This window comes from Nicotiana sylvestris, chromosome 11 (assembly GCF_000393655.2).
Source record: "Nicotiana sylvestris chromosome 11, ASM39365v2, whole genome shotgun sequence".
Lineage (NCBI taxonomy): Eukaryota > Viridiplantae > Streptophyta > Magnoliopsida > Solanales > Solanaceae > Nicotiana > Nicotiana sylvestris.
In genome coordinates, this window is record NC_091067.1 from 100,056,237 (window position 1) to 100,128,325 (window position 72,089).

The 72,089-nt window shown below is 38.1% G+C and overlaps 3 protein-coding genes across 3 annotated transcripts; 1 reads left to right on the forward strand and 2 right to left on the reverse strand.

Annotated features, from left to right (window-relative positions):
• Positions 1-21,657: 21,657 nt before the first annotated feature.
• LOC104248381 (uncharacterized protein At4g02000-like) lies at positions 21,658-22,281 on the reverse strand. Its single transcript, XM_009804633.1, has one exon. It carries the CDS (start codon positions 22,279-22,281, stop codon positions 21,658-21,660), a length of 624 nt encoding a protein of 207 aa, XP_009802935.1.
• Positions 22,282-38,282: 16,001 nt separating this feature from the next.
• LOC138881395 (uncharacterized) lies at positions 38,283-38,725 on the forward strand. The gene is made up of 2 exons (XM_070161617.1): positions 38,283-38,430; positions 38,505-38,725. Exons 1-2 carry the CDS (start codon positions 38,283-38,285, stop codon positions 38,723-38,725), a joined length of 369 nt encoding a protein of 122 aa, XP_070017718.1.
• A 6,218-nt stretch (positions 38,726-44,943) lies between these two features.
• Positions 44,944-51,432, reverse strand: LOC104248378 (beta-glucosidase 40-like). The gene is made up of 13 exons (XM_009804631.2): positions 51,040-51,432; positions 48,793-48,859; positions 48,378-48,436; positions 48,188-48,263; positions 47,077-47,148; positions 46,868-46,955; positions 46,522-46,777; positions 46,316-46,431; positions 45,968-46,191; positions 45,836-45,867; positions 45,626-45,728; positions 45,400-45,508; positions 44,944-45,285 (listed from the first exon to the last, which is right to left on the reverse strand). Exons 1-13 carry the CDS (start codon positions 51,178-51,180, stop codon positions 45,111-45,113), a joined length of 1,518 nt encoding a protein of 505 aa, XP_009802933.1. The 5' UTR covers positions 51,181-51,432; the 3' UTR covers positions 44,944-45,110.
• Positions 51,433-72,089: the final 20,657 nt, after the last annotated feature.

A 72,089-nucleotide genomic window follows, 5' to 3' on the forward strand; every position in this document is an offset into this window, starting at 1 on the left:
AAGTCAGTTTCAGGAAAATAAAGAAATCATAAATAAGCAGTTAAGTCCAAATAAAGAGGAAAGGGTACACGGGATAAAGCATGCTTAGACTAATTCACAAAAATAAGTTAAGAGCCTAAAATATCCCCAGCAGAGTAGCCATGCTATCGCGCCCCCTTTTTCCTCGCGGAGTCTGGGTTTCAACATTCATGGGGGATTGACTCGTTTCCTTTTGGGAATTGGGTATTTGAAGAGTCGCCACCTAACGGATTAAGGTGTGTAAGGGCACCTATAGCAATTAACTCATATAACTAGTTTGCATCACCAGAGATCGGGGAAAGGGCTCGAAATGACCTTGAGGGGAAGGTGTTAGGCACCCCTCGCGGTCCACAATGGTGGGTCCCGACCGAACATAAACTATTCAAATTAGTCAATTAACAAGTAAGCACGTATTTGCAAATAAAATAGTTTTCCCAATCTAAATGCATATATGATAAAGGAAGTTCAGATAATGAAAGTAAAAGAGGTTTGGATAGCTTACACATGTATATGTAAAGAAAAAGGGAAGTTTAGATAATTTAAGCACTTACAGGAATTGGGAAAGGGAAGTCCTAAGTTGATTAGCCTACAGGATCAATCTGTGCAATGCCCGATAATCCTCCTCAACTAGAAGGGCTACACGTGATATTAACGCGCAGGTCATCATATCCTTTTACTACCCATTATCCCCCCCACCACTTATTAGTTACATAAGAGAGTTTGATTAACGACCTCTAAGCGTGCTGCTACCCGTCCCTTCCTTATGGCCCCGGAGGAATTTAAGGCCTCTAGACTTGGGCAGTTCTAGACAATCCTAAGGTGTTTAAAAGGGAAAAGTCTAGGCGACAACGAATAACATATAGGACTGTCAATTAAGGAAGAAGATAAAAGGCTCATGTTTACCTCCATATATACATAGGCAAATAAACAACACGTCTCACACAGCTGATTTTGAAGAAGTTCAGATAACCTAGGAACATGACATCTAGATGAATGTTACAGATACAGGGTATGCAGGGTTTGTTTTAAGGGAGGTGGCAAAATCTTAACTAGTTTTGCCTACTGGTTTTATAGCCTGTGAAAATAAGCAGTTTAAATACGATCCGAACACAGTTTCTCTTTTTTTTACAAGGAGGTTAGTTACCTAAGGCTTGCCTAGGCATGGGATTCTATATAATCACAGTTGTAGAAACTGTTTAAACAGTTTGAGATTATTCAACCTATAGGCATGCTGGACCTAGGTGATACAGACTATAACAGGCGATTTATCAATTGTGTTTAGAGACATGATACTTATACATGAGTCTGTTTTAAACCTGTTCACAGACAACTATTATTTAATTGAAATAGACGTGGTTCAAACAGATGCAAATAGAGTTCCTAAGAACATGGTATCTAATGTATACAAGAATGACAGTTTTATTAAGATTATTTGATAGCAAGATGTTTATGTGACAGTACTTGCGAAAAACCAAGAATTGAGCATGCAACATACTGAAGTAGTAAACGTGAAGGTCCTAAAAACAGGTTATCTAATGCACAAGTTCAACATTGTTTAAATTTAAATGAACACATCAATCCTAGAACATGGCTTCTAATGCAGATTTGCAGGATATAAAACCTATAGCATGTTTTCTACCCAGTTTTACCCATAGTATTATACAACTACCCTCCCGTTTCACTAGTTACCCCAATATCTGTTTACAAATAGTTATTATAGACCATAATTGAATAAATTACATAAATGCAATATAAATTAAGCTATAGGGAGCCTGATGCAGACCAAAGCAAATCTAGGGTACCAGGCCTTCAATAGTCTCAAATGCAAAGGATTTCATTGCCAAATTTGTGTCCAGGTGTGTCAGAGTTCCCTAAGGACCTCAAGGATCCTGGGCAGTGCTCATACCCAGGCTTTTCTCAAATAAAAACTGATTATGTGCATTGTGAAAAAGCCAACCCTGATATGCCAGAGTTCAGAGAGACCTCAAGGATCCCTAAGCATTACACATACCAGAAAGGCAGAACTTAATAACCTAAGAGTAAGTGAGAGTGCTTGACATAGTTCGAAAGACTTAGTGAAAAATAGTTTAGGAGTGAAAAAGGTTTTTTTTAAAATAGACCAATTTTGAGAAAATACTAGGAATGAAAGCCAGTTTTTTAAAAGAATACTAACAACACTTGAAAACAGTTCAGAAGAGAGCAAATTTAGTAGACAGCCAATAAATCATAGAAGGTTCAGATTCACAAGTACTATAGCAGGCAGGTTTGCGCACATGGGTGAAAGGGATCAGGAACATAGGAACCTCATTGGGGTACATGGATAGGTTGCAAGGAGACATGTGGACAATAATGTGCATAGATCACTAAAGAGCTTCACAGCCTTAACAGATTAAGCAGGATAGTAGGCAATTAAGACACGGGGAAAAGATATAGAGGATAGAATCAGACACACAAGTAGGATCAACCATATTAAGCAACCAACATGATCACATAGTTAAAGGATTTATCATAAATCAACAAACAGATTGTTCAAACATCAACTAGACATGTGAAGTGTAGACATGTTAGTAATACATTGAACATGACAGAATTTAGGCATGCTAAACAAAGAAGTAACTAAAAGGATAGGTCAAATTCATAATCAATGAGCTAATGCAAGAATAAAACACATAGAGTTTGGGTTTTAGATTTAACTAGAGACATACCGGTTGAAGGAAAAAATAAAAGAGTGCAAAATATAGAGCAAGTATAGTCCAACTATCTAGCCTTGGCTTTCAGCCGGCTAGACCCACAATAGCACAAGTTGCACAAGCAACAAAGAAAAAGAGTAGTTTGAATGTGTGTGTGTATTATGAGCTAATGTCTATCCAGAAGTGAGAATAGAGGAGAGTATATATAGTAGTTAGGAGCAAAACAGAGTAAGGTAAAGGAAATCAATCAGTCAGCAATTAAGGAAGCTTACGGAATCAATTATGCACAAAATTAGAATAGTCTCCCTTAATTAAGTGCAGGTTAACATTTAAGGAAAGAAAATCGAGTAAGACTTAAGTACAGAGTGGACAATTAGGGGTAAATAAGCAGGGGTTCAATCAAGGAAACAATCTTGAGGAATCAGTAAGTATCACAGTTAATCAAATAAGGTAAGAAACTGAATAAGGTCGAAAATAAAGGAATAATCAAGAATAAGCCCCTAGGTATTTTTACGGAGCAAATCAGTGAATCAGAATCCAAAATAGTATTGATTTAAAGGAGAATAATATATGTTTCCACAAATACACAAATAGGCTAAGTATAAACACACAGAATCAGTCGAGAAATCAAGTCAGAAACCTTAATAGAGTCATACTAGGGTAAAAATCACAAGACGTTTAAATTAGACTAAGGAGAAATCATGAGAATCAAAGCATAGAACGAAATAGTGCACAGGTAACACGATCAAGCTCAGAATCAAAGAAAAAATGTCAAAATTGAGGTTTTAGCATTAATCAATTAGGGCTAAGGCAAACTTAACATAAATCGACCAAAAGCACTCAAGAACAGAAGGTTAAACATTCAAAGTCAGAAAACGTTTGGAGAAAAGGATTTCCAGGAAACCCTAGCTTTAGAAAAAATGGAAAATCACTCGAAAAATCAGAAGATTTTTTATGAAAAAACATGTGAAATAGGTCCGATTCTTCTCAAATATGTACATATCTGAGAAGATCAAAGACAAAATTTAGGTTTTTCAGAAGTAAATCAGAGATAAGAACATATATCTAGAAAATCATGGATTCATATCAAAATAAGAGAGGCTTCTTACTCATGGTCGAGCAAATGGCCTGAAACAGGCAAAGAAATCAAAGGTGCAAACCAGACTGCCTAGGCCCATTGAGATCTTTTCAAGGATCCAAGAAACTGATGAACCATAGCAAGTAGGAGGCCAATATAGGCCTGGGATGACAGAGAAACATCGTAGAACGGAGGGCTAAGCCGGTGACGGTGCCTAAAGATTAGGGTTTAGATAGAGAGCATTTGATATAGAAGGGAACGGGTGACGACGGGGTGTGGTGGAAAATGATTTAGGTTAGGAGGGGCCGTTTGGAGTTAAAATTGGTAAGAATCAATGTGGGTCGTTGATCTCATAGATCAACGACCAAGATTAGAGAGGTTTGGGTCGGGTCTAATTGCCTTTGGGCCTAGGTGAATTGGGTTAGGGATTTGGGCTGGTTTTTGGATCCGAAAATTAAGGAGATTAAGAGGCTATTTGTTAAATACCCAAATATTTGAATGAAATTATTTTTATAAAATAATTAACAATGAGAAAAAAAATATGCATAGAAGTGCCTCAAAAAAATTATTCAATATTTTAAAAATATAAGGGACCAATTTCTGGCAAAATTATGCAGTGATGTGTACCTGGGCTATAATTGCAAAATCGGTGCAATTGTAACCAAAAGGTGTAAATCTGACCATTTGTGAAATAATTAGAACTTAATAAGGCCATAAATGATAATATTAAATCAAGAAATGTTTTAAAATCATCTGTAATACAATTTTGTAATTATTTATACGAATGAAATATTGAGATAAATTAATTAAAAAATACAAAAATTATGGAAAAATACCTATGGATGCGAATGCATAGTTTTAAGGGTATATATGCACTTCAAAAATATTATAGAGAAAAATTGGGTATCAACAAAAGTGTCGAAGTTTGGCTCTTTGATTGTAATATCTTTCGATCCGTTGCTTTTGGCGGCCAACCGGACAAGGGCATCCTCGCGCCTTTCGTCTAACAGTCCCAAGCTCGTATTCATGGCCTCGTCGTTTGACTCTTTGGTCGCATACCGGAATGTGAGACTTGGTTCTCCTACATCAACTGGTAATAGGGCCTCGGCACCGTAAACCAACGAGAACGTGGTGACCCCAGTACTCGACTTTGAAGTCATCTCATACGCCCATAGGACTTCGGGCAAGATTTCCTTCCATTTTCCTTTGGCGTCGGTCAACCTCTTTTTGAGGTGAGGAGTATGGTTTTTTCGTGGACTCTGATTTCCCGTTGCCACTAGGGTGATTGGGCGTCGATAGGATCCTTTTGATCTTATGGTCTTCGAAAAACTTACTCACTTTGCTGCCGACGAACTGCTTCCCATTGTCGTACACGATCTCGGCTAGCATCCCGAACCGGCATATTATATGGTCCCAGATAAAATCAATGACCTCCTTCTCCCTGACTTTCTCAAACGCCTGGTCTTCAACCCATTTGGAAAAATAGTCAGTCATAAACAATATAAATTAAGCCTTACCATGTGCCCAAGGAAGGAGCAAGACGATGTCCATTCCCCATTTCATGAATGGCCAGGGTGACAAGACCGAATGTAGCAGCTCCCTGGTCTGATGAATCATTGGACCATGCCTTTGACATTCGTCGTATTTTTTTATGAAATCCTTCATGTCCTTTTCCATGTCGATCAAGTAGTAGCTGCCTCTAATTACTTTCTGAACTAATGATTATGCGACCGAATGGTTTTCGCAAGTGCCTTCATGGACTTCTCTCAGAAACATACTCAGTATCTCCCGGTCCTAGGCATGTTGCGAGGGGGCCATCGAACATTCTCCGGAACATGGTATCGTCTTCGGACAAGCTGAACTAGGTCGTCTTCGTGTCACGACCCAAATCGATGGGCCACAAAGGGCAACCGGTACTTTACTCAACCGAGTACCAATGTAATGTATCTTTCTTATTACATCATCATATATACGTGACATACGGGCCTAATAGGCCAACATGATCTTTTATAAACACGAAACATAGGCCGACAAGGCCGCACAATCTTTCACGTACAGGACATATGTCTACAAGCTTCTAAGAGTACATAAATGTCATAAAGGTCGGTACAGAGTCCTATCATACCAAACAATACACGTCTAAATCATACTAACAAAACTCACAGCTCCGAAGCAAATAGAGCGCACCAACATCTTCCACTGAGCTGATAGCCTACTTGGAGGGCTCTCAACCTGTCTATCTGGACCTGTGGGCATGAAATGCAGTGTCCCCAGGCAAAAGGGATGTCAGTACGAATAATGTACCGAGTATGTAAGGCACATAAATAAATACATAAGAGACATGAAAGAAATATAAAGTACATGACTCAACCTCTAAGTCTGAATAACTTTGTAAATCATAAATTACTTTTAGCGTCATGCATATGTGTACGAATGTCATGTCGTGTATAGGTATATGTTTCATAACATCATCAGCCTCTGAAGGTATCCCATCATATCATATTGGCCACTGTGGGCAAAATCATCAACGTATACCAGCTGATCAGGTGGTGGTGCATATATAACGCCATAACCTTTTTCCATATCCCATATACATATACATATATATATATATATATATATATATATATATATATATATATATATATATATATATACGCGTATATAACGCCGTTTAAATTGTATATACATATATATGTATATATATATACGCGTATATAACGCCGTTTAAATTGTATTTTAGCCATTGTGGGCAACATCATCATCATATACCAGCTGATTAGGTGATGGTGCGTATATAACGGTGTAACCTTTTCTCATATCCCATATACATATATTTACATATATACGCGTATATAATGCCATCTGGTCATGGGTCAACACACATATATGAAATGCATGAAAAATACGTAATAATCTCAATATTCCTTCCGGATAATTTTTTTTCCAACTGCGTATTATTCTGAGATCCACGAGCAGAATTTTTCATGGGGAATCAAGAATATAGACACCCCTACTATTTCTATGAATAGAGTAATTTATGGAAACTATGAGTTTGCTCGTTTCTTCTATATCATATGGACCATACTAAAAGAAATAAGGGAGGGTCTTAACATACCTGGAGTAGGGAAAAAATCCGTATGATATTCTTGGAAAGGTTGCACCGTACTTTCTTAGGATCACAAAATCTCGCGTTGCTAATGTGCTAAGAAATTTCGTCGGAATTTCTTTGTTGCGAGACTTTTGTTAAAAGCTTGTTGGATGGAATTGTAACATCTGGTTTGGACATGTCTTGAAATTGTATTAGGAAGAAATCAGATTTGCAATGTCTATGAAAAAAAACTTGTAAGAATTGCTCATGTTAGTACTTTAGTATATTAAATGTAAGATTGAAGTGTTTCTTTATAAAGAAACGTATTGAAAGTTGATGACAATGGCTAACGCCCCCATGCCCTCTTCTGATTGTAGTCTTTTATATGGAAAAGATTTGAATTGAAATAAATGTGTAACTATCACATAATTGCCACCTAATCAAATTTGTTCAAGAGTCACTCTTTTAATATGTGGAATGCTGTCATGTTTTGGGTTAATCTTATCCAATATATCCCCAATTAATTAGGTTATCAGGTAATTAACTAATTACCCGTAAAATTAAGAATTATTCCTATTTACTTAAAATATTATTCACTTTTCACATACCCTATACACCTTACTATTATGGTTATGTGGTACCTTATATGGTACTAGTCCATAAATACCGGGTATTTTAGATCGGGCCGTATTTTACCCCAAAATGTCAAACTTGGACAAAATTTATTTTCTTTGAATTGCTCCCCCTTTCACCTTCATGAATTTACTAATTACTTGTGAAATAGCATAATCCTTATAATATCCAAATACCTCTTACTTGGACTGATGTCAATTACATTACAACAAATTCAACGTACAATACTTCAGGGTGCAGCATCGTCATAACTTAATACTGCGAAGCGTGACATCACCGTAATGTAATACTACAAGGCATAACATCCTCATAATATAATACTGCAGGGCGTAACATCATCGTAATATATTACTGCAGAGCATAACATCATCGTAATATAATATTGCGGAACATGATATCGACGTAATATTGCGGGGCGTAACATCATTCCCCCCTTTGGAACATTCGTCCTCGAATGTTGACCAATGGTCTTATCATTTTCATACTTATATCTTCCGAATACTTTAGAACTTCCCTTGCCATCTAGGTGACTGTTTTGTGAATAAGTCCAATGTCCAGGGCATCCTCCCCTTAGGCATCCTTCTCACCCCATAACTTGTAGTCGGAATCCTTCCAATCTCGTAACTGTTGCTACCTTTCATCATGCAGCCTGTACGATTTTAACCTTGTAAGTGTGCCCAATCTCTAAGCTTCATATGTAGAGCTTGATAAGATGTCCCTTTGGAAATCTATGAGTATACTGGAGTTGTTTGCTCGGTACTTTGTTGAATTCATGAATATTTATCTCATCGTATTGGTCCGTTTAGCCATCCGTATGAATTTACTGCCATAACTCTTACTTTAATTTATCGTTGCTCAGGTCTGCTACCAAATCCCAGCTTACTCTTATTTCTTACCCCATATGTATAAATTTAAGTCCTTTAATGCTTCCTCATTACTACTCATATTTAGAATGACGGCCTAATCTCATCTCATACTTTGTGACTTTTTTCCATCCATTGTTGATTCACCTCAATATTGATCTACAATATACCACTGATAACTGGAAACTTCTTACGCATTACCTTGCCACTAGGGCTTATGTTATATCAAGGAATATTCGAAGTAATTTTCCTAATCCACTTAGCGGCGATACTGTACTCCAATAACCATATTCTATAGCATCCCAAGGTGATTCTCTTACATGGGTATTTTAATCCCGTACAATTCATGAATCCCTTTTCTTTTACCTCTTTTTTCCAAATTATTACTCAATCGAAGGCCCAAACATCATCCTTTATCTATCACAATGACACCCTTATTCTACTATTAGGGCAACATTCCATCTCTTCTAAATGCTACTTATGAAGAGTAACTCCTTTGAGTCCATTCAGGATATACTGAGCTTACTATAACATAGAGAAGCCATTATTTCCCTTGTTTTCATGGGCCTAATCTTGAGGACTAATCCATTCTCGCCACCTCCTTACTGCCCTTTCTTATCCGTATTCCTGTCTTCCTAAAACCTTGTCTCTTTACCATACTTTAGCTTGCGACCTATACATATCCATTTATAAACTTTCCTTCAACTTGTTGCGCCATATTTTCTTATGTTATTCTAGAATGTCAAGCGAGATATCACATCATCTCCAACTTTTCTCTATTCTCTTAACTAGATCTCTCAGTACTTAGAAACCATAGGCTGGAAGACAAGCTGCCGACGATGCCACTATCATTCCCGGTTATTGGATCCTCATGCTTATGGCCTTCTATCCTAAGTATGGGCTATCCTCAACCTTCTACTTTTGAGTATCTCGTACATTGCTCACCTTTACCATACTTTCCTTAAAGCCTCACATCACATCTTCTATCTCTTTCGTACGTCTGATTTTAAGGGAGATCCTACAATGTTCTCGATCACGATGTTTCTATTTTTCTGGGTCTAATAATCAAACTCCTGATTTACTTGGGTGATGTAACTCTTTAGTTTCCTCCTTCTTCTGATCGGCCTTTACGTCAACTTAAGCTTTCTTCCGATCTGTGGTTCATGGTATTATTTATTCTGTTTAGCCTTTCATGGGAGCTGAGGAATACGCATGATACAATCCTTAATAATTTAATCCTTTGTTTATGACCTGGGCTCCATTCTTTCTTTTAACATATACCAGAATCTTCTACAGTTGTATATGATGCATATATAAAACTCTAAACCCTTAAGTGAGTTCTTAACGCAACCAACTCTGGCTCATTGATCGAGTAATTCCTTTTTTCATCTTAGCTTTCTTTAAATGTAAGCTATTACGTTTCCAATCTTTCTGCCCCTTGTTACATCCATACTTAGCTTGTCTTAGTGACCACACTTGCCAGAGTTTTCATACAACTCATATGATCTCGAATATTACTTTTAATTCTTACTTCCCGTTCATTAGCCACGGTATGTGCCACTTTCCTTTGGAATGCTTACAATGTTGTTGTGAGATTGTTGTTACACGACCATTTCCTCTTTAGGTCGTTGTGCTTAGGTTGAAACCTTCTTTCTTATCTCCTCAGCTAGTCTTTTGTTGTAGTACTTAGGGAGAACTCTTGACTCTCGTAAAGCTGTGAGCTTATTACAGACCTTTTTGATGTCCTTACTTTCCTATAATCATCCGTAGTTGCTTACTTCCATGCCCTTGTGCTTGTATGGTTGCTTTTGAGCTGATATTTTGACTGCCTTCCTAGTGGCACTTTATTTATCCCCGTAACACTCATACGATACCTTTAACTACCCCAACTCTTGTTTGAATATATCTCAAGTATTATAATGATATTCTCCGAGGCTAAATTCTCCATGTTGGGTTCTACTATGTTTATCTTACACGATCTGATGACTTGTTTGTAGCTTCCTGTTTAGCCATAGCTAGGATCTTCCTGACCAATTACTAACTACTCGTTGGCCCATTCTCATATCAATATTCCTCGTAATCTTTCATGGGTTATTTACTTTGTTTTAACTTACGTCTCGCACTGGCTCCTTATTAATTAATAACAGCTTGGGCAGGAGCCTTTACTTCATTTCCATGACGTCGTGCTTACACAATATTCTTGAATCATAACGTATCTGTAAGATTTGGATAAGTGCCATCTCATTCCTCTTTCATTTATCGCATTCTTCCTTTACCATTCCATAGTCACTAGAACCACTTAACTCTGACTTAATGCCATATCGCTACATATTCCCCCCTTTGGGGGTGTACTAAGAGCTGAAGCCACAAGGATCTACCTATAGATGTTTACCTCTTCATCTTTGGCGTCGTTTCTCAACATCAATGATCCTTACTTGCCTTGCGACAATCCTTCTGTACCAAGGATGACAAATTCCCTTACTCGCGATGGTGACACTTATCACAACTAGCACATGCAGCCCCTTAAGCTTAACTTTGCTCACATTGCTTGCTTTAGGGAAGCATCTTCCTAAATGACCTTTCTCTGAATTTCTTATTAATCTTCTTCTGTTGTCCATTCTATTATGGCTGGAACGCAATCTGAAATTCTCATGATACTGACTATTGTCAAATCACTCGGTCCCTAATTCATATTTAGTTTATCTTATTCACCAGCCCATATTTATTTCTATTACTCTAGGGTCTAACTCTTCCTATTGGTAATCGCGCTAGAGTTGCAAACTTATTTCTCGAAATGAGGACATGACTGTATGGCCTATACTCTTTTGTTGTCCTAAGGCTTGTCACCCCTCGTTTCTTCCTTCAATTGACTATAGATTTTATAATATTGCCATCTTTTGATCTGCCGTTATCATCCATGTACCACATCTTACTCATAATGCTTCATTAACTCTTTTCTTATTTCCTGATAACATTAATACCGATCACTTTATTCTGAAAATTTGAACAAGACATTATTTTTTGCTTTTTGCTTCCCTTTGCTCCATCCAGTGGCTCTTCAAGTTGCTTAACGTTCTCGCTTTACTAGGGACGCGAGCCACACTAAGGTAATATGTATCCCTTCAAGGCTTATAGTGCATGTCTTTGTAGTACTCATATCTGGCTGCACTATTTTAAAGTGTACCATTTGGGTGTCTCATAGGGAGATCCATTACCACGTTTGCACTATCCTTAGGAAACTTCAACTAACTCTACCAATCCATCCACTATTTTGGGTTATTATACCCCCAGCCGGATCCTGATAACTCGTCCTTTTCTTAATCGATGTCTGTTATCCCCCATAGGGCATAACTGAGATGGGTACGGCCAATTATACATACCTCTGTTACCATTGAATATAACTCAAAAAGCTTATATTTCTCTGCCTGAATTATAAACACTGTTAACCTTTATTAACTGGGCGCCTCGTACTTTTCTTCATCTTACTTCTTTTACTTGTTAACACTTGTATTTACCTTCTAAATCTCTCATTGTCTTTCACCATTAAGGTGGATATGTATTCTTGCCTCAAGATCCTTACCAAGAGGCTTACATCTTTTAGTACGCACATGATCTACTGGAGACCTCACATTTACTTATCATAAACATGATGCAAAGTTTAGTTCCTCTTACTCAACTCTCCCATAACTATATCTCTTACCATCTATCTTTCTGGATGTAGGCATCGTCGTATTATGAATAAGGTAGAGTTTAGGAAATTGAGTTCTTACAACTGAGCTCTACCACACGATCTAGAGTAAGAAGAAAGAGTGATAGTCCTAAATGCCATGTAGCCTCCTGCTTATAAGTGTGGTGCATGACACACCCATAAACAAGACTCTACTAGACACGGCTTGTAGACTCCTTAGGACAGAACTGCTCTGATACCACTTTTCTCACGACCCAAACCGACGGACCGCGATGGGCACCCGGTACCATACTCAACCGAGTACCAACGTAATGTATCTTTCTTATTACATTATCATATACACGTGACATACAGGCTTAATAGGCCAACATGATCTTTTATAAACACGAAACATAGGCCGACAAGGCTGCACAATCTTTCTCGTACAGGACATATGTCTACAAGCCTCTAAGAGTACATAAATGTCTCAAAGGTCGGGACAGAGTCCCGCCATACCAAACAATACACGTATAAATCATACTAACCAAACTCGCAACTCCGACGCAAATGGAGTGCACCAACATCTTCCGCTGAGCTGATAGCCTACTTGGAGGGCTCTCGACCTGTCTATCTGGACCTGCGGGCATGAAACGCATGCTATCATAATAGATAGGAAATTGCGTACCTTATTCTTCCCCGACTAGGACTCCACTTACCACCACCTTGGATACTGCCAAGTATAGGTACAGTTGTTCGTCTTCCTTCGGAGAGTAAAGAAAATGGGGGCTCGAGAGGTACCGTTTGAGTTCCTCCAAGGATTGTTGAAATTCTGGAGTCCATGAGAAGTTATTCTACTTTTTCAATAGTGATAAAACCTGATGGCTATTTTTGGAAGACCTCGAGATGAATCTACCCAAGGCGGCTATGCAATCGGTTAACCTTTGAACAACTTTGATGTTGTCCACAACAGTGATGTCTTCAATGGTCTTGATCTTATCGGGGTTGATCTCGATCCTCGGGTTGGATACTATGAATCCGAGAAATTTCTCGAACCCGACTTCGAACGCGTATTTCTCCGGGTTCATCTTCATATTGTATTTCTTCAATATATTGAAGGTTTCCTGCAAATATTTTAAATAGACCTCTGCTCGCAGGGACTTAACTAACATGTCGTCAATGTAAACCTCCATTTTTTTCCTATTTGTTCTTCGGACATCTGATTTACTAGGCGTTGGTAAGTAGCAGCTGCATTTTTTAGTTTGAATGACATTACGTTATAGTAGTAGTTACCATACTCAGTGATGAATGAAGTTTTTTCCTGATCACCCGGGTCCATCCAAATATAATTGTACCCGAAATAGGCATCGAAAAAACTAAGGATCTCATGGCCGACCGGCACATCGATCATGCATAATATTGGGCAAAGGGAAAGATTCTGTGGGGTATGCCTTATTGAAATCTTTATAGCCTACATACATTCTTAATTTTTTCCCTTATTTAGGGACTACCACTAAGTTTGCTAGCCAATCCGGGTATTTAACCTCTTGAATTGACCTATTTTAAAGAGCTTAGATACCTCGTCTGTGATGAATGCATGTTTGACTTCGGACTGAGGTCTCCTTTTCTGTTTGATTGGATGAAACTTTGGGTCCCGACTCAGCTTGTGAGTGGTTATTTTCAGGGGGATCCCTATCATATCAAGGTGGGACCAAGTAAAACAATCCACGTTAGCTATAAAGAATTGAATGAATTTTTTTCCTGAGCTCGGGACTTAACCCCATGCCCAGGTATACCTTATGATCGAGCAAGTGCTAGATCAGTACAACTTTCTCCAGCTACTCGACCGTTGACTTGGTGGTGTCGGAATCATCAGGGATTATGAAGGACCTGCGGACCCCGTATTCATCATCCTTATCGGCCCATGCTTCTCTAATTGGGTCGGGGCTGGTGTTGGTAATTTCTATTCGATTTCTTCTTCAGCAACCAAACCCGGACTTTTTGTCATTGTAAATGCGGATATCCGGACCGCCTCTTCGACAGCGAACATTTCCTTCGCAGCTCATTATTCTCCTTAGATCTTTCTAATCCCTCTTGGCGTTGGGAATTTTAACACTTGCAGGATCGAGGGTACTGCTCTCATGTTGTGGATTCATAGCCTCCCGAACAGAGCTTTGTACCTCATATCTCCTTCGATTATATAGAACTTGGCTTCCTAGATGGTCCCCGCGACGTTCACCGATAATATTATCTCCTCTTGGTTGGTTTCACAGGCCATGTTGAATCCATAAAAAACTCGGACTACTGGCACGTTTTGATCTTGTAGACCAAGCTGTTCCATAACCCTCGATCTGATGATGTTGGCCGAGCTACCTGGAACAATTAACACACGCTTAGCTCGAGATTTATTTATGAGTACAGATATTACCAGTGCATCATTGTGGGGATGCACAATCCCTTATGTGTCTTCGTCATTGAAAGACAAAGTTCCTTCAGGCACATAATCCCGAGTGTATTTTCCCTTGTGATGCATACTTTGGTGCGCTTTAACATCGGCCCCTGGGAATGTCGACCCCACCGATAATCATGTTAATGATGTGTTGAGGTTCTTCCTGCTTGACCTATTTATTAGTGTCTCTATTCCTAAAATGATTCATGGCTCGATCGCTCAGGAACTATCAGAGATGTCCGTTATTGAATAGCCGGGCTACTTCCTCTCTTAATTGTCGGCAATCTTCTGTTCTGTGTTCGTGAGTGTCATGATATTTGCACATAATATTAGGATCCCTTTGGGCTAGATCGGACTATAGAGGTCGAGGCCATTTGGTGTCTTTGATATGTCTGATAGCAGATACAATGGCGGCGGCATCAATGTTGAAGCTGTATTGCGATAATCTTGGCGCTTCCTTTGGCCCGATGGGCCTATCGAAACTGTTTTAGCTCATGAGTCCTCGGTTGTTTTGACCTCGATCACTGATCCTTTCACTTCTTACAGGGTTTCGCCCGGACACGTTACCTCTTCGGTCCCTGTTGTATGGTTGGTAATGATCTCTGCTTGATCTTGGTTCACGATCAATGTCTCTTTTGACCCTGTCGACGGCTCTAATGGGATAAATGGACTCGGAAGTGGCCCCAAGTTAATCGTCTTCGACCCTGATTTTTTACTAATACCAATTATGCACAGCGGCTTAAGTAACAGCCAGATACTTTACTAGATTTTGTTTTAACTGTTGTGAAGCCAAAGAGCTTCGAACATTGAGTCCTTAGGTGAATGCCTGAATGGCCCAATCGTCTGTGATCGGAGTCAGGTCTATCCGTTCTATTTGAAATCGAGATACGAATTCTCTGAGCATCTCATTGTCCCTTTGTTTTACTTTGAAAAGGTCTGACTTTCTAGTCTCGACCTTGATAGCCCTGACATGAGCTTTCACGAAGGAATCTACAATTATAGCAAACGAGTCAATAGAATTAGGAGGTAAATTGTGATACCATATCGTATCTCCCTATGACAAAGTCTCTCTGAACTTTTCAGTAGGACAGACTCGATCTCATCATCCTCCAAGTCGTTCCTTTTGATGGCGCATGTGTAGGAGGTCACCTTCTCATTTGGGTGGATCATTCCATTGTACTTAGGAATCTCGAGCATGCGGAACTCTTTAGGGATTGACTTCAGAGCTGCACTTCGAGGGAAAGGTTTTTGAACAAACTTCTTGGAATTCAAGCCTTTTAATATCGGCGGTGCTCCCGGTATTTGATCGATCCTAGAATTGTAAGTTTTCACATTTTTGTCATTGGCTTCGATCTTCTTCTCTCCCGATTCTACCCATTTTGTCAGTTCCTCGAGCATTTTTATGATCTTGGGGTTAGTTCCTAATTCATTTTCATTCAGCCTTTCCGCGACCGGTTCATTTATGTGGACGACTTCCTTGGATGGCTCAGGCTCAATTCTGGTCAGGGCGCGATTTTGGTTCTGAGTTGAGCTATTGCTGCCTGTTGAGCCTGTAATATTTGAAAGATCGCCCGCAAGTTGATCCCATCATCTTCACCGTTGTGCGTATTTGGTGCAACCGAACGGACTTCCCTACGAACATTGTTCTCAAGATCGATAGGCAAATTCGTATTGATGGACACATGCGAGCTAGTATTGATCGGTTCTAAAATTGGAACTCTGTTGAGGTCGACAGGGGGGGCAACTCGATACCAGGTGCTACATTGTTGTTCTTGCCATAGTGGTCGGATTTACCATCCACGTTTAAAGGGGCGGACTGGGAGTTTAACATTTCGAATTTTAACCTGAAATCAAAGGCACTCCAAAGAACAAATGTAAAATAGGATATGTTATAGAAGTTTTTATCAAATAGTCACTATTATCCTTAGCCCCATGGTGGACGCCAAACAGTTTACCCTCAAAATCGGATAATAATTAAATTTGTAAGTGATTTTAAGGAAATATAGATTAATTCGACACAAAGTAGTAAAATGGATTACATTGATCAAATAAAAATAAAAATAAATTAAAACCACACATGCAGGATAGTTTCGGCCTTAGTGAAATCTTTCCCCTCAATCTTGACACACTAAGACCACACGCGCAGGATTTTGAGCGTTCAAAACCCTTTTTACAGTACCATTTTTTTTTCCCGGAGAAACAAAGCATGCATTAATAAAACCCAACAGTCAATAGTACAAAACCAGATGAAGCCTCGGTGACAATCCAAACAGGAAAGTTGTCAAACCAAGAGACTTCACTAAGTAACACCGAAGAAAATTTGGCTAACTTATGAGTACAAGTATTGAACCCTCTACTTAAATATTTAAAAGATACATCACTCAGATGTTGCTGAAGTGCCCAAATATCTTCACAAAGAGTATTAACCACCCATGAAGGACCGCTTCTTCCATTAAGCATTTGAACCATTGTTAAGGAATCAGATAAGATATCTATATTCTTCCAACCATACTTCACCGCCAGTTGAATTACTTTTCTTATTGCCCACGCTTCAGCTATTATGGCTTTTCCATCTAAAGGAATTGGACTACCATAGGCATAAATCACGTCACCATTAGTCTTTAAGGCTACCATTCCAATATTCGCTTTGCGAGTGTTTGGATCCAGACCTATATCCACATAAAACAACACTTTTTTCTGAAGAAAGAGTTAGTAATGGTAGATTAGTAGAAGCATCGCTCATAGTGTTAACATGTTCCTTTGCAACTATAAATTCATTAAACTCAAATAATGCTTTAGATAAAATCTCATTTTTATTCCAGATCACCGAATTAAAAATATACTTATTCCTAGCCTTCCAAATCATCCATAAGATAGATACTGCTAGTTGCAATAAGGTATTAGTTTCCGAGAACCTTTTAATGTCTAACACTAATTTATACCACCATGTAGCAAATCAGAGATCAGATGCAAATTTGGCCAACGAATCAGACTCATTTTCCACACATAAATTGATCTAGGACATTTAAAGAACATGTGCTCTAAAGTTTCAAGTTCTAGCCCACAAATAGGACAGATGTCATCCATAGAGTGGATTCGTTTTTTAATAATATTTTTAACAGACAATGTATTTAAGACACACTTTCTTAAGAAATATTTGAGCTTGTTTTTAATATTTAAAGACCATAAATGGTTCCAAAAGGATTTCGGGAACCCATGAGAACTACTTTCCGCACGATGAGCCAAACTTCTATCATTTGTTAGGAACAATTTCGCCAAATAATATCCAAACTTCACTTCGTATTTACCTGAATTAGTAAAATGCCAAACCAGTCGATCATTTCCCCTACGGAAGAAACTGGAATAGTTAAAATAGATTCGACATCATCTTCACTAAATAATGTATTCAAAATGTGCATATTCCATGTATTAGTACTATCATCAATTAGTTCTGATACTTTCATATTTGTCGCAGTACCACTCATCATACTTAAGGGGTAAAAGGAGCTATCTCGTGGTAACCATGGATCTCTCCATACTCTTACAGATTTACCATTTGAAATATTCCATCTAACACCTCTACTTAATATATCTCGCCCCCATAAAATATTTTTTCATACCCAAGATTTATATCTATTGGTCGGTGCATGTAAGAAAGATTCCTTAGAAAAATATTTACCTTTAAGGACATGAGAAACTAATAATTTCGGTTCAGTCATAATTCTCCATGCTAGTTTGGTTTAAAGAGCCATATTAAAAGCCTTGAGATCCCGAAAGTCTAACCCCCCTTTAAAATTTGGTTCACATAGTTTTTCCCACTTTTCAAAATGTATCTTTCTCTTATCATCATTCGTACCCCACCAAAAGTTTGAGAATAAATTAGTGATTTCCTTACATAGCCCATCAGGTATTTGGAAACAAGACATAGCATATGAGGGAATAGCAGCTAAAACAGACTTTAATAAAACTTCCTTCCCTGCTTGACTTAAAAACTTTCCTTTCCAACCCTTTATTTTAGATATATTTCTATTCTTTATGAAAGCCAATATTTCTTTTTTAGATCATCCGACAATAGCAGGCAATCCTAAATACATTACCCTTTCACACATTCGTATATTATTCAAAGAATAGCATATTATAAATTTTTCCTCCTCCATAGTATTCTTACTAAAAAAGATTGCAGATTTCTCAAAATTAATAATTTGTCCGGAGCATCTGGAATATATGTCTAAAATATTATTAATCATAGCAACACTATTCATATCAGCTCTACAAAATATAAATGAGTCGTCTGCAAAAAATAAATGGGAAACAGAAGGACTACTTCTCCCTAATTTGAACTCTTTTAACTTTCCTTGTTGTTCAGCCGAGTATAATAGAGCAGATAATCCTTCAGCACATATCAGGAATAAGTAATGTGATAGAGGATCGCCCTGCCTTAATCCTCTAGATGGCTTTACACAACCCTTAACCTCTCCATTAAAGTTAAATGAAAAAGAAGCACTCATAACACAAGTCATAACCCAATTTACAAAAATTTGGTGAAAACCCATTTGTAACATCATTTGCTGAATATAAGGCCACTCCACACGATCATATGCTTTAGACATATCTAACTTTAAAGCCATTAACTTATCTTTGCCTTTTCGTTTGTTTTTCAGCACCTCCATAAATTCATGTGCTAACACGACATTATCCACAATTTGTCTTTTTCCAACAAAGGCAGCTTGATTCATAGAGATAAGTAAAGGCATCAAAGGTTTCATACGTTTCACCAGAATTTTTGTAATGATCTTATATAATGTAGAGCATAAGCTAATAGGTCTAAAGTGATTTACGGTAGGAGGTATTTTATTTATGGTACCAATGTTATCAAAGTTTGATTTCAAACGGGTAAAAGTTGACCTGTCTTAAAAAAAATACCTTACTGGCAAACAAACATCATGAGAAATTAACGGCCAAAACTGCTGGAAAAATAGTGGAGTCATTCCACCAATACCAGGGGACTTGTTAGGATGCATAGAGAAAATAGCTTCTTTTATTTCCTCATTAGTTACTTCACTAATCAAGCCCAAATTCATGTTTTCATCAATAGAAGTTGGAATAGACTGAAGAACATGAGATAAGGAGGAACGATTAGAAGTAGTAAATAGTTCCCTATAGAAATCCTCAATTTCCTTTAGCATACCGTTTTTGTCACAAATCCACTCTCCTCAATTCCTTTAATTAGATTCCTCCTTCTTCTCTGAAGAGTATACATATGAAAAAAAAGTATTTTTATCTCCTTCATTTAACCATTGAACTCTAGACTTTTACTTCCAATAAATTTCTTCCTCCTTATATGCTTTACCTAACTCATTTTTCAGCTTTGATATGACAGTTAGATTAGGTCCTTTTGGATTAAGTTGTGCAAACTTAAGAAGATTTTTCAGTTGCTTAATCTTTATCATAGAGTTTGTTGCGCCCTTCTTTCTCCATAAGATTAAAGAATTTCGACATTTTCTTATCTTTGAACACACTTTAGATTGACAATCCCAGAAGGATTAGTTACCCAAGATTGTTTAATTAATTCATTCATGAGCTTCAGAGTTTCCAACCCATCTTTTATCAAAATAAAATCTTTTTTTCCAGCAATCATTTAGTCCATTTGTGGAACAAAGAATTAATTCATGATCTGAAGCATTATTTTGAATATGAAGCACCATAGCATGATCATATTTTAATTTCCAATCATGAGATACCAAAACTCTATCTAACCATTCTTGAATAAGTCCTTCGTTAATTCTGTAAGAAGACCAAATCCAAGGTTTCCCTCTATAACCAAGGTCTACCGCTCCTAGCATATAAATAAAGTTATTAAAATCCTTAAAAGTCCAAGGAGCCCACATAGTTCCCCCAGATTTTTTTGAATTATCAATAATATCATTAAAATCCCCTAGCAACATCCAACGGTTTCCCCAAGATACTGATCTAGTAATAAGTTCAGCCCATTATTTCTTTCTAGTTTCTCTATCTGTGCTAGCATATATGAAAATACAACAAAAATTAATCTTCTTTTCATTATCATAAATGGAGAACTCAATAAAATAGGATGAAGAGTAAATTTTACTTATCTGAGTGTCTTCATGCCAGAGTAAGGCAAGTCCACCAGAGAGTCCAACAAGGTCCACAATTAGGAATTTTGCATCCCAATTTTTTGTCGTAGCCACTGAAGTCGTGATTGTTGGTTCTTCGTCTCACATAGAAGAATACAATCCGGGTAGTGGATATACATTTGCCTTTTCAATACGGGGAACTATCAAGGATCCCCCCAACCCTCGACAATTCCTCGCCAGCAACTTCATTTCATCAAGGGAGACCATTCCAGCCTGGCCTGCCCCACTACCTCTTTCTTTTGATGTTTTGCAATAGTTATTGGTGTAACTATCTCCTTAGCTTTTCGTTTTACCCCTATTATCCCAAATTCTTCCCTAATCGGAATATCAATTAGAATATTAGGCTCTTTTAAATTGACTGCTTCATTCCCAGAAGTAACATCACTCACATTTACTCCATTGTGTGCATCATCAGTAGCTTTATATTGGTTCTGTAACATCGTCATCTCAATACCATCCTACTTTTTGTCTTCTTGCCTAAACTCATGTATACAAACGTTCGCAACTAACCTTTCACCCGGTATAATCGCAACTTCATGACTGTTTCCTGCAATATCTCCTTGTCTTTTGAAAAGTGATTGTGAATATGAATAGACTGGAAGTTTAGTTTTTTGCAAAGTATTCGTATGGAGTTGGCCAGTATCTTTATTTTGTGAATCAACAAGTGGTAGACTATTATTAGAGATATGGATTGTTTCTTCCTCTAGAGAATGTACCCGGTGCACTTCCTCTTTGGCATTCAAATTATCATCGCCCTTTGCTTGCAAATCCAGAACTTCCTTCCCTTGTAATCCATTTTCCCCCACTTGGACATTCTCTTTCTCGATACCATCCTGCATATCCATCGAGTCTCCGTCGTCTTCCAGATGTTGCAAATCTTTCCTGGTTCTTGTAGCAATTTTCTCCTGAACTAATTTATAGTTACGATATCTCAACATTGTATTCCCTACTCTATCATTACTAAAATCTTGACGCTTTTGACTTTCCGAGAAAGATGCATTGTTCTCTGCTCGTAGTCATGTCCCGAACTGGTCGCTTCTAAGATTTCCTGATCGTACATCTTGTTCCCTATGTATACAGGTTTTATCATTATGTCCTAGCACACCACAATAGTAACAAACATAAGGTAGATTTTCATATCTCAATTCAACCCATATAGTTTTAGAGCCTAGCTTGATCCATTTCTCTCTAAGCAGTGGCTTAGTAATATTAATCTTGACTTTAAGCCCCATATACTGACCCTCTTTACTCCCATTTTCAGGTATGAGAATATCTAGGATTCCGCCTAACGCATGCCCTATTTTCCGACCAACATCCTTTGATATCCAGTGTAAAGGAATGTTCCAAACTTGAACCCACATATTACTCTCGTTAAAAATTGGAGAGTCACTCTCCAATCCTGGTTTCCAAGGATGAATGTTGAGAAGGTATCTATCATATAACCATGGAGTACCAAGTTTAACTTTATCTAAACCTGTCTTGTCTTTAAAGATGAACTGGAAAAAATTCCATGTGATTTCTTTAATTTGTAATTCTCTAGGGTTACCCCAAGCCAGAGTCATAGCATTCCTAATTCCATAAAAATTCACCTTTTTGTCAGAGATTACCTTACCAAGAAGACTTACTTCACATTCCTTCATGCTTGCCTAAATATCTGGAAACTCTATTGCCACAACCTCCTTTTCTTCCTCTGTTAAAATACATTTATGAAGGTGTTGTGTAATTTCTTCTGCTATCTTTGCACTGTAAATTCCTGATGCTAATGATGATATGAACTTTGTGATTTTGCTTCCCTTTTTGCCGTATCTACCAGACAATCTTTGATCTCTGTTGTTCTTTCTTTTTGTAATCTACTACCAGTTCCAGATGCCAAAATCAACGGCGACAGTCGCAAGCTTTAAGCCTATGAGCTTGCTTACAAGGAAAGTTGATGGAGATAAGTACCGGACCAGAAATGAGAAGGGGACTTGTCGGCGGCTCGAAAATCTAGAGAGAGAAAGAGAGAGAAAATTTAATGAGTGAACGGAGTGTTGCAAAATTGAGGAACAAAGAGGATGAAAGTAGCGATTTTGATAGAGTTATTTGTTGAAATCTGTTTGAGAGTATGATTAGGAGGTAAAAGTGAAGTAATTTTTTTGTAGATTTGATAAATTAGGGCAAGGAATAAAACCCCACACAGGGGAAAAAGCTCTCAGTTGTAGAGAGAGAAAACCCTCACGAAGAAGGAACCGCGGACCAAATTTTTATTTTTACAGTAACATTACTTTCAAATCTCGGTACAACTCATATTTTATCATTTAATCCGATACACATGCGAAGACATACACCATATATTCATTTGATTTATGTAAATACCAGGACTTAAATCAACTTCATTTGGCACTATCGTAGAACCCTATAAATTTCACTTCTGATATATTGATAGAAGTTGCATGAAATATGAAAGTAGTATCGTGGTTATTTTAGCATATTTACCCATGATGAGTCAAAATATTTGAATATTCAATTTCATTTTGGAGAAAGAATATTCTGTTTGAAATATTCGCAAACTTCTTTCATTTAAAACCACCTTTAAATAACATGTACGTGAAATTTTAATTGATTATATGGCTGAAAATTATTTCAAAGATAGAGTTGGTCCGAGAGTACGACCTCTAACTTCATAATAAGAGGTATTAATGATACGCAACAAATATTGTTTAGCTTTTTAGAGTTTTTAGTTTCTAATTAATATTTTAATCAAATTCTTCTTAACTATTTTTAAATATGTATTATATAAAATTAATACGCACATGTCCAGAAATCATACTTAGTATTTATACATTTGGATAAAAGATAGCTATGAATCTGGACCAAAGAAATTGGAGCTTTCACATCTCCCTTTCACTTGATGAGAAAAATACAAAAGTAGGATTGGCGTAGATTTAGGTCCACCCCACAGTGTACAGTGAAATGATCGTAATGAACAGACGAGACTTGACAAAATTTTTCGCTTTTTTCCGAAATCAGTGTTTGGTCATAAAATTTTCAATTTCCACTTAAAGATAAATTTTAGAATATTTCGAAAATTTTAAAAACTCCACAAAGTTATTTTTAAAATTTTCACTCAGATCTCTCACAAAACTTCAAAACAACTCAAAATTATATTAATGTCCCACAATTCTAATTTTCAAATACTATTTTCACTTAAAAAAAATCACTTTTTTAAAAAAAAAAATCACTTTTTTTTAAAAAAAAAATTCATAATTCTTATGTCCAAACGCCCACTGATAGTGCTCTCAGGACTCAAGAGAAACATATCTTACAAAATTAGAATCTCTCTGACCTTAATTAAAGTTTTGGATTCAAGTGGTGGAATAAAACTTCTCAACAGGGAGCACTTTATCCGCTAGGTAGACCTACCCTATGTGACTTTGAATTAGTCAGACCACACGAAGTTGTTTCTGATATTAACCGGAAGTTTGGACATAAAAATTGTGAAATTTCGGAAAAAAAAGTGAATTCTTTTTCAAGTGAAAATAGTATTTAAAAATTAAAATTGTGTTTCAATATAAATACAATTTGGAGCTATTTTTTAATTTTTGTGAGTGATTCGAAGTAAAAATTTTAAACAACTTTTTAAAGTTTTTTAAATTTCTGAAAATTTTCAAAATTCAACTGCAACTGAAATTTGAATTATCATGGCCAACATTTAATTCAAATTTATTAAAAAAAATTCGAAAAAAATTAAATTTTTTTATGGCCAAACATGCCCTAAATGCCTAAAGCAATAAAGAGAAGTCACGTGACTACTAGGAAGGATTAAAAACTATAACAAATTACTTAGTTCCACATATAATTTTTATAGCTTGTTGGCCAATCTTCTAAAATCAGCTTCTTATGTGCCCGTTTGAATTAGTTGATTGTAAATAGATGATAAACTTGAAGTGCTGAAAAGTATATTTAAATGTTAAAATTGATTTCTTTAAATAAGTATTTATGTGTTTGAATAAACATGTTGAAACTGATAATAAGCAGTTGATGTGTTTGGTAGAAAAGTACTGATATGCTATTCTTTTATTAAAATGACTAAAATACTCAAAAATAATTATAAAAGATTATAAATTAAAAACTTTCTTTATAAAGAAAATGATGAACAACGAATATGTAATGAAGAGAAAGTTAGGAATTTTATTTTGGAAAAATATTTTGTGAATTAAAAAATATTATTAAGGATAAATAGTAAAAATCTTGGTCAAACTAAAAATGCTTATAAGCTGAAAAATCATAAGTTGGGCGTGACCAACTTATGACATATGACTGATTTTAGCTTATAAGCACTTGGCTTAGAAGCACTTTGTGTATCTACCAAAATGTGCTTGTAAGCTAGTTTGATCGACTTATAAGCTAAGTCAAACACCCTCTATAAGAAGCGTCACGACCCAAATTTTCCTCCGTAGGATGTTGTGATGGCACCTAGTCTTAGGGACTAGGTAACCCTAGCATTTGATGGAATAATAATAACATTGAATATCATCTGACAAATGCAAAGTAGAAATCTCAATACAAGATTTACAAATCCCAAAACCGGTAGTACAAGTCATAACCTCTACTGAGTTTGCTAGAAAACTTCTAAATATAACTGTTTCAAAATAAAGATAAACATTGTAATTACAATATCAGAAGGTGACTCCAAAGCCTGCGAACGCAGTAGCAGGTTTACCTTGAGCCTCTACAGCAGATCTGTACAACTAGCTAGCAATCGGCTAACTTCGAATACCTGAATTTGCACAAAATTGTGCAGAATTGTAGTATGAGTATGCCACATTGGTACCCAGTAAGTATCAAGACTAACCTCAGCGGAGTAGTGACGATGGGCAGTCAGGATACCTACTGGACTAGATAACCTGGACAAGTGTAAGCGGAAAACTAACATAGTACTATATCTCTACAAAACTACGCATAATGACAATAATAGTGCAATGCGTGCAATAAGAAATTGAAGCAACAATTAGCAACAGAACACAACATATAATAACATAGAAGAGTAAGCTAAACACAGTTTAAATTCGGTGAAAACAAATAAAAGAAGGATAAGTGACAACTCGACAAGAATGGCCGCTTTCACACCAAGTTTATCCAATAATCTCCACGACATACGAAACTTCAAAATATTCACAATTCACAGGTAGAAATTAGTGAACCCTAAACACTTGGCATCTTGTGCCTTCGTTATAACTGGTAACTGCACGAACGACTCACGTGCCACTAGAATCATTCTCACATAGAAGGAAAGTAGACGAGGGTGTGTAGGAAGGATCAATAACATCAGGATCCATCTTCTTAGATCGATATGTGTAATTAACTGTGTGTATGCTTGTGCAAGTGGTCTAACAAAGTTTAGGCCAATTAGTAAGTGTAGAGAAAATGAACAACATGTAAGAATGTTTCCCACAATTTTGCACAAGGTAAAACACATACAGGTTAGGCATGCCACTACACAAATATCAACAACAACAATGCCTCCAGGCCATCACAAGTCATCGCAATCAATCCCGGACATGCCCACCTTGTCTCACCACGTGTGCAATAATAAAGTAAATGCCCTCCTTGTCTCGCTGCACGAGCATAATAGTATTCTCACCTTGTCTCACCACATGCGCAAACACATAGATATAGTCTGCCTTGTCACGCCGCATGTGGATAATCAATAGAAATAATAGCACTGCAGAAACCTCGTACAAATACCCGAACAAATTCTCCCAACAATATCATGTGCCAACAACATAATAACACAATAGAATGGCATTCACAACATGTTCTCATATTCCATAATATTTCCTCTAAACAGTTTTTTATATGGTAAAATCGGAGGGTCCAATTTTCCATCGTTATGACACCTCAAAGGCTCAAAATCACGGTCGAGTTTTATCCCTCGAGGGCCATCGACGCTCGAACTCAGGACAGTATGAGGCCGATGGTTACGGGAAAAAAATGGGGAGTTCCCAAGGCGTGAAGCTAGAGCCGACAAAATCTGTCAAGCTAGTCTGAGCTCGTATCGTGGCATTAGTTAGGTGTCCCATCTCCATATCTTTGTAATAAATGCACTTGTACTACGTTGGGATTCCCCCTCTTATATAAAGGGGATCCTTGTCATTTTGTAAATATATGTTGCTCCATACTAAATATACTAGAACATTCTCTCTGCTCTTTAATAGATTCCCTTGGTTTCGCTATCTTATTTATTGCTCATATTTATCGTGTTCTATTTATTGTTCATCATTTATTGCTTATTACTGGCCACAAAGAGCCACCTTTTATCTATTTATAACTGTTATTCACCATCAACCGCCTTCGATAGCTCCCAACCGAGCTTTAGACTCGACCCCGAGGCCTTCGAATAGACAAGCTTGAGGTCCCGATTGACAGTGATTCGGTTTGATTAACACCTTGTTCTTAAGCTCTTATTTCATTTCTAAGTCTTTCACATAGCATCAACTGCCTAACAACTAGCATAAAAATAGATCACGTATTTTTAGAACCACTAAATCAAATTTAATTGTTATTACATTTTGAGAACCACGGGAAAAATGGTGTAGATGTTCCAGGTGCTGGCGTACCACCGCAAAACCCTGAGAACGTGCTAGAACCAATCTCCGTGGACGCGGTCTCACGCGATGCTCCACATGTCGATGTAAGCTCCCACACTAACAGGAGCGCGTACCGAGGAGACCAACAAGAAGCCCATGAAACTCTGGCTAGGGAAGAACGGGAGGTTAGCCTTCACATTATTTTTGAAATGTTGAAGGCACAACAACTAGCGATTGCTCAGCTGCAAAGTCACCAGAAAACTCCCAGCACAGTAGCGCTGGGGACGGCTCCCCGGGCTGAGCAGGTACCGGAGAGGTCAAGCAACAATGGGTCGGTAGCTGACCCCGCCATTGTAAAGACGCTCGAAGACCTCACAAAGAGGATCGAATCGGGCGAGAAGAAGATAGAAGCCAATGACAAAAAGGTCGAGACCTACAACTCCAGGGTCGACCAAATTCCGGGCGCACCCCCGATCCTGAAAGGTGTGATTCGAAGAAGTTCATAAAAAGGCTGCTCCCAGAGGAAGCGGCTCCAAAACCTTATTCCAAAGAAGTTCAGAATGCCAGACCTTCCAAAATTCAACGAGACCTCAGACCCTAATGAGCATGTTATGCTTACACTTGCGTAGTGAAAGGCAACGACATAAAGGATGACGAGATCAAGTCTGTCTTACTAAAGAAGTTCGGGGAAACACTCTTGAAGGAGGCCATGATGTGGTATCACAACCTAGCTCCTAACTCTATAGATTTCATTTGCCATACTGGCAGATTCTTTCATAAAGGCACATGTTGGTGCCATCAAGGTAGCAACCAGGAAATCCGGCGTCTTCAAGATTAAACAGAGGGAGAATGAGATGTTGCGAGAGTTCGTATCTCACTTTCAAATGGAACGAATAGAACTACCACCAGTCTTCGATGACTGGGCAGTGCAGGCCTTCACTCAAGGTCTGAATGAGCGAAGCTCAGTGTTTTCGAAGCAACTAAAACAGAACCTGGTCGAATATTCCCTTGTGACCTGGTCGGACGTTCACAATTGATATCAATCAAAAATCAAGGCCGAGGACGACCAACCAGGAGCCCCCTTGGGCTTGGTATACCCAAGCAGGCTTTTGGCGAAGGAGCCAAAACCGAATAAGGAAAGGTACCAGCCATACATCGGCGACAGGAGAAATGCCACGAGGCGTAACATACCTTGCAATGACCGAAGGATGGACCAAGGTCAAAACCCTTGGGGATTCGTCAATAGAGCCGGATTCGACAGGAACACGGGGCCAACGGAGGCACCTCGCTTGTTGGAGTGCAACTTCAACGTAGATGTATCAGACATACTATTCGCCATTAGTAAAATAAGAGACACCAGGTGGCCCAGGCCTATGCAATCAGATCCTTCGCAAAGAAATCATAACTTAGTTTGTGAGTTTCACAACACGCATGGCCACAGGACCCAGGATTGCCACAAGCTCCAAGAAGAAGTGTCCAGACTACTTAGTAAAGGGCACCTTTGAGAATTCCTCAGCGATCGGGCCAAAAACCAGTTCCGAGGAAGAGAAACGGCCAAGAAGAATGAATGAATGAGCCACAACATGTCATCCACATGATCTTGGGAGGCATCGTTGCCCCCACAAGATCCCATGATGAGAAGAATAAAAATATCCGTCACCACAGAAAAGCGAACTCAGGATTACATACCCAAGGATGCCCTCACATTCAGCGACGAGGACATCGAGACCTTGTCTCAGCCCCACAATGACGCACTGGTAATCTCTTTTCTTGTAAATATATTTCAGATTAAACATGTACTTGTGGATCCAAGCAGCTCGGCCAACATTATCAGGCCAAGGGTGGTAGAGCAGCTCAGACTGCTTGACCAAATCATACTCGCCTCTCGAGTCCTCAACGGATTCAACATGGCGAGCGAAACAACAAAAGGGGAAATTACCCTTCTAGTCAACGTGGCCGGCACAATCCAAAATGTTAAATTCCATGTCATCGAGGGGGATATGAGGTACAACGCCTTGCTCGGAAGGCCATGGATACACTGCATGAGAGCAGTACCATCCACCCTCCATTAAATGATGAAATTCCCCACAAAGGATGGGATTAAGATCGTCTACGGGGAACAACATGCGGCAAAAGAAATGTTCACGGTACACGATGTGGCCCCGGCACTGGTACCTCCACCTTCGAAGGAGCCAAAGGATAAGCAAATAGTAAAATAGCAATAACAAACTACACTCCCGGCTATCCCCGACTAAGCAAAGCGGGGAACCCTATCACGTCCTCATCACAGGCGACTGAAATGTATCGGGGCTAGAAACATCGCCGGCACACTCTACGCTAAGGTATGATTGTATTCTCTCTTTCAATAATATTTTACGCTGATCTGAATGCAGGTATCCGATCGGAACGGCTAAAGCACTCTCCAGCTCAAAGACCTTAAGGTTTTAAATCATCTGTTGCACTCTTTTCCTTAGATCGAGTTTTTATCACGAGAAGGGTTTTACCGGCAAGGTTTTTAATGACGCAACACCTACATGCTACCTAAGGAAGATCTAACAAGTATTCAAGGCTTCTTTTGCAACCAACCTCAAATACTAGGGGCCATCCCCCCCGGAAGGTCACCTACTCGGAGAAGCCAAGATACGCCAAATGGGGGCTCAATAGGAAAGTAATATATAGGGCCAAATGGTCGAACGAACCGTGTTCTCATAGACTAACCGAGCCCGCGATAGCAAAAATATGTATACTTGTACCAAGCAATCAAAGAATACTTCCCAAAAGCATTTTTGCACTTCAAGGAAGCTCAACATTTTTGCAAAAAATGGCCCAAAAGCCGAAAGGCGCCCCGAACACTCGGGTACTGGCGTCATCAACCTAAAACAATGCAACCCCCGGGTCGGAGCTCCTAACTCATAAGCCTTCAATGACGCAAAATCAAGATCATAAAGTGGCTCCAGAGCCAAAAACGTCCCGAACACTCGGGGACTGGTGTCAAAACTCAAAAGTTACACGACCTCCGGGTCAGAAACTCCATCATAAGACCTCGATGAGGCAATACCAAGTTCACAATCAATGGATCCTGAGCCAAGCAACCCTCGGCCACTTGGGGACTGCCGTCAATCACCATCTCCATCGACTTATCAAAACCCGAGGCCATAAGACCAAATGCAAGAAGCCTCAGTCTCGTAAGACCTGCATAAGGCAACAACAATATTTGTAAGACCTCAAGCAAGGCATGAACCATACTTGTACCAAGTATCCAAAACTGTAAGACCTCAAAAGCATGTAAAACTTGTATGACCTTACTAAAGGCATAAATCCGATCTCAAAGTTTCGGCTATATATTAAACTTGTAAAACCCTTAAAAAGGCATACCCTTGATATAGGCACCAAAACTACTTCACTCGAGACTTAAAGTCTCCAGCCAAACACAAATGACTCTGGTCACAAGGCTGTACCAGCCAAACTTACGCGACTCGGGGACGCCCGACCGTCGCTACAAATCACATGCCTTCAATTACTTCGAATATACTTCGGAAAGAACCGGTTAAACAGGCTACCCTCGATATAGGCAAAAGAGCTTCGACCATGTCAGCTCCTAAACACTGCTTCGAGATACTCAGCCTCCGAGCCAAACCTCCCGAAGTGCTCGATCATCGCCATATAACGACTCACAATCAAGGTTTTTTATTAAACCATCGAAGAGTCAAGCAAACACTATTTCAAAAAATCCTTATCGAGGGAAAAATAAAGCCTATATAAAAGGTCACATCGACCCAAGGTGTAAGAGCCACTGTCTCCAGCCCACATATATAAAAGGTCGTACCGACCCAACGCGTAAGAGCCTAAGGGCCAGTTTGCAATTCAAAAACTTGAGGGTCGAATGAGCTCGAGTCGTAACCCGATTTAGAGACTGAACCCAAACCAGTTAACTAAATATGCCTAAGGGAAAAAGCGTAAGAGCCATTGTCGCCAGCCCACATACACTAAAAGGTCGCATCGACCAAAAGCGTAAGAGCCATTTTCACCAGCTCACATATACTAAAAGGTCGCATCGACCAAAAGCGTTAGAGCCATTGTCGCCAGCCCACACACACTAAAAGGTCGCATTGACCAAAAACGTAAGAGCCATTGTCGCCAGCCCACATATACTAAAAGATCGCATAGACCAAAAGCGTAAGAGCCAGTGTCGCCAGCCTAAAATTCGATAACTTGAGGGTCAAATAAGCTTGAGTCAATGCCCGACTCGGGGACTAAGCCCAAAAGAGTTGGCCTAAATATGCCTAAGAGAAAAAGCGCGTAAGAGCCAACAGGCCAGCCCAACGAGCCTCAAGGCCATACCGTGAATCTAAGGGTTCCTCTCAAATCGAAGACCAGTTCATCTGGCTAAAATCAAGACAAAAAAAATATAGAAGAAACAAAACCACAAGGTTTCCTCCTTATACATACATGCGAAAATATACAAGCTCCATTTACAACATACTTCGAAAGTACTATGTACAGAATCAGAAAGCAAAATCTACATCCCTTTGGGGGCTATGGCTCGTCGGCCTCATCTTCGCTATCCTCGGCATTGGACAGAAGCAACTGAGCACCACGCTCATCCGCCCTTGCCAGCGTCAACTCTTCCGAGAGATCGAATCCCCTAGCACGGATCTCCCCGAGGGTTTTCCTCCGAGACTTACACCGAGCATATTCTTTGCTCCTATCTTCACGGCCAAGGATCTTTCTCATCTTAGCTTGAGCATCGGCAGCATCCTTCAAATAGACTGCCACTTTCTGGTCAGCCTTAGTTCGGCTCATTACAGCTTCAACTTGGGCATCCGCAACCTCAGACTTTATCTTCGATAGCTTAGTCTCGAGCTTCATAATCATATCTGTTCGAACTAAGATATTATCACAAGCTAAGCAAAGTCTAACCTGAAGGGCAAAAGTCTTAGCTATAGCATCCTTCTCCGTCGAAGCCTGAGCGTCTACCTGGGCCTTGAACTCATCATACTTGCGCTTGGCTCGGCCAACCTCGTCTTGAAGGCGCTCCAAGCCCTCTGCCTTTTTCTACAACTAAAATAAACAAAGTGTTAGCCTCAGGAGCTAGAAGGAGGAACGCACGCTCGCTCGAAACAAAAACTACCTGCTCCTTCAAGTAGCTCTCATAATTCGATCTCCGATTCGCCTTATATCGTAAGCGTGCCAACTTGACTTCCCTTTTCTCACAAAGGAGACTAAGGGATTTCTCCTTATCCAGAGCTTTTCGTAGCCTGGCCTCGCGGTGGAGTAGCTCGGACTTAAGCTTGTCAAACGCCTGCGAAATAAAACTTAATAAGGAAGAGAAGGCCCGAAATTCGAAATGCCTGTGCCAAAAATCACCACAGAGTGAAGACATTGGGCTTCCTCGAAGGTCGAGCGCATATCTGCTTACCTAGTTCCCTCAGCTCCGAAAGAATTGACCTCGGTCGAGGCACGGTCACTTGGAGCATATGACCCTGGATATCGAGTATCCCTCGAAGTACCTCCAATAGAAAAAGAAGGCGATAGCGGAGGATAAACCACCTCTTCAATACCAGAAATCACGAGTACGGCAGGCTTACACACTTCTATTCCGGGCCCCCGGCCCAGGTTTTCCTTGCCCCGACCGCCATCGCCCTGCAAAGGTATCTATTGCTTATTGTTATCATTCTTTAGCCTAGAAGTTAGCGATCCTTCTTCCCCCCAAGGGGACACAGCCTCGCCTCGGAAGGCTTCCATATGCCTACAATAACAGGGTTAGCACGTAGAAAGAGAAAGTGCTTTTTCAACTAAAAGAAGGGAACAGATCGCACGGTATATACCGTGATATTTTGCCTCCCACCTATCCTTAAATAAAGCTCGCCACTTACGCTCGTTGTAAGTCGAGTGGGTTGCCAACTTCCGAACCCAATCCGATAGATCGGGAACCTCGCCCGGCATCCACGAAATCGTTGTCGAAAAAATAAAAGAAGGCACATTTACGGAACACCCCTTTTCCAAAATTGAAGAACTATAAAGGCACGAGTGTACCACTTACGTGTATAATTCCATTCCTCAGGGAATGGCATAAACTCCACGGGGATAATATCTGGAGTTCGTACTCGGATGAATCGACTCATCCACTCCTGACCCCTGTCTTCTTCATCATCCACAATGAAAGGTGTGGCCGATCGGCATCGTAAGGTTAGCATACCTCGATGATGAAAGGGCCGGTATAGTCTGATAAGATGGCTAAGCGTAAATTCAAACCCTGCCTTCTCCGCAAAGAACCTTACCATCAACATTATCTGCCAAAATAACGGGTGAATCTGGGCCAAGTTAACCTGATACTTTCGACAAAAGTCAAGCACAATCCTATCAAGGGGGCCCAGCGTAAAGGGATACATGAACACATTCAGAAACCCCTCGGCACGGTCCGTAACACTCTCATCCGGGGAAGGTACCTGCAGTACTACCTTTTCCCTCCATCCACAGTCTTTCCTCACCGACCCAAGGTGTCTATCTCCTATTAATGAAGTATACTTCAAGATATGCTCCTGTGATCTTGAGAATCTGGGCATTTTCTGACGAAAAGTCCCCTCTCAAAGGAAAATGCCCCGAGCCAACAAGGCGAGTACCGGAGGTGAAACCCTCTCCTCCCTATCAAATAGGTCCTGATGTAGCAGTCATGATTACAGCAAAATCAGAGAACTGGGGCGGAAATTTAGGCTAGAGCGTCAATGTTGAAATAATGAAAAGCCTAACGTAGGAAAAAAGGGTAACTTCTCAGAATGGTGGAATCTCCAAAAGGGCAGAAGCAGCCCTATATAGGGAAAAAGCGGCAATGATCCACCTGCCCTAGAGGCCTATTAAAATGTTGGCCGAAACCACTTTGGTAAGATATGCCGGCGGAGACGCCTTGGTCACTTTACAACCATGTCGCCTATTTGACAAGCGCCATGTGATGTTTCGTGGTCGGAGACCCCTGCACCAAACCAGTTCCGAGGTGGTACCCGACCTCGAGGACATCCATCAAAAGAAGTAAGGCTCCAAGGAGCCATTAATATCACTACCAGTCCCGAGGTGGTACACGACCTCGAGGACCTCCACAAAAAAGAAGTTAGGCACCAAGGAGACATTAATATCACTACCAGTCCCGAGGTGGTATCCGACCTCGAGGACCTCCATAAAAAGTAAGAAAGGCTCCAAGAGGCCATTAATACCACTACCAGTCCTGTGGTGGTACCCGACCTCGATGACCTCCATCAAAAAGAAGTTAGGCTCCAGGAAGCCTTTGGCATCATCACCAGTCCTGAGATGGTACCCAATCCTGGGACCCCCACCAAAAAGAAGAAAGGCTCCAAGAATCCATTAATATCACTATAAGTCCCGAGATGGTACCTGATCTCGAGGACCTCCATCAAAAAGAATTTAGGCTCTAAGAAGCCTCTAACATCATCGCCAGACCCGAAATGGTACCGATCTCGGGGATCTCTCCAAGGGGCCATCGACGTCATTACAAGACTCGAGATGGTGCCCGATTTCGAAGGCTCCTCTCACGGAGAAAAATAAGCACTTAAAACTTTGTTCATATGGGCTTGGCCTCGGGATACCATCTAAACCCTGGCAGTCCCTCATCCGGGATCTACCTACAATGTATATGCACTAAGTTCAAGACAAGTTTCCAGATTGCCCGAGTTAACCCTCACTCGGGGACTGCTCTCTAAAGCCTAAAGGCAGTCTCCATTCTCGAGCTTCCGAGCGAATCCCCCCTTGAAGATTATCACCGGGTCTAAAGGCTAAATCTTGATTTTGGGGTCCGAAGTCCTACTCTCATTAAACTCGAAGTCAGGATCCCGATGACCCAAGTTTATCAGTCCAACCCGTGCTCGACATTTTCCACAAGCATAGATAAAGGTAAAATAGTATGCGTCAGAGAAAAATTAAAGAAACATTTTTCATTCATAAACATTCGATTACAAAAGCTCACGAGGGGTCCTTACATATGATTACAAAAGCCCACAAGGGGTCCTTACACAGAAACAAAGAAGCAAAAAAGGTACATATGAAAGAAAAGCCTAGAGTCTAATCTCTGCTCGAGGGTTCATCCTCAGCGGAAATATCTTCGAGCGCCATCCCCTCAGGTATGCTTTCTCGGTGACAATGTCTTCCGCCGCCACCTCCTCGGGGATCTCATCTCGATCCTCCAAAATGGTATATCCAAGGGAGAAGAAGAAGAAGATGAAATGGGAGAAAGGCTGATTGAAGAACAATTGAATAAGGAATTGGTTCCAGAAAGCCCCCATTTATAGAGAAAGGGCAGAGTAGCCGGCGGGAACAATCAATACTCTTTTGAAAAACGCAACCGGCGGCGCCATAAATGTCCTTGAAAGACATATCGGCGGACGTAATTAATGCATTTTGGGAACTGAATCGGCGGCGATATTATCGCCTAGAAAGACGAGAATCGACTGTGCATTGAAAGGCACTGAAAAGACAAGTCAGCGGGATGCCTCGGTTGCCATAAAAGCCTATGTCATGAGTATGACATCATCAGTATAACATTATCATGGGAAATTCAGAAATATGGTTATCAAGGTCATTTCTTATCGTTCTACTCTAAGAAACACGGGGACTATCTGTATATGGTAAAATCGGAGGGTCCAATTTTCCATCGTTATGACGCCTTGAAGGCTCAAAATCACGGTCGAGTTTTATCCCTCGAGGGCCATCGACGCTCGACCTCAAGACAGTATGAGGCCGATGGTTATGGGAAGAAAATGGGGAGTTCCCAAGGCATGAAGCTAGAGCCGACAAAATCTGTCAGGCTAGTCTGAGCCTGTATCGTGGCATTAGTTAGGTGTCCCATCTCCATATCTTTGTAATAAATTTACTTGTACTATGTTGGGATTCCCTCTCTTATATAAAGGGGATCCTTGTCATTTTGTAAACATCTGTTGCTCCATACTAAATATACTAGAACATTCTCTCTGCTCTTTAACACATTCCCTCGGTTTGGCTATCTTATTTATTGCTCATATTTATTGTGTTCTATTTATTATTCATCATTTATTGCTTATTACTGGCCATAAAGAGCCACCTTTGATCTATTTATAACTATTATTCACCATTGACCGCCTTCGATAGCTCCCAACCAGCTTTAGACTCGACCCCGAGGCCCTCGAATAGGCAAGCTTGAGGCCCCGATTGACAGCGATTCGGTTTTATTAACACCTCATATTAAGCTCTTATTTCGCTTTTAAGTCTTTCACATAGCATCAACTGCCTAACAACTACCATAAAAATAGATTACGTTTTTTAGAACCACTAAATCAAATTTAATTGTTATTACCATTTTCATGGTAAACAAGTTTCAATACCACAACCACGCATAGCCCTCGGCTCAACAAACTGAGTACCACAACAACAGCCACAACAATACAGGGGAATACAACAAGTAAATCAACTCATGAGCTTTCGAACACAAAGAAATAGTAGAACGAGCTCACAAAGAATAGACACAATAGAGAATACTAGTCACAACAAGGGAGAAAACATGAGTCAATAATTCCAAATAAGGATGAGGCAACTATGATAAATGACAACTAACTTTATTTAGGGTGGAGCAATCACGAAAGAGATATAACAATTGCAATTAAGGATAAGCAACGAAAAAAAGATGGTGATGACCTCAATTAAGAATGGACAATTACAGAAGAGATAATAATATCAATTAAGGATAAGCAATTAGGAAAAAGTTAGCATGACAATCGAAGAGGCAACAACTTCAGTTAAGGTACACAAGAGTCAAATAGGCAATACGAGTGAAACATGAGGCAATTAATCCCAATTTAAGATACATAGGAGTGAAATTAATAAAATGAGGAATTTAGCATAATAAAGCAACTTCATATCTAATGAACATAAGAACCTAAGAACCCAAAAAGGTTAACTTTCCACAGATAAACCCGAGCACGTACTCGTCACCTCGCGTACACGGACTTCACATGACATAATTGGCATAAAAGAGTCAAATCCTAAGGGGTAGTTCCTCCACACGAAGTTAGGCAAAATACTTACCTCAAAGAAGATAGACTGTTACTAAAAGATGAACTTCTCGAGTGAAATAACCTCAGGACAACTCAAATCTAGCCAAAATAAATTCAAAGCATAAATAAAACTCAAAAGAAACTATTCCGGATAATACAACTTCAATCTTTATCAAAAACTAAAATTCAACCCAAAAGTCGACCCCTGGGCCCGCACCTCAAAATCCGACAAAAATTACAAAACCCGAACACCCATTCCGATACGAGTTCTACCATACCAAAATTATCAATTTTCGATACTAATTCGTCCCTCAAATCATCATTTTATATTTTGAAAGTTTTCTTCAAAAATCCTCATTTTCCTCAACTCAAAACACTAATTTAATGATAAAATAAAGATAGAATCATGGAATATGATAGGTTACAAGTACTTTGGTTATAAGTACTTTACTTTATGTTTTGATGATCTAACAAACTTACTATCCAGAACCAGATAAGGAACCTGTTACACATTTACAAGACCTCAAGATTATAAGGTTCCGGGTTGGGATTAAGCGTGGAATATGATTCAACCCTTCAGAAGTGGAAGGAACAACTGAGGGACTAGGTCCTTACCAGTTCCCGATGAGACTGTACGAAGTCAACTTTCCAGCTGGAAAGTTGCTGCCTGCACATGCTATAGTGCAGGAACAATGCTGCAATCAACTCTCCAGGGAAGACTTTTTACCTACCATGCTTACATCATTGTAAGTGATGTCACACATGTATATATGCATTCAAGGGAGGTAAAATAAAACACTTGAACATATGAGAAGCTCATTCACGTATCTATTCACGTAGGTTGTGGTTTTCAATCCCGTTGAGTTGGGAATCTTTCACGTAAAATTTCTCATGCCATTTAATTACTGCTATGTGTGTGTGTACTGTTGGTCCTGATAGAGAATCTGGTTCTCTATAGAGTTTGGTGGACCCTTATATTCTATCAATTGGTATTAGAGCAGGTTCTTTCTATCAGGTTAACACCTAGAAAGGATCCTCATGGCTACTCCTCCAAACTTCGAAGAAGGCCAGTCTACTTACAGACCACCTAAGTTAAATGAAAGTATTATGGATGTTGGAAAACCAGAATGCATGACTTCATCATGGCTGAAGATTTTGAGCTATGAGATGTCATATGTGATGGACCGTTTGTTCCTACCAAAAACCTTGGTGACCCACAAGTAGTCATTCCCAAGACAAGGAAAGAATTCAATGATGCAGACAGAAATGCCATAGAGAAGAACTTTCGTGCTAAGAAAATTCTGGTGTGTGGTATTAGACCTGATGAATACAATAGGATATCATCATGTCAATTAGCCAAAGAAATCTGGGAAGCCCTTCAGACAGCTCACGAAGGAACAACACAGGTCAAACAATCCAAAATCGACATGCTCACAACTGAATGTGAGCTCTTTAGGATGCAAGACGATGAATCTGTCTAAGAAATGCATACCCGGTTCACCTTCATCATTAATGAGCTTTACTCCCTTGGTGAAACTATTCCAAGAAACAAGCAGGTAAGAAAGATCCTAAGCTACCCAGTTCTTGGGAAAGCAAAGTGAACGCCATTACAGAGGCGAAGGACTTGTAGGAGCTAACTATTGATGAGCTTGTTGGCAATCTAAAAACATATGAAATGAAGAAGAAGAAAGACAGTGAAAGAAGAGCCCAAGAAGGAGAAGAACCTGGTCCTCAAGACAGAAAACAATGACTCAAGTGGTGAAGATGGTGATATGGCATACCTAACAAGAAGATTCCAGAAGATAGTTCGCATGAATAGAGGCATTCCAAAAAGGGGAAGTGCTAGCAAGCCAAAGAATTATGACCTTTGTCATAAATGTGGCAAGCCATAACATTTAATCAAGGATTTCCCTCTCCTAAAGCATGATCAGTACAAGAACAACTCTGACAAAGCAGCCAAGATGAACCTGGTTTCTAACAGACACTTCAATAGAAAAAACATCGCTGACAATGTCGCGAGACAAGCTCTTGCTGCACGGGAGATTCATTAAGCAAATCTGGAGAAGATGATGAACCAGGTAATAGCTCTATGACGGCAATGGAAAGTGAAAGCAGCCGAGTATGATTCAACTTTTGCTTTGATAGCCTAGTCTGATGATGAAGATGATGATGATGAGGTAAATTTTCTGGATGTTCAGAGAAATCTGAAATCTTATTCTCCTAAGAAACTCATATCTTTGGTAAATGTTCTAATCGACGCTTATCATAGTCTTATAAATGACAGAGATATCTTAACAGTTGAACTAGGAAAAGCATAACAGTCTAGAGATGACCTAGTAATAGTTGCATTTGATCTAAGAGAGTCAATTTAGAACCTGAAGAAAGAAAGAAATGTCTTAGAAAAAAGGATTGAAAATGTAGAACAAGAAAGAGATGACCTTCTAGTGGTAGTAATGGACTTGAAGGAAACCATTGGGAAACCTACAATGGAGAGTAGGGCTGAAAATTATCAAAAAGGAAAGGAAGTTGCAAGCGAGGCACACATTAAGCTTGAAAGTAAGCTAAATTTAGTGAAGTTTAGTCTGTGTGCTCAGCTTTAGAAAAACAAACAACTTCAGGAAGAACTGGCTAGAGTGAAGAGCGATCTTGAAAAATCACTCAAGTGGATCTGGTCCTCTAATGCTATCACTGCCATGTACTCCAACAATGGGGGAAACAGGCAGGGGATTCGGTTTCAAAGAGAAAAGATTCCTTACAACCCTCATAGCAAGTACGTTACTGTACCTAACAATTGGCTTTGCACCCATTGCAGTAACAATGGGCACCTTAAAGAAAACTATAAGGCCAGATGTCAGTCACAGAAGAAAAACAAATCCTTTGCTGAAAACGTAACTACTAGTAGAGAACCTGGTCCTTCATTTAAAAAATGCATAATGCCTGCATGGACCAAATGATCCCTTATTCACCCCTTTCCTCATTACAAAGGACCCAAATTGGCTTGGGCTCCTAAAACTAACTCCTAATGTTCTTGTACAGGGAACAGTAAAAGGAAGCAGCCTACAATGGTACATGGATAGTGGTTGCTCAAAGCATATGACTGGAAGTACAAACGATTTTCTTTTACTAAAGGCCCTGCAAGGAGAGAGTGTATCCTTTGGGAATGGCAAAAAGGGATACATTCTGGGAGTTGGAAGGATTGAGAAGTCTCCCTCTCACTCGATCAAAAATGTGTACTACGTGAACGGATTGAAGTACAACTTGCTAAGGGTTTCCCAAATCTGTGATAAGGCTGGGTATTTTATGCCATCGAGGTGTTGGTGTTGAACCTAAGGAGGAAACACTAGTGCATTTGTTCTTTACATAAAATGCTGCTAATAGAGTTTGGAAGTACTTCTTATCGAGGGCAAGAATAACAACGGACGGGGATGTCAATGCACCAAGCAATTACCAAGTGTTGAACTGCCCAGGTACTTCCTCGAATTAAACCAATTATGCAAGCTTTGCCTTCTTGTATTGTGTGGGAATTATGAAGAGAAGGAACAACTACAAGTATGGAGAGGCAACGTCTATCAACAGAGTTATCTATCAGGTTTCTACAACATTACAACCTCTTATTCAGGTGAGAAAGCCAGGTTTAAAAATCCCCCATAAGTAGCAGGATCTTCTAACTTTGTTGGAAAATTATACTCCACGTTTGAAGTTTGAGAAAGTTATCTGGGAACTACCGATGGAGGGTTGGATTAAAGTAAATACAGATGGAGCATCTAAAGAAAATCCTAAAAGAAGCTCAATTGGTTTTTATGTGAGGGATGAAGCAGGGGAGCTGAGATATGCACTGGGAAGGGAGATCAATGAGGGTACAAATACTGAATCAGAAGCTTTAGCATTTGTGGAGGCACTGAGGCTTTGCAGATCACACAATTACACTCACATATGGATTCAGACAGATTTGATGTTAATGAAGAATATAATTGAGGGTTCATGGAAACCACCTTGGGGTATAGTTGATTATGTAGAGGAGATCATGCAACTGATGGAGGGGTGTATCACCAAGGTGTCACACATCTATAGATAGGGAAACAAACTGGCTGACCACCTTGCAAATTATGCTCTTGAAGTTGGTACAATTGAGTGTCATGATTTTTGGCATCTCGATTCACATGGCAGAAGGATAGTGAATGAGGATAAGATACAATGTCCATATTTACGAGTAAGAGTGGCAAAGAATTAGGGGGAGGAGGAGAAAGATTGTCAAAGGGGAAGGAGATCACTGGAAGTCATACAATCGATCACCATGTTCAAATCCTTTCGGAGGAGAGCATGGTGATGCATTTTTATACTAACATGGTTTTTCTTTTTTGCAGGAGACGTTACTATATTTATGCGCTGTCCTTTGATGAACTTTCAGCTGGTGGTATATGTAGTATGTACTCATTCCACTGGAAGATAGTTAAAGGTAGGCAAAAGCATGGACACGAGGATGATATTGCGGGCACCAAAGATTAGCATTGCAGTGTGGTTCTTCAAGTATCGAAGATCATTTCTCCACACCATACACTATGGTGTCCTAGTCCCTATGCTGAATACCAATAGCTTTCACTCAAAGCTATACAAAAGGGACATACAAGAATGGAACTACAAGACAAGGCTGCCCAGAAATTTCAGGAGAGGTATGCGCTTTTGGCATTAAAAAACGGGATCAATGGGTATGTTGTGGATTGAAAACTCAATGCATTTCAGTACTTCAACATCCCAAAAAGGGAGACCAACAATGTTTATACCAGAGCTTCGCTGGAAATCACACGCATTCCTCTTCAAACTATACAGGTTCACCTATGTGCAAATCTGCTGCATAGTAGAAAGTAGAGAGGATGCGTGTGGTTCTGTTGGATTTTTTCATATTGTAGGTGACCTACTGGACTCTAGATGTCAAGAGAAAACACTTATGAAATGGGAGTGGATTGGTACATGCAAAGAGACATAAGACAGGAAGAGGAAAGCAATGCAGTAAGGGCTACTATATGGCTTTTTGCTCGATTTGTGGAAGGTCTGATAAGCTATGACAAGGAGGATGATGCTGATTGTTGGGAAAGGAACAACATGGTTTCACAGTTGGATTCATTATGCTGTTATGAGTACCAAATTTTACAAGAGGACAAGGGCCAGATGTGCATCGACAGAAACATACATATGGGCTTCAGTAGAGATCATTTTCAATGGCTAGTTTTTATATCTTATTTGAGGATTTCTTTTAGAATTCATTATGTAATATCATTGTTGAGTTTCTTGCTCAACCTTGGTAATATGATTTATGTATTCGGCAAATTTTATGTCTTTCACAGGGTAAGACCCCCTGACATTGTTTTGTTTTATTATATACATACATATATATATATATATATAAACTAGCCCTAGGCACCTTGCCTAGTGGATTTGTTTAAAAAAAAAAGCTCCCGCTATGCACGGGGTTCGGGGAAGCGCCAGACCACAAGGGTACAGTCCAAACCGTTACAATATCCCTATCTATGAAGACGGTTTGCAAACCGTTGCAAATAACCGTTCCAATAGACCTATTGTAACGCCGAATCCCGGAACGCATCCAAATCCGTCCCAATAGACCTATAAGGACGGTTAGCCTATCTATTGCAACGGTTTAGAAGGGTTGCCATAGCTGCAATTTCTAGTAGTGAGGCAGGTTCAAGTGTACAGGAAAAACATAAGGATAGTAAGACATTTACATATTTTTAACAATAAAGTTTGCACTAATTAATTATTGTATTGCATTTAGATTTACTAGTTTCAGTATACTCTACAATAAGGGATTATGAAATATCAATTGCACAAACTAGCAATAATTTTTATGACTGCTGATAAACCTCTGGAAAACAATTATGCTTTCTGTATGACAAAACGCTACTTTAATTGTCATTATTAAGAATACAAAGGAGATGGATTTTTGCATACCTGCATAAATGTTCTAGCTAATTTATGATTTTATAACTGGTCTTTTTATGGGATTTTTACCTATCTATACCATATATCAAAACTTATTACCCTCAATGTTTAAGGTTTGTGTTTATTACATTTAAGCATACCAAATTTCCATTTCTATACCATAATTCAAATTAGGGATATAATTAAGGGTTCATTTTTATTAGGCATAATTATAGGACTGTATCTTCCCACTTTCTCTTTCCTTTCATCTCAACTGTTCACAACACACACAAAACTCACGATGCTCCTATGCTTCCTCTCGTTGATCATCCCCAACTGCCCACCACCGTCGAAGAATATCATATTTTCAGATTCACAAGAAAATTTTAAATTCTTTGATCGAACCACTTGAATTCCCACTGGAAATAATAATGGCAGAGAGTTCGAAATACGTTGACCTCTTTTTTTTTTTTTTTTGGGCAGTAGTTGAAGGTTACTGGTTAACACTGTCGATTGAAACTCGAAGAAGAAGAAGAAGAAGAAGAAGAAGAAGAAGAAGAAGAAGAAGAAGAAGAAGAAGAAGAAGAAGACATATTTCCAGGATTTGTAGATATTTTGTAGTCAAATTAGAAAAATTATAGATAAATTGTAGACTGTTTTTTGCAGAAGATTTTGTAGAAGCTTTAGTCGTTTTGGATTTGTGAAAACAGAAAATAATGCATCTACAATCAGAATACAAATAATCTACAATTTATCTACAAGATATCTACAAAATAGATACATTGAATTTTAATATCCAAATTCTCATTTCAATTGTAGCATAATTGGCATTTTCGACATAATTGTAGAAGATTTGTAGAAGTTTTAGTCTTCCCAATCTACAATTCATCTACAATTTATCTACAATTTATCTACAATATATCTACAATTCTACAATTTAACTACAATTTATCTACAATTTCTGGAAATACGTCTTCTTCTTCGAGTTTCAATCTAAAATTCAGTCAAAACCAAGTCTAATCTTCACCAAAACCCCTCAAAATTGAGATATAAACTCCTAAACATATTCCGAATTATTTACAACAACACCCAATCCAAACAAATAATGATTTTTGAAAACCCAAATTTGAATTCAAAGCTTTCAAGCTTTTTAATGGCTATCAATGGTGGAAAATATATGGAAGAACAGATGAAGATGAAGATGAAGAACAGAAATCTCCTTTCCGTTTGATTGCTAGAGCTTCAGTAGCTTGCGTTTTTTGAGAATTGTAGTTGAGTGAGAGAAGAGAGATCTCTTTCCGTTGAGGAAGGAGAGAATTACGCAGCAATTCGAATTTAATGTTGACAGAATCACACGCAGATCTGGTGCCTTCATTTTAGCGCGTTTTTATGGCAAAATCTATCTATTTTTGGATTGGTATATAATTTGTAGTAAAAGTGTGGACTACACGGATTAATAACAAATTATGAACATTTTTGGTAATAAGATTTGATATATGGTATAGATAGGTAAAAATCCCTCTTTTTATTAGCCAAGAGATCATGTTTGATTAAGAGTAAATTATCTGGTTTGGTACAAACATAAAATAAAAAGGCAGCCCGGTGAACTAAGCTCCCGCTGTACGCAACCTTACCCTGCATTTCTGCAAGAGGCTGTTTCTACGGCTCGAACCCGTGACCTCCTGGTCACATGAAGGATAAGTCTTTTTACTACTTTCTAATTAAGTTAGTCCAAACATTTAGGAGTCTTAGTTAAATACCAAACTTGAACAGGAAAATGAATGTGATGTACTTTGCAAGATATCAAACAACTTTTAATTTGTATTACAAATCCAGTGAACTCTGTTGAAAAATAATGAGGTAGTGCGAAAGAATTAATGTTGTATACATTCCCTCTTTTCCTTGTACGTGGTCTCTTGAACTTCCATCCATTTAAGCAGATCCAAGGAAATTCTTGAACCAGTTCACAGAATTCTTAGGATATCTCTTGAGGTTATCCTTGTAATCCACATAATAAAGACCAAACCTCGACGAAAATCCAGCTGCCCATTCCCAGTTATCCATCAGAGACCACACGAAGTATCCTTTCACGTTGCAGCCATCTTCTCTGCATATTCAGCAAAATATTAAACATATCCTTCCATAGTAAACGATAAATAAGTAGTGTTTTATGTTTGTTGGCCAAGTTGTAGCCAGTATCGATGCTATTTGAATAACTTACTTGATAGCAGCTAACAGGTTAGTAAGATATTCATTGTGATATTTGATCCTTTTTGTATCCTTGAGAGCATCTTGTCTCGATACTAATGCATTATTTGAATCATCCATTCCTGTAACAGTCGCAAGCAAAGGATTCTTGTTTCATGATAATTAACAAAAGGGAAATGACATAAAAATGTCATGAAATGACATGGTTTAGTAGCTGCATTGCTGATTTAAAGACTTACCATTTTCAGTGATTATGATTAGAGGGTTCCCATACTTTTGCTTTATGTAGTTCATTAAGCTTCTGATTCCCTGAGGTACTATGTACAACCATATGGAACTTGCCTGCAAGTAAAAATTATCGGTGATATCAATTCTCATAACTGCAGTAATTAAATTAAAGCTTCTTTTTCTGGTGACCTGAAAATGGTCAATTGAATGAAATTACATACCCTTTCTGCTATCGGCGTTAATCCTTTGAATGCTGCAAGATACAAAATCATGGCGAAAACGCTTAGTTCTTAATGTAGAATGAGTCTCATAAATGAGGTATTGAGTAAATAGAGAAGGCGTTAATGACATACGGAGGGTAATGGCACCAGAGTCTGCGAGGGAGTCATTGAGCAGAACACCGATTATGTTGGTTTTGTTCTTGCTGGCATACCATGTAGTATAATGATTTATGCCTATGAAATCATAGGAACCTTTCACAAGAGCAGATTCAGCTGGTGAAAATTTTGGCAACCGGCTTCCCACTCTATTTACCATTGAACTTGGATACCTTCCAAGCATTATAGGTTCAAGATACCTGAATTCAGTTACAAATCATTTAACTATCAAATTAAGTCTCATATTGAATATTCCAGGACATGTTTTAACAAATTGGGCGCGAAAAATGAGTAGCATTTCGACGGCTACAACAAAATCATTACCAGTCTAAGTTAAACTCAATGGCCCTCTGTGTTGCTTCAATGTCATCTTTGGAGTTTGTCAAAGGTTCATACCAAAAGGTATCTAGTGATATCCCAATTGATCCATGCTGTATAGGCTGCAACAGCAAATGATCACAAACATTAATATTATCTTTTTTAAACACAATGAAATTTATTGCTTCCTTTCACTTATCAAAAAACTTTACATTGTACTTTCTCTTGTAAATGTCAACAACACTTGCATGAGCAAGTAGTAGATTATGAGTAACAATGTAAGGTTCAGTTGCAGAGTTGCCAGCCCTGCAAAAAATTTTGAGAAGGATGGAACATCGCCCGGGCGCTTGAAGCCCTACATCAAATCCTTGAATGGCAACAGTATGTGGCTCATTGATAGTGATCCAGTTCTTCACTCTATCACCAAATTTCTGGAAGCACGTCTCCGCGTATATTGCAAAATCTTTTCTGTTTAAATGACCTTAAAATGTCACATAACACAAATCCAGACAAAGATTAAACAGTTAAGTTGGAATAACATGTACTGAACTTAATTACATGATTTGTGGGCTGAGCCATCCATTGTACTTGTCTTCTAGAGCTTGAGGAAGGTCCCAATGGTATAGTGTTACATATGGTTGAATTCCTGAGGATTAACATACATTAACTGTAACAAACAGTTTATATTTGATGTAAGAAATTTTGACATAAATGCTGAAATAAATGTATAGTATCTAAAGATAGAAGAGTAGGAATGTCAACTGTACCATTAGCTAGTAGAGCATTGATCAACTTATTGTAGTGATCAACTCCAGCCTGATTGATTTCTCCACTTCCATCTGATAATAATTAGAAAGTTAGAGTTAATTATGTTAGAATTTGGACTTAATTGGTTTATAGCATGAAAAAGGACAGTGGTCTCACACAAGTCGATAAAATTTAAGGTGTTATCCTAATTTAATTATATGTTGCAAAATAATGATTATATTATAGTTACAACATAATATATAGGGAAGTGCCCAAATAGCTGTTTGTAGAACCCTTCTCTAAAAAATAGTCGAAATTTACTAAAAATTTTACGTATAACAACCTCAAAATCAATTTCAGACTCTCTACTCTGAAGTTGAAATCGCAGGTCTGAAATTTCAAAATTTTGACCTTCAGTTCCGAAGTGTAGATGAAGGAATCTGAAATTAAGCTCATTTTGATATGGCTAAACTTTCAATAGTTTGTCAAAGCTGACTATATTTTTTTAAAGGAAAAATGACACTGTATAGTCGCTCTTAAAATAATAGTCGAAAAATGTATATTTGTTGTATATATATACATTTTGTATGTTATGTACAAAAATTATACAAATTTTATACACTTTTTCGGCTAACAAATGTAAATAGTTTCTTGCGCGGGTTAAAAGTGAAAAATGCCCTTTTTTTTAAATAGAAGTGCTCAAAGCGGCTATTTACATCAAGTAGGCAAGTAAGAAAAAAGTTAAAATAGCACGGTTTAGCCAGTTTTCGGACTGGTCATTAAAAAATAGCCAGCGTTTGTCAAGTCATTGAAAAATAGCCACTATTTTGCTGCAACAAAGACCGGTCTGACATAATATACTAGAGCTCGGTGTACCTGTGTATGAACTTTCAGTATATTATGCTGGACCGGTATACTTTGTTGGCTCCAATAAAATATATTATACTGGAATTTCAGTATATTATGCTAGAGTATTTTTCGGATTTTAAACAATGTTTTCGTTCAAATTTATCTTTACTTGAAAAGTGGCTAAATTTCGATAACTTTTAAAACTATGGCTATTTTTAGATGACCACTTGTAAATCTAGCTATTTTTGAATTCCTCCCAAGAAAAAGGGAAAGAAGCTTTACTAGGGAATATTCTGGTCCAAGCAATAGAAAATCTATAAGCATCCATTCCCATATCCTTCATAAGCTGTATATCTTCCTGTTAGAAAAATAGAGTATTGGAATTATTTGATGGTTTATAATTTTGATATAAAGAAAGGAAGTATGGAAAGCGTTACTGTAATATAGTGTTTATAAATATGAATAGATTTACCGGGTACTTGTGATATTGATCCACGGCTACATCACCATTGCTAAAATCAAGTACTTTACCTACAAATCCATCCAAATTAGCAGTAATATTTACTGGTTAAGTAGGCATTTGGGCATAAAAATTATAATTTTTGAAAAAAAATAGCATTTGGAGTTAAAGTGAAAAGTGGTATTTGAAATTTGAAATTATGTTTGGACATGCATTTGACTTGATAAATTATTACAGCTCATAAGTGGAGAAAAAATTATTTCCGAAAAATTTGGTTTTTGAAAAGCCTATTTTCGAAAAATCTCCAAAAATTTACAAATTTTTATGGACAAACACATTTTTGAAAAAAAAAAATTATGAACAAACGAGTCTTAAGTCTCATTTTGTTAAACAAAATCATCAATAGACAATATTTGTAAAGTTTTACCAAAAGAATGAGAAAATTTATCCCATATGGTTGGACCTCTTCCATCCTCCTTTACAGCCCCTTCAAACTGCAATATTATGTCACGAGCAATGAGTTATAACATATAAGTGTGAATTGTTATGACAAGCTAGTAACACATAAATTATAAAGCACTACATAGATCCTATTTTATGTAGCACTATTACCATTTAGAGCATTGAATAATTTTTTCTTTGATTTACGATCTCTTAAATATTCTTAGATATTTTTAATTAGTAAAAAATTTGATATAGTAGCTTGATAGAGTTTCTAAGTATGCAAATTTTATTCAAGAAAGTTGAGGACTCTATATCGAAGTTGACACTAAAAATCAGATGCATTGGCCAATCACATTTTTTTTCTTTTTCATCATTTGGGACGGGTGGAGTTCAATTTAATAAAATTAGGAGAAGATTATATGGTAAAAATAGCACGGGCTAGCCAGTTTTCGGATTGGTTATTGAAAAATAGCCATTATTTTGCTGCAACACGGAAAGTTCCAGCATAATATACTGGAGATCGGTGCACCTATGCACGAGCTTCCAGCATATTATGCTGGAACTCCAACACGCGGAAAGTTCCAGCATAATATACTGGAGATTGGAACACCTGTGTATGAACTTCCAGCATATTATGTTGGACCGGTATATTATATTGGAGTTCCAGTATTCTCTTGATTATATGTTATGATCAAGCTTATATCGAGATATAAACATAAAGTCCATTGTAATTTTAGGCCCCTCAACCTTAACATTTGAATTATCTCATCGACTTTAGTTAGGTTATAATGATGAGTCATGGAAAAATCAAAAACTACAAGAAAAAGCCCAGCAGGAAATTGGAAAAAAATACCTATTCTCTTTCTTAATTTTCATAATTAAATGTATAGCAACTTTTGATTTTGTAATTTTAACTTGTCTCTAAGTTATTATACTTTCATATACTTAGATACAGATATACACCTATTTTCCAAAACTAAAAACAACACACCTTTGTAAAGTAAAAATATTATTAAGAGAATATTTGGGTAGAATTGTCATTGCAAAATGAGGTTAAGTGCATGATTTTGAAATATAAAGGGATGTATCTACAGCTTTGGTATATTACATGGGTGTGCAGTGTAATTTACTTTTGATTTACTCGACAACCTTAGTGAGCTGTTTGATACGTAGCATAAAGATAAAGTAACCCAATCGAGAAAATGTAAAGATGCTTAGTAAAATTTCCTAGTTTCTTGACGCAATGAGCTCTCTCCCTCATCAACTAACGGATTCTGTTGAGATATTGACCGAACCAAGTTTTATTGATGCTTTCATTTTCTGTATTTATTTTTAGTTTTACTTTTGTTCAGTTTCTTCTTCTATTTAATTAGGAATATTTATTATCTATAACAATAAAGTCACACCATTGGAGATATTTCATATTTATGAGAGAAGTTACGATAGCCTATATAGTGTAATCATATACTACACGTTTATCTAATTAAGGCTCCAAAGTTTTTTTTCTTTCCTTTTCCTTATACCATTTTTGAACTTTGTTACCTACTTAATGCGGATCTTTTGGCTAAGTGGTAGAAAAAAAACAAAAGGAAAAATAAAGAGATTCTAGTAGAAAATGACGTTCAATTAAAACATCAATTGTATTAATAAAGAAAAGATGGTAAGGACAGAGATTGCTAGCTTTTACACTTCTATATACCAAAATACCAAACTAATAGTTGAAGTAAAGAATGGACTGAAAGCTCCAATAAACCCTGATTTTTATCAAAGTAAATGTATTATGATCAAACCTCCTTATGACTCCCTCGTTGTTCTGGATTTCTTGGGTTGTTTATTATATATTATAAAGATTAGTTTTCTGTTATAGTAAATAAATATTATATAGCGATAATGTTATAAAAATATCTCATTGTATTAATATTGCTTTATTAAATAGAGAAAGTAATCTTAAAGCCATGAAAAGAAGATCTTAGAAACTATTGTTTGTTGCCTTGGACTAATAAAGGAGAATAAGAAAAGATGAAAGAAACTAAATTAATTAATTATTTAATTAATTAATCGTGGTTCTGGAAAAGGATAATAAAATATGAAGAAAGAGACTAAACTAATTAATTAATCGTGGTTCTGGAAAAGGATAATAAAATATGAAGAAAGAAAAAGAATATAAAAAATTATAATGAATGGATATAGAATGAGTGATTCACATGCATGTGAAGAGAAGGAGACAAACCTGGTAAGCAGAAGAAGCAGTCCCAAAAACAAAACCCTTTGGAAAGTTATTTCTGCTAATATTCTGTGCTGAATATGTATGAAACTCAAGAACAAAGACCATAAGTATTGCCCAAAGAGCAATGTCTCTCTTCTTTAACATAGTTTCTTTTCTCTTCTTTTTTGGCCTTTGGAGATGGAGAAGCTTTCTAAGTATATTTCAAGGGGTTTATCAATTCTATATTTTGGAATGTGATTATTATTACTTGTGTTGTGTATTTATAAAGGCTCACAAAAGGAATGGATAAAGTATTTTTTTTTAAAATAAAAATAAAGAGGAGGATGTTGGTTGTTGAGTGAAGCAAAAAATGGTGGTCCGACTACTAATGAGAAAGGGAAAGAGAAGATAACTTTTTTTGTTTAATAAGAGAATTCTTTTTTAGTACTTGTTAATTTAGCTTCTTCTTCTTTTTTTTTTTTTTTTTTTTTTTTTTGTGGCTTGGGGAATGGGGGTGCGTTAATGGGCATGATGATTGGTCGTTTCCACACTTATATGGGTATGGAGGTTGGAGGAGAAGAGGAGGGGGGGGGAGGTGATAATGGGGAAGGTGGTGGGGTATTTCTTGAAATATAAAAATCTGTTTCATCATCCATTATGAATGCAAATTTAGTTAAGAGTTTGATTTATGTAAACCAAGAGTTTAAAACTCCAAAAATTTATTTTTTAAAATTTTCGCTTAAATTACTCATAAAACTTCAAAACAATCTAAAATTATATATATTCATATTCAAACATAACTCAAAATTTTAAATACCATTTTCACTTGAATTTTTTTTATCATTTTTTGAAATTTTACAATTCTTATGCCCAAACGCCCACTAAAGAGAATAATACTTTAGGTTATGATCCAAAAATGTGGAAATTTCTTTAATAATATTATCTTGAGTTGTATATAAATTAAACTTAATTAGTTATAAATGAGCTAGTTGCTATATATGCCATGGACCCATGTGCAGTTTTATCAAAAAAGTATTGTGAACAGTTAAATTTGAACAATTTCTGACACACAACAGAATTTTATGGGGTATATCTACATGACAATAAGAATTGTACTTACAAGGAAAGGTATGTATATGAACACCAATTTCCTTTTTTATTTGTTTTAATTAACTTGTCTAATACAATATCATGAGGAAGCAGACAATATAAAGATTTTTTATTCCCCAAAAATTAGTTAGAAAATTGTTATAGATGTGGGGTGTGTTTGGTTTCCATTTTTTTCGTGTTTGGTTGGCCTAAATATTTTGGAAAATATTTTCCTCATGAATTCATTTTCCTTCAATTAGAGGAAAATATTTTCCCTATGAAGAGCAGAAAAAATATTTTTCAAAACTCTTTTCCAACATTCCCCCATTTCTCATCCCCAACAACCCCTACCAGCTCACCCCCACCTCACCCCCATATCCCCACCCTAACCCCAACCCACCTACGCCCCACTCCTACCTATCCCTACCCTAATAGTAATTTCTTTTCATGTTGTAGATATAGTATTTTTTTTTCATTTCAACAAATAAGTATTTTCTTTTCACGATAAAAAAATGTACTTTTTTTTCATTTTAACAAAAAATAATTTCTTTTCATAAAAAATATTTTCTTTCATTTCAAAATGATGTAGTAAAAAGTATTTTGTTTTATTGCAACAAAAAGAATATTCTCATGTTGTAGAAATAGTACTTCTTTTTCAACCAAAGAAAAGAGTACTTTTTTTTTAAAGTTGTGGAGCACAAATTTTAACATTTGTTTTGTGTAAAAAAGTAAGGCACCACATTAGTTCTTTTGAGTTTGTGTGAATTTTTAAAAGAATAATTAAATTCTTGAAAGAAAATAGAGTCATGAAAATGTTGGGTATTTGGGGGAGGGGGAGTGGAGAGCACAGAAAACATGGGGACCTTGGGGAATGGGGAGAGGAGAGTAGCATAAAAATTATTTTCTACTCTCTAACAAAACACTAGAAAGTATTTTCTGAAAAATAAAAATTTCACTCACCAACCAAACAAGAAAAAATAAGTGATAAAACTATTCGTTTTCCAAGACAAATATTTTCTTTCGTACCAAACACACTCACCGATTAAGAATGCAACCATTTCAGGGATATTTGTGGATTTTGCCGTGACCTTTTTATTTTATTTTAATCCAAATTAAGTCTAATTAGCAATTCTTACTATTATGATTATCCAATCCAAGAAAAAATCACTTATATTCTTTTGCCACAAATAGTAATCTATCAGCGTGTCCATTTAAATCTCTATATTTAATAAACCCTTGTATTCCTATTATTTATCAAGTGTAAATAAAGATAATAATTTTGACATTTTTCAAAGCTAATAATGAGGCTGTTGTTGAAAAAGCATGTCATGTTCCATTAATTAGCATATTATATCCTAGATTTTCTCGACAAGTGCATGTTTGAGCATTAACTTGTATACTATTAGCAATAAGTAAATGCATGAATTCAACAAATCATATCTACTGAATACACCTAAACAAGTTTTAGAAACAGTCATCTTATAGAATTATATTGCGAATTGGATTATATTTCTTGCTCAATGAATTGTTCATTTGGGGATTATTTCTTAGCTAACTTTAAATTGTATTTTATGGACCTTTTTTTCAAGAAAAAAAATAAAGAAATATCGTAAGCCATGAGGATGAATGTGAATATACAGACCATATTGGCTGGAGAAAATAGAAATTGTGGCTCTTCGTGGAAAGCAATGATTATGTAGTTTACTGTAATGTTCAATCAGCTGTGGAAAACAAAACATTACTTTTGTTCTCTTCACACTTGTATATTTTTCACCTGCCGACTAGCAGTCTAAGTTTCATGCATACAGTTCATTGACTGTAGAATACTAATACTACTATTTTCCTGATAATCAAAAAAGTATCAAGAAGTCTGTTGAAAATGTTCAATTACTACTATTCTGCATGTGATATAGCAGATCTGTTTGTCAAATATATTTGACTAATTAGAGGAATGAGTGCCTGCAAGTTTTGTATTCTAGTGTTTATGAATATGAATTATTGCGTTCTAATTTTAGTACATCTTAATTAGGGGCCTACATCTCTCCTCCAAACCCCCAAATTTGACTAAGTTTTTAATTATCTAATCTTGTAATCTTATGGAGTTGTAGTCTAGAGTTGTGTTCGATCGATTATGTCAACTCTCATTTGACCGGTTATTCCCACCTAGTCTCTTCCGTTTTCCTACTGCATGTCTCTTCTCCTCGAGCTACTCTTTCTTTTTCTTTTTTGGTAATTATTAGACATATTACCAATAATTACTATGCGTCATAACAAAAGTTAGTGCTATATATCTAGTGCACTATGTATGAACTAACTATATATGCATTAGTCGTAGTTTGTCTTACAAAGGAAATTCCTAATTGGTCTGCTTAAACAACAATTAAAACAAGCAAAGGAACAAATGCTAAAAAATACAAAAGTATTACTCCTATAACTTTTTTCTTCTGTTTCTTCTTTAGCTAGAAGGTTAGCCACTCTATTTTGCTCCCGAGTACTCATTACTAAGTTTTAGAAAATAAATAAGAAAATGACTTATATTTTTACTTTTCACCATCTCATTCAGAGTGTAACGCGACGATTTTATTATAAAATCATTACTTTCATAATTCAAATGTAGGTAGAGTGAATAATTTTCATGGATTCATGATCGAGGAGACTCCTTTCTTTAGTTTTGTGTCGAATGGCAACTCAAAAAGGAAGGAGAAAAAGTCCACACATCACCACTTACCCAAATTCTGATCCTTTCTTGGGTTAATGGAGAACACTAACCGAAAAAACGGAAAAGAAATTCCATGCTTTTCATATTTCGAATTATTTGATTAGACGAATCAAGAACCATTATCAACTTGACTAACTGCTGCTAAAAGTGTTGAAAAAGAAAAAAAGATTGTCAAAACTAGAAAGCTAGCACCCATACTACTTTAATTTCATGTGGCTGAAGTAACGAGGAGGATTCCCTGTCACATGCTGTTTTTCATATTGGAAGTCATAGTTTTCACATCTTGGCTCTTTCTGTTTCGAATAACATTATATGCCATGAGCTATATATGACAACTTTTTTTAGTTTTAATTAATATCGTGGATTAAAATTAATTAATTGAAAGAAGCTACATTTTCCATCCATGCCGCTTTGAGAATCTTAGACACTAAAAATAGCTGGCTTTTTTATTTTAAATCGTTTCTTGTTCGACCAATTGTTATCGTTTTCGTTGCTTATTTTTTACATACATAAGCAAACCCAAAAAGTAAGAGCAAAAATAATCTTCGGCAGGAAGCATATAGTATGATTCACTAATTAATTGATCTTCATCCTTAGTTTTAGACGTAGATATATGGAATTTATGTTTTTCTTGTTTGGCCTTCTAACAAGAAAGAATTTCTGTCCACATTGGAACTTGCAATTAATCATTGGTTCAAGGTGTTCATGGATGAGCGTCTCTTGTTCTTTTAGAAATGCATTATAGGCTTCCTTGGAAAATGGAAATAAATTAGTTTCAATTAGTGCAATTGTGATTAACCAGTAACACATGCTGTGTATTTGGTATGATAGAAATCAAAGTCTGCATTCTACCGTGACAAGTAACCAGGTGGCCCAAGAGATAATGGGTTTTCTGGACACTCATAACCCATACTTCTAGGCCTGCCACAACTTTTCCTTGAAAAGCCCAAATATCTGGTTTACTCATGAAGTTACCATCAAGAATAGCGGTAGCAAAATAGTTAAAAGAAAATAATTATTCACTTATATTATTCGTTAAAAAATGAGTTAGATAATAAACTTTTTAAAAACGGATCAAATATGAAGAATCATATTATCCACTTAGAAAATGGATAACCATTAGATAAATAATGGATTTAACTTTTACAATTGTAAAGCCTCAAATTGGGGTTGCTCAAGTTTGAGAGACTAGGAATTCTCCCAAAAGTGATCATATTCAAGAAGCCATTATTAGTATGGATATCCATATTATCCGTTGGTTAACATATTTTTTATCCGTATTAAATATGGGTCGAATCAGATAATTTATCCGTTTTTGTATTACTCATTTTCGACCGTATATATTCGATCTGCTCGTTTACCACCACTAATCAAGAACTTGATGTCTGGTTAAATTATCGGCATAATACATATAGTTTACCCCTAACCTTCAGGCCAAATTCTTGCGACACATTTTTACAATGCGGGCGATCCATTACACACTCTACCTTTTCAAAGTGTGTCTAAGACACACCTACTTGATGCTTGATCACCGTGTTCCCAACAAGTGTATTGTAACGATTCGACCAGTCGTTTTGAGCTTTAACGCAACGTTCGACAGTTTGAGGTCCTGAGTAGCTTCACTTAATGTATTGTGACTTGTACGTATAGTCGGAATTGGATTTCGGAAAGTTCAAAGTCGATTGGATAGAAACTCTAATTTCGGAAGCTTTAAGTTGGAAGAATTGACTAGGATTTGACTTTTGAGTAAACGACCTTGGAATCAGAATTTGAAAGTTCCAAAAGGTTCATATGGTGATTTTGGACTTGGGCGTATGTCCGGATCGAGTTTTTGATGACCCAGGAGCGTTACGACACTTATTGTGGAAAGTTGGCATTTTAGAAGAATTTTATAAAATTGGGTTGAAGTGTATTTTAATGTTATCGATGTCTGTTTGGGATTCCGATCCTAGGGAATAGCTCCGTATTGGAATGTTGGTCTTAGGAGAGAGTCCGGATGTGGATTTGGAGGTCCGTAGGTCATTTCGGGGTCATTTGGCAAAAGTTGGAAGTTTGATGGTTTTTGTGAAGTTTGACCGGGAGTGGACTTTTTGATATCAGGTTCGAATTCCGATTCCGAAAGTTGGAGTAGTTCCGTAATGTCGAACGTGATTGTCTGCAAAATTTGAGGTCAATCGGACGTGATTTGATAGGTTTCGGCATGGGATGTGGAAGTTAGAAGTTCAATAGTTCATTATACTTGAATCGATGCGCAATTTGTAGTTTGATGTTGTTTGGCGTAGTTTTAGGCTTCGACTAAGTTCGTATCGTATTTTGGGTCGTGTTGGTATATTTGGTTAAGGTCCCGAGGGCCTCGGGTGGATTCCAGATGATCAACGGATCGAGTTTAGACTTGGAAAAAGTGCTGAGGTAGCTGATATCTGGTGCAATCGCACCTGTATGGAAAGGGCTGCAGGTGCGAGCCCGTAGGTATGGCGATGTGGTCGCAGAAGCGACATTTGGACTGAGCTGGGATGGCCGCAAAATGCGAGGATGTTTCCGCATCTATGAGCCCGTAGATGAGAGGAAAGCTCCACAGAAGTGGAATGCGAGCTGGGCAGCTGGAGTAGAAGAAGTAGAAGGTTTCCGCATATGCGAGACCGCAGGGGCATCATAAGTAGGGATTTTAACGAGTTTCATGCTCATTCTTGCCTATGCTTTGATTATAAATTGTTACAAAATACTCCCAAAAGGCTCATAAGTTGTGCTTGATTGCAAGTTTGATCGACAAAGTGACAAAATGTCAAAGAACGGCTCAAAAAGGAGTGAAACCTACTCAAGTATCAAAGACAAAGTAAACTGAGGGCAAACAAGCCTAGTGCGGACCGCACAAAGTCGAATGCGGCCGCACTAGGTGATTCAGAGAGATGGCAAAACCAGGCTTCAGGCAACGCGACTGCAGTACGCATTGCGCAGTTCGTGGTGAAGGTTCCGCGGCCGCACTACCTTTTTGTGCGGTCCGCGGAAAATAGATTCAGAGAGATAGAAAATTCCAAAGTTCAAGCCATGCGGTCCGCGGTCATGATTGTGCGAACCGCGCCAGCTACCTCCGCGGCCGCGGTGCATTCTTCACGGTCCGCGGAGCCCAAGTTCAGAGAGCCCAGAATTGAAGTCCAAGAGCCTAGCGCGGCCGCGGTCCATTTTATGCGGCCCGCGATGAACCCGCAGGGGTATTTTTGTCCAGTTTTTCTATAAATAGAACATTTTACCATTTTTGGGTTATCTGATATATCTAGAACTGATCTGCGCTCGTGGGAACCTCATTTGTAGCCATTTTTGGCATCTTAGCTTCAAATTAACGGTAGATTCTTGTATTTTAATTTAGCATTTAATTAATATACCTTGTTCTTCATCTATTTCTCTATTTTCTCCTTCAAGCATGAGTAGCTAAACCCATTAGCTAGGGTTGTGGCTCAACCCTAGTACGGGTAATTGATGGGTGTTGCCATCTATTGTTAGATTGACTATGAGTGTTTGTTACTTGTGTCAATTTTATGGTTTAATCTATGAATTGGTGGTTGCAAACACTGGTTTGTGCTAAGTTGACTTGGCTCTTCTTGAGAAAGAGAGCCTAAGTCTCTAAAATTGACCCAATAAGGAATTGGGATGGACTCAAGAGAATTGATAGTCCCAATTAAAGGGATAAACCTCAAGAGAGTAATTACCCAACTTGAACCCTAGTTGCTTGAGCTAATTTGCCTACCCATTTAGTCTCGAGAGAGTTAATTGGTCAAAATCACTCTCTCTACCAAGAGGTGTGAGAGTAGGTAAAATTGTGCAACGGTTATAGCATATTTCCCCGAACATGCCAATCTAACCTTAGAAGTATTTACCCGTCAATTAGCCACCTAGGTGAAAGTCACTACCCTAGTGCCTTTCTCCCATTAGATACAACTTAGCAATTATCTCGTAGCATAATCTAGTTTCAATTAATAGTTTGATAATAGTAGTTTATAATCAAAACCCAAAAATGTATGGAAGTGACATTTGGAACAATTACACAACTCTAGTCTAGATAGATACTCGACTCCATTCCTAGCACCCTGTGGAAATCGATCCCGACCCTCATATCGGGTAAAAGCTATTGCGACCCTCTCTTACACTTTTTAGTAGTGTGGAGTTAGAAGCGATCAGGGCACGTTTGGCATCCAGCTGAGCCAGACACTTCATAGCTTTAACAACTGGATGTCGACTGCTTCGTCTAAGTTGTCTACATTGACCTCCACCATTGCAGCTCAGTCGGCACCATAGCCAGTGCAAGTGCCCAGTCTATCGAGGATTCACTTAAGGAGATTCTTGCCAACCAAGAGAAGATCCTTGATTCTCAGGCTGCCTTAGCTAAGGCAGTGGATTCACATGGCAAGGCGCTAAAGGAGCTTGCCAAGGAGCACAAGAAGCTGTGCAAAACACGGGCTTCCAAGGAGTCTGTGAAGGAGCTTAGAGTGGATGTGAACAAACTGAAGGCAGACCAGCTGCTTTTAGATTTGTTATTTGAGGATCCAGCTCCAGTAGCAGTACCAGTAGCAGAGCCATAGCAGGAGCAGACACAGAGTCTTCCAAAGAAGAAGAGGAAGCTCCCTAGTGCAGATGAGGCCATCATCTAGTTGGCGCACCCACCGGAGGCCTCCTCCAGTCAGCCACAAGATGTACATGATATACTGTCCAGGTCCAGGCCCCAGTTCCAACAGCTGAGCAGCAGGATACCAGGAATCAATCAGAGGTTCCCGCGTATACAGAGGACCCGGGGATCACTGATGATCCTATGCAGACGGACATGGCTTAGGGAGTCCTCATATCCTTTCCTTATACTTTTTGGTGCTTATTTGTTTAGTTGGCATTGGAGACAATGCCAGCTTTTATTTGAGGGGGTGCGCCCTACATTTTTTGGATGACTGTATATATTGTTACATTTTATGTCTTGTTGATTTTCTATTAGTCTGTATATAACTTTACATTTAGCTACTTTTATCGCATCTTTTATCTTCCCTTTTGTTTGTATATAAAGTTACATTATTGTATATATTCATCCCCGTTGTATATTCAAATTCCCTATTGTACATATTCATTCTATTTTCTATTTTTGTAAAAAAAACAAATTCGTTTTTAGCTTCTTAGATAGGCTCGTAGCTTTTTGTTTCATTTTTGGCGCTTTCAATAAGCCTTTGGTTTTCTTAATCCCACGGTTCTTTCCAAAGATGGAGTATTGTGTGAATCGGGTGGCTCTTCCCGATGATGAATGGCATGACAACCTTCTTAAGGGTTTGAGTCCGTTTTTATTTTTATTTTTGGTAGCTTGTAGTTAAGTGTACCTCAAGCAAAGCTTCACTTGGGCCTAACACATTTACCTTTGATCCCATGATCAAAGACAAGTTATTGTGTTTAGGATGGTAAAAGTCGTGACCTTGAGACTCTTGTGTTGATGAAACAATCATCACGTGGTCTTTCGGGATTATTGTGTGCTCAATCATGTCTAAGATTGTTGTGGGCCCCCGACTCTATGTCTTTAGCAATCCTTGAGTTTGTGCGGTGAGAAATCGAATTGTGAGTCCATGTCCCGAGCCAATGGTCTAGAACTTGCCCTAAATGTCTGTTGAGGCGAAATCTTGAGTGAAATTTGGCTTGAAAAATTAGGCTCTCCTTGATCCAAATGATAGTTGAACAATTCCATAGTCCACAAATGATATAATCCCTAGTTAAACCTTTTTGAGCCTTAAACCTTTTTCTTTCAAGAACCAATACTATAAGCCTATACCCGTTCTAAAATATACCCTCTCTTGGCACCTGATCTTTCCTTGAGCAATGGCAAAAGTTTATATTTGGGGGGAGAGACGAGAAAGGGAACAAAGTGATAAAAGGTACAAAAAAAAGCGAAGGCAATGAAAAAGAAAAGAAGACAAAAAGAAAGCCCAATGTGAAAAAGAATAAAAAGGGATTCAAGAAAAACAAAAAAAGAAAAAGGTGTGAAAAAAGTTGAAAAGGGAGAAACGCTTTGAAGTGCATAAGAAAGACTGACATTATGTCTCTCTAACCCCTTAAAAAGAAGTGATATACTCAAAGAGTCAAGAGAATTGTGCCAAATGAATAAAAAGAAGTGCTTAAGGGAAGATGGAACCCATTTAGACCAAAAACTTTTCCTACCCTGAAAGCCTTCATATTGACTCCTCAAAAGCCCTATATGATCTTGAGTTGAATGACGCTTACATTAGTGGATACTTACATGAGGGGCAAGCATATGGTACATAGAGCCGGACTTGTGGACTTTCCTTGAGAGAGATGAGTGAATTCCTATTAACCTCGGTTTGTGTGCTAATACTCTAAATGGTGAGGTTTGCTTAGGGAGAGTTGAGGATGTGTGAGTTTGGGTTTCACAATGACCAAAGTAATTGAGAGAGTTCCTTGATGTAATGAGTCAACTCTTGATGCTGTTGTGTCACACTTGATCTATAGTTTTTCAAAGTTTAAGTGTTGTTAATGATTCATTCGTATTGAGGGCAATTGTTAGTCCCAATTGATGCTTGTTGAGGTTACTTTAGGATAGATGGAAATACTTGGATTTTCCCTTAAGGTGTGGGTCTTATTTTGTTTGCTTGAGGACAAGCAAAGGCTTAAGTTTGGGGAAGTTGATAAGTAGGGATTTTAACGAGTTTCATGCTCCTTCTTGCCTATGCTTTGATTATAAATTGATACAAAATAGTCCCAAAAGGCTCATAAATTGTACTTGATTGCAGGTTTAATCGACAAAGTGACAAAATATCAAAGAACGACTCAAAAAGGAGTGAGACCTGCTCAAGTATCAAAGACAAAGTAAACTGAGGGCAAACAAGCCTAGCGCAGACCGCACAAAGTCAAATGGCCGCACTACATGATTCAGAGAGATGGAAAAACCAGGCTTCGGGCAACGCAACCGCAGTACGCATTGCACGGTCTGCGGTGAAGGTTTCGTGGCCGCACTACCTTTTTGTGTGGTCCGCGGAAGATAGATTCAAAGAGATAGAAAATGACAAAGTTCAAGCCATGCGGTCCGTGGTCATGATTATGCGGACCATGCCAGTTGCCTACGCTACCGCGGTCCGTACTTCACGGTCTACGGAGCCCAAGTTCAGAGAGCCCAGAATTGAAGTCCAAGAGCCTAGCGTGGCCGCGGTCTATTTTATGCTGCCCGCGCTGAACCCGCAGGGGTATTTTTGTCCAGTTTTTCCAGCCTAGTAAATAGAATATTTTAACATTTTTATGTTATCTGATATATCTAGAACTGAGCTGCGCTCGTGGGAACCTCATCTGTAGCCATTTTTGGCATCTTAGCTTAAAATTAACGATTGATTCTTGTATTTTAATTTACATTTAATTAATATGCCTTGTTCTTCATCTATTTCTCTATTTTCTCCTTCAAGCATGAGTAACTAAACCCATTAGCTAGGGTTGTAGCTCAACCCTAGTGTGGGTAATTGATGGGTGTTGCCATCTATTTTTAGATTGACTATAGGTGTTTGTTATTTGGGTCAATTTTATGGTTTAATCTATGAATTGGTGGTTGCAAACATTGGTTTGTGCTAAGTTGACTTGGCTCTTCTTGAGAAAGAGAGCCTAAGTCTCCAAAATTGACTCAACAAGGAATTGGGATGGACTCAAGAGAATTGATAGTCCCAATTAAAGAGTTAAACCTCGAGAGAGTAATTACCCAACTTGAACCCTAGTTGCTTGAGCTAATTTGCCTACCCATTTGGTCTCGAGAGAGTCAATTAGGCAAAATCACTCTCTCTACCAAGAGGTGTGAGAGTGGGTAAAATTATGCAACGGTTATAGCATATTTCCCCAAACATGTCAATCGAAACTTAGAAGCATTTACCCGTCAATTAGCCACCTAGGTGAAAGTCACTACCCTAGTGCCTTTCTTCCCATTAGATACAACTTAGCAATTATCTCGTAGCATAATCTAGTTTCAAGCAATAGTTTGATAATAGTAGTGTATAATCAAAAACCCAAAATGTATGGAAGTGACGTTTGGAACAATTACACAACTCTAGTCTAGATAGATACTCGACTCCATTCTTAGCTCCCTGTGAAAATTAATCCCGACCCTCATATCGGGTAAAAAATATTGCGACCCTCTCTTCCTACTTTTTAGTAGTGTGGAGTTGGCAGCGATCAGGGCGCGTTTGGCATCACAGGTGAGGAGCTGTGTTGGCCGGAGGGTATGTGCAAGTGATAGCTTTTGGCCGCACCTGCGAGACCGCAGATGCGGTGAAGTGGCAACAGGTGCGGTAGTCGGGCTGGGCAGTGTTCTTTTAAAATGAATGGTTTGGCCCAATTCCACTTCATTTCGTCCATGGGAGCCGATTTTGGAGCAATTTTAGAATGCCATCTTCATCAACTATTATGGGGTAAGTGATTTCTTCACATTGTGAGTAAAATACATAGTTTTTATATGGATTCAAATATGGAAATTGGTAGAAATTGTGAGACGTTGAAGGAAACTTAAAAATTGGTATTTTTGGGTTTTGTCCATGAATTTGGGCATGGAATTGGGAATAAATTATATGTTTGAGTTAGTAATGTTATGGGTAATGTTTATCTTTGAAAATTTTTCGAATCCGGGCACGTGGGCCTGAGGGTTGGCTTTATCGATTTTTCGATCGGAGTTGGAAATTATAATAATTTGATTTATAATGAGTATTAGAGTATATATTTATGGATTTGCACATTGATTGACTAGTTTTGGAGTAATGGGCACCGGTTTGAGGTATTACAGTAGCGTTGGAGTCGGTTATGGAACTTCAGAGCGAGGTAAGTCTCCTATCTAATTTTGTGAGGGGAAACTACCCCTAGGTGATGCATTATATATGTGTGACTTGTTGCGTGAGCTATATACGCACGAGGTGACGAGAGTCCGTATGTAGTTTGATTCATATTATTGTCCGGGTAGACTTAGATTCACACCATGCTATACTTGTACTATAGGGGTTATCTTGCACATATAATTCTTTTATTTCGTGTTACGACTTGAGAATAGACGTGCGTAGAGTGATATACATTTTATTGTAGAGATTTGACGAGTTTCATGATTAGCCATGGAACAACTGTGTTCCTCTTATGGATTTCTCCCTCGCTATACATTTTCATCAAAAAGTTTTCCTTAAAATTATAACTCACACATTTATTCGTGGGTGGGGTCAGGGACCTGTTAAAGCTTCTTATTCTAATGGGATCAGGTCGTTCACCTCGATAAGATTATGTACCACACTCTCATAGGAGCGGGCCGTTCGCCTCGGCAGTATAACAGATGCATATATGGTTAGTGTTGTTCAACCCTCGGTAGTGCACAGATTATGATGTGATCGGGCTGTACGCCTCGGTATTTCTATAAAATACTCTCATAGAATCGTGCATAATATTTGACAAGAAGTTAGTGTATTTATGAGTCTTCCTGATTTGAATTCTGACGACCTATCCGGTGAAGTCCATTATATATATATATTGAGGAGGTAATTGCTAATTGAGAGCTTGAGTCTATTGTAGAGAGGAGGATTGTATCACGTATTTACACTTGTTTATTTTGTTTGTTTACTCTGCCCCATATCTGTTTACTTCTTATTGTAACTGTCTTATTGGACCATTAGTAAGCGTCGATGTCGATCCCTCATTACTACTTCTCTAGGGTTAGGCTAGATACTTACTGAGTATATGTTGATTTACATACTCATGCTACACTTACTGCACATTTTATGCAGGTACATATATGTCTGGTAGTCTTTTGGGCGCAGAGGTGCGGATGTTACAAGGACTTACTATGAGCTATATTTCATGTTACGATCTGTAGCCTACAGAGTCTTCATCAGAGTTATTCATGTTCTCATGTCTAATTTGTATTCCAGACAGATGTTGTATTTAGTTATACTTCCTAGTTGATGCTCATGCACTTGTGATACCAGATTTTGGGGGTGCTTACATGTTGTTCATTATTGTAGTTGTTAAAATATTATCATATACCTTGTAAATTCTATTTCTTAATTTTTAATTGATGAAATTTTTTATTTCAAAATACTAAAATAAGTAATTAAGTTAATCATTCACCATTGGTTTGCCCGACGGTAGTTTTAGGCGCCATCACGACCTTTAGTGAATTTTGGGTCGTGACATGTATATCACACACCATTAATATCATGACACATGTTATTAACTTTAAAAATACTACAATTAAAATTATCGATCTTCTTAAAAAATGGAAAAAAATAAAATACGCTTCAACCCAAATTTATGAAATTCTTCCAAAATGCCAACTTAAGTGTTGTAACTGTATTTTTGATGGTTACAAGGCTTTGAGCAGGTTTCTATGATGTTCAGACGTTGTTATCGCACAATATTTGTACAATGGTAGGGTGCTTGTCTATGTGTCAAGGTAGTGAATAACTTTAAAGGAGGATTTCTCGGTGCGTGATTTAGGGATTCAACATTTAAATACCATGGAGGAAAGACAATCGGTCTATGAATACTCATGCTTGGGTTGACAAAGTAGCAAGACTTGATATTCTCGAGTGTGGTGGAATTCTCTTTTTGATGTGGTATCGTCCTTGTTGGAACACATTAAGGTTCGCAAGTGTTATGGTCTCCTTTGATTTTCCTTCGGAGCGGGATGTTGTGAAATAGTGCCTAAGAAGCGATTGTTAGATATGGAAGGTATATATTAGCTTCAGGATCGAATCGATGTTTCTAATACAGATGGCTCGGGAAATATGATCTTCGAGGAGGCTTAGAGTTGGTAGCAATTTATCAGGTCAGGTGCTATAGTGATGGATTTTGCTTTTAAGTTGCATTTGGGCAGTGAAAGATGAGGAAGGACAGGGTGGAAAGTGTCTCGCGGTTATTGACTTACTAGCAGGTCAAGTATGAAAAACAGAAGTCGAGAAGTTGCTTAAAGGAGAGGGTTTAGCCTAAGTAGGAGAGTGGCAGATTAGCATATGGGTTATGTGGTAGGATAGCCACACTCCTTGAGAAAAGTTTAGAGAGATTTGGGAATCATGGTGGGCAGTGACTAGGTCCACGGATTTTGTTTGGATGCAACATGACTTCAAGGTCTGCATACACTCTACTCTCCCAGACCCCACTAGTGGGATTTTACTCGGTATGTTGTTGTTGTTGTTGTTGTTGTTGTTGTTGTTTGCAACATGACTTCAAGTTTGGAATGTATTGGTGGAATTTTAGTTGATGTCAATGGGGAAGAAGGAATCTTGGTGGGTCCCAAGGTTATGTAATTATAGCTTCAAGCTAAGTGGGGAGCCCCACCGTCTACGATTGGATTGCGTGGTTGTCTACTTATGCGATTTCTAGTTATCGGTGTATTGGTGGGTTATTACGACTAAGGAAAGAAAACATCAATGGTAATTTGAGCAAAGGATTTGAGGAATGTGTGCTATATTTGGCCTTATCGATTCATGTTTAGGTTTTAAGGAGGCTCACAGTTTATGCTTCGTGTAGATATAATGTATAAGGAAAGTAATTCAACCGGGTGCTTCTTTGAGTGGGTGTTCATGCGCTAGCAGAGCCATAGGGTTCATTTTATTCAGAACCAAGTTAGAGTGAGAGACTCTCAACAACGGTCCTAGTGTGTTCAAAAAAAAATTTAATGTGTGGTGCCTAAGGATTTCGAGTCCGTGGTGTGGTTAAGTATCGAGCTTTTGTAGTGGATTATGAAAGAGACTTGGAATGTTCCATGTTATCATCGGTCTGTGGTGTAGCATTGGAGGAATGGGAGAAAATAACTTCGGATTTGTAGAGGGATTATCAGAATGGGTGTTCCAGTTGGAGATGCAAATGTGCTCACAAGGAGGGTATGAGATGGTTCATGGGTTTTGAGACAACAAGTTCTCATGAATTGGGTCACTCAGGATGAGTACATATTGAGTTCATTATATTTGAACGGAGCTATTATTATTTCTAAGGCAAGTCCAGAGTAAATTAGAAGAATTTGGTTTAGTTAGCAATGGTTGAATCCGCATGATGGTGGCAATGATCAGTTCCTTTAGCGTGTTATGTTATACATGTGATTTGTGGCGGTACATGCGAGGCTTGACGACTACCGTAATTTGATTTATTGGGAGGCATTCAATTATTATGGTCTGTTATGTACAGATGGATCACGGAAGAGTTATGGTGGTCTAGACCACTACTTGAGGTTTGTATTTTCTGTGGTTATGGAAATTCAGTCGCGTATTGCAATGGTTCTCTTGAAATAAGTTAAGTGAAAGGTTTTTATATGATGAAGTGTTTATTCTATTAGTGGTTCAGGAGTTATGATGAAATTCTTGTACTCTCACGTAGTGGCATGTTAGGTGCAGTAAACGACATGGGAATTGGAAGTTGAGGATCAACGTTGCGGTTCAGTGTTGACAAGAATGTTCCGATCTCGGATGAGCAGGAAAGAATTCAGATGTTTAGAGTAAGCTAGTATTTACTTTAGCGTCACTTGAGAACAATGTCTTGTATAAGAGGCTTTGTGTACTGATTTGAAGATTCTCGATTTTCTTTACCGCATTAGTATGGCCGGTGGTGTGGATGTGCAGACCTTGCCACCTGGTGCAGAAGGTCGTGGGAGCGTGTCCTAGGGGAAACTTGTATAAGTGTGACATGTAGTCACTTGATTGATTAAATATTGAAACCAAGTGTGGAGATTATGGTACTATTGCTAATGTGAGAGTTTAGGCCTGGAAGGCATTCTATTCCTTAGGCTGTAGACCGTGTGAGTTTGTTTCGAATTTGACGGTTGTTCTTATGTATCATGAATAGGTTAGTGTGGATCCTTGAAGGTTATTAGCCCAATGTGGTATGATCAGAATCGCCTTGAGGTCCGTTGATGGGTCTAAATGTGAAAGTGTTCTCTACACCAGGCCGAGTGTGTTTATTCAGCATAACATTTCTTATGGAGCAGTCTTCGGACATTGGATGCTATTTTCGCCGTCAGCTAATTTCATGTAATACTCTATTATGCCATGTGGGTCGTGAGATGGTTTGATTATTCGCACATGTGTTGAGGTCCCGCATAGATGGGGTGTTATGTAAGCTCTCGAAATGCAGATCATATATCACACCTTAGTTGTGCTTGGGTTTCGTAGCGTATGGCGCTATCCGTTTTCCCGGGATTTATGTTATGAATTTGGCGTGCTTGTGGTCGATATTTTGACATTTTGCGAGTATAAGTGTTAAAGTTTGATGTGCATTTCTTCTTGATTGTTATGTGTTGATCGGGTGGCATGCCGCCATGGGTATATTTTTTGGATCGGGTGGCACGTCGCCACGAGTATCATTGTTCAGATCGAGTTTTATGCCGCAATGATATCATGGTTGGATCAGGTTTCATGCCGCAATGGTATCATGGTTGGATCGGGTTGCACGCCGCAACAGTGAGATGTTGAGCATAGTTCCTTACACTCAATTTGTGTGCCTTGTTTCATCCCTGAGGTAGGTTCATAGCACCTATTCGGCTGTTTTATTCATTACGCGGGCTGGGTAATTCCCTATCAGAGTTCGTTCTTCCTTATGTGTTATATTCTAGTTTGTAGCTTGTTGCCACATTGTTGGGGTTATATGAGCTTTTGGTAGTGTTCGAGATAACTTATTGCCTGAACAACTTGTACTAGGCTAGACAAGGTTATTGGACCAGGGATTAGTGAGATCGGAGTTAGGAAGGGTATATTTAGGAGAAAATATCGTTATTCAGTTTAGAATGAGGTAATTGTCTTTGTCAGGAAGAGAGACTTCATGATTTGTTAATTTGACAGGAGGTTATTAGTTTCTATGCATCTCTTCCATCATGACAGCATTAAGAGAGTTGGAACATGACTTATATGCGTCATGAGGTGTGTTGTGGGCATTGGATTCATGGAATTGCAGTTATTATTGTCAGAGGATATGGTTATGGTCAAGCGACCTATGTGGTGCATGGTGTGATTTTAGTGGAGGAGCATGATCATGATTGGGTACATTGTATAGTGATTGATATGGTGCCAGTATGTTAGAATCAGGTATTGTAGAGAAATTCGAAGATTGGAATTTGGTTATCTGATTTTGAGCTTTGTTATATTGACGGTGTTGAAAATTAGAATATTGGAAATTTTGCTAAAGAATTTGAAATGGGTTTCACCGAATTGGTGGCAAAGTAGTGGCAATTTTCTATGTGGTTTATGGGTTTTATTTTTGAACAACAAAAATGAAAAAAAATTATGGTGTAGAACACATTGAGGAAGGTGATGTTAGGTGGCGATAATGAAGGATGGCGGTGGAGCAGTAATGAAGGGATGGTAGAAATGTAGGCTAAAAGGACTTTTTTTTTAAAATAAAGGGAAAAAGCATAAGTACCGCCAACCTTTGACCGAAGTTTCAGCTACACACATTTTTTTTCGAGGTCCAATTATCCTCTTATACTATTCCAGAGTATAATTATTGCACCTAAAGGCTTAGGTGGCAGAGTGAGTGTATATAACTCTATATGAGAAAGTGAGAAGAAAAAAGATTTTAAAATATCATTTTCTTACTTTTGAGAAAATTAAAAATATACTTTCTTACTTTTTTTCTCTCTTCTTATCTTTGTCTTTTGCTTCTTCTCCTCTACTTCACTATTCATATCAACAACACACAACACTCGCCGATGACTTTTATGGCTTTCTCTTTAATTTTTTTCTATTAATCTTCTTCCTCTCTCTCCTTCCCGAACACATAAATTACACTTTTATGAAAAATTTATACATACGTAAAGTTAAACCACCCAGATTTGGAAACATCTATCACCATAAAGCCTTTTTTCTGCCGGAAAAAATAGAATTTTTGAAATTTCAAACCGAAAGAAGCATTTTTATTACCTAGTAAGCACACATATACTCACGTCATTTACCATCACTTGCCTCTTAATTAAAAGAGCCGTCGATTTTATGCCCTCTAATCACCGGTGATAGAAACCAACCAAAAAACCTCCACCATAATAGTCATTTTAAAGCCACAAGCCTAGCTTAGCAGCAAAAATATAATAATAATAAATAAAATAAAATAAAAAATTAGGGGCCAAAATTTAGAATATAGGGTGAAAATTTGTTGTCTAGTTTGGTGGTGACACGAGTAAATGAAGAAGAGAAAAGAGAAAGAAAAAAAGTAAAGTAAAGAAAACAAATAAAATTTTAATGAAATATACACTTGTTTAGGAGTGTAGTTGACCTCCCAACAGAAATCTGGTTGTAGTGTTTCAAGGGCGAATTTATTCTATTTTAAAATAGTGCGGGGGAGGGGGGTAATAGGACCCCCGAAAAGGAAAAGTGTATAGTTGAAACATCGGTCATAGGTTGGGGGTACTTATGCCTTTTCTCAAAAGTAAATTTAAGATTAATTAAAATTTGATGAAAAAAGAAGATAAATTATAAAATAAGAAAATAAAAAGAATTGGACACGTGACATAATTGCTTCATACACAAAAAAGTTAATGAACACTCACTTATATTGGGTGTAAGAGCTTGTTGGATTAGCTGGTTGTAAATAATTGATACGCATGAAATGCTGAAAAGCAATTTTAAGGGCAGAAACTGATTTTTTAAATAAGCATTTACTGTCTGGATAGACGTGCTGAAACTAATTATAAGCAGTTGATATGTTTGGTAGAAACGTGTTGATAAGTTGTTCTTTTGTTAAAATAACTAAAATATCCTTAAATTTTTTTTTACAAAAGGTTATAAATTAATAGGTTTCTTTGTAAAGAAAAGGATGAACAGTGAATGTGGAATGAAGAGAAAAATAGAAAATTTATTGTAATGACCCGGCTGGTCATTTCATGAGTTACCGCTCTGTTTCCTTTATTTCTACTTCTTTATATAATGTTCAGCGGTATTATGCTATATCAGGTTAATTGATTCGGGTTTGGAATGGTTTTGGAGAGGTTTGAGATATTTAGTCTCTTTTGTGTAAGCTTAAGTTGGAAAAGTCAACTGGACGTTGACTAATGTGAAAAAGGTCTCAGATATGAATTCTAATGGTTCGTATAGCTTTGTTAGGTGATTTGGGACTTAGGAGCGTGATCGTAATGTAATTTGGAAGTCAGTGGTAGATTTAGGCTTGAATTGGCAAAAAAGAATTTTTGGCGTTTTCCGGTTGATAGTGAAATTTTTTATATCTGAGTTGTAATGGAATTCCGGGAGTTGCATTAGGTCCATTGTGTCAAATGGGATGTGTGTGCAAAATTTCAGGTCATTCGGACGAGGTTTGATAGACTTTGTGATCGAAAGCGAATTTCGGAAGTTTTTGAACTTCTTAGGCTCTAATCCGTGATTGATTTGTTGTTTCGATATTGATTTAGGTATTTCGAAGATTTCTATAAGTTTGGATGGTGGTATATGACTTGTTCGTACTTTTGGTTGAGGTCCTAGGGCCTCGGGATGTTTTTGGGTGGTTATCGGGAGGTTTGGAGTTGGAAATTTGCAGGCTGAAATTGCTGAAGCTCTAGTCATAACCGCAACTGCGGCTTGGGGACCGCAGGTGTGGGCCCCCAGAAGTGCAAGGAGGGCCGCAAATTAGGAAATGGGCGAGAGGAGCTGGAACCGCAGAGGCGGATGTTTGAGCGCACCGGCGATAGAGCAAGTGCGGGATTTGATCGCAAGTGCGGTCCTTGCGAGGTTAAGTGAATTTCGCAAATGCGCACCTGGGTCCGCAGGTGCGTGATTTCGACTGCAGAAGCGGTTTAGCTGGGGCAGAAAATATAAATTCAGCCCTTCACGATTTTGGAGTGGTTTTTCACCATTTTCATGCGGGTTTGAGCTTGGGAGAGCAATTTGAAGAGAGAATTCAAGAGGGTTTCATGGAGGTAAGATTTTTGGACCCTAAACTTGTTTCTATGATGGTTTTTAACTGGTTAAGCTTGAAATCTATGGAAATTAGTAGACAAAAATTGGCAGTTAGGGCTTGGAAATTGGAGACTTTAATCTAGGGATTTGAGGGGTCATTTGTGGTCGGATTCTGGTATTCTTGGTATGTATAAACTCGTGAGAGTGTAAGGATTCTAGTTTGGTACAGGGGTCAGATTTGACTAATTTTGGGATTTGTGATGTAATTTGATTATTTTCGTGCGGGCTTTGTTCCCTAAGCATATATTGATGTTATGGTTCTGATTTTGGTTGGATTCAGGGCATTTGGAGGTCGAATCAAGAGGAAAGGGCGTCGCGGGCTAGTGTGTGGCTTGGCTTGAGGTAACTAACGCTTC

Coding starts and splice junctions, on each gene's coding strand:
- LOC104248381 (XM_009804633.1), bottom strand. CDS start 22,281: ATGAAGGAATGTGAAGTAAGTCTTCTTGGTAAGGTAATCTCTGACAAA.
- LOC104248378 (XM_009804631.2), bottom strand. CDS start 51,180: ATGTTAAAGAAGAGAGACATTGCTCTTTGGGCAATACTTATGGTCTTT. Junction 48,860..51,039: donor CTGCTTCTTCTGCTTACCAG/GTTTGTCTCCTT, acceptor ATAATATTGCAG/TTTGAAGGGGCTGTAAAGGA. Junction 46,956..47,076: donor CAATGCTCTACTAGCTAATG/GTACAGTTGACA, acceptor GTTAATCCTCAG/GAATTCAACCATATGTAACA.
- LOC138881395 (XM_070161617.1), top strand. CDS start 38,283: ATGGCTACTCCTCCAAACTTCGAAGAAGGCCAGTCTACTTACAGACCA. Junction 38,431..38,504: donor GATGTCATATGTGATGGACC/GTTTGTTCCTAC, acceptor TCAATGATGCAG/ACAGAAATGCCATAGAGAAG.